Source organism: Staurois parvus, unplaced genomic scaffold, assembly GCF_062004578.1.
Source record: "Staurois parvus isolate SC_StPar_1 unplaced genomic scaffold, SC_StPar_1.0 ptg002232l, whole genome shotgun sequence".
Lineage (NCBI taxonomy): Eukaryota > Metazoa > Chordata > Amphibia > Anura > Ranidae > Staurois > Staurois parvus.
In genome coordinates this window covers 71,425-143,513 of record NW_028320028.1, presented here as the reverse complement: position 1 = coordinate 143,513, position 72,089 = coordinate 71,425, and the positions used below count along the sequence as shown (strand labels likewise).

General features: G+C 43.6%; 4 protein-coding genes and 1 pseudogene across 4 annotated transcripts in view; all 5 read left to right on the top strand.

The window, feature by feature from the left end:
- The first annotated feature begins 12,927 nt into the window (after window positions 1-12,927).
- On the top strand, window positions 12,928-24,515 carry LOC149431502 (E3 ubiquitin/ISG15 ligase TRIM25-like). The gene is made up of 2 exons (XM_089665537.1): window positions 12,928-13,124; window positions 20,208-24,515. Exon 2 carries the CDS (start codon window positions 20,209-20,211, stop codon window positions 21,895-21,897), a length of 1,689 nt encoding a protein of 562 aa, XP_089521663.1. The 5' UTR covers window positions 12,928-13,124; window position 20,208; the 3' UTR covers window positions 21,898-24,515.
- A 537-nt stretch (window positions 24,516-25,052) lies between these two features.
- LOC149431501 (E3 ubiquitin-protein ligase TRIM7-like) lies at window positions 25,053-28,180 on the top strand (annotated as a pseudogene).
- Window positions 28,181-33,795: 5,615 nt separating this feature from the next.
- On the top strand, window positions 33,796-35,438 carry LOC149431500 (E3 ubiquitin/ISG15 ligase TRIM25-like). Its single transcript, XM_089665539.1, has one exon. The coding sequence runs from the start codon at window positions 33,860-33,862 to the stop codon at window positions 35,417-35,419; it is 1,560 nt and encodes a 519-aa protein (XP_089521665.1). The 5' UTR covers window positions 33,796-33,859; the 3' UTR covers window positions 35,420-35,438.
- Window positions 35,439-55,057: 19,619 nt separating this feature from the next.
- On the top strand, window positions 55,058-58,661 carry LOC149431499 (E3 ubiquitin/ISG15 ligase TRIM25-like). The gene has a single exon (XM_089665538.1). The coding sequence runs from the start codon at window positions 55,120-55,122 to the stop codon at window positions 56,674-56,676; it is 1,557 nt and encodes a 518-aa protein (XP_089521664.1). The 5' UTR covers window positions 55,058-55,119; the 3' UTR covers window positions 56,677-58,661.
- Window positions 58,662-66,477: 7,816 nt separating this feature from the next.
- The window catches only part of LOC149431498 (E3 ubiquitin/ISG15 ligase TRIM25-like), a 7,705-nt gene continuing 2,093 nt past the window's right edge, over window positions 66,478-72,089 (top strand). The window contains exon 1 of the mRNA XM_089665534.1: window positions 66,478-72,089. This exon is cut by the window's right edge and continues 2,093 nt beyond it. Coding sequence (XP_089521660.1) covers window positions 66,541-68,067 — 1,527 coding nt within the window. The 5' untranslated portion in view covers window positions 66,478-66,540 and the 3' untranslated portion in view covers window positions 68,068-72,089.

Genomic DNA, 72,089 nt, shown 5'->3' with positions numbered 1-72,089 from the left:
CCTGATTAACGTTTCTGTGGCCCTCAGTAACAATTCTGTGTCCCTCAGTAACAATTCTGTGTCTGTCCCTGAGTAACAATTCTGTGGCCCTAAGTAACGGTTCTGTGGCCCTCAGTAACAATTCTGTGTCCCTGAGTAACAATTCTGTGGCCCTAAGTAACGGTTCTGTGGCCCTCAGTAACAATTCTGTGTCCCTGAGTAACAATTCTGTGGCCCTAAGTAACGGTTGTGGCCCTCAGTAACAATTCTGTGTCCCTCAGTAACAATTCTGTGTCTGTCCCTGAGTAACAATTATGTGGCCCTAAGTAACGGTTATGTGGCCCTCAGTAACAATTCTGTGTCCCTGAGTAACGTTTCTGTGGCCCTAAGTAACGGTTCTGTGGCCCTCAGTAACAATTCTGTGTCCCTGAGTAACAATTCTGTGTCTGTCCCTGAGTAACAATTCTGTGGCCCTAAGTAACGGTTCTGTGGCCCTCAGTAACAATTCTGTGTCCCTGAGTAACGTTTCTGTGGCCCTAAGTAACAATTCTGTGGCCCTCAGTAACAATTCTGTGTCTGTCCCTGAGTAACAATTCTATGGCCCTAACTAACGTTTCTGTGGCCCTAAGTAACAGTTCTGTGGCCCTCAGTAACAATTCTGTGTCCCTGAGTAACGTTTCTGTGGCCCTAAGTAACAATTCTCTGGCACTCAGTAACAATTCTGTCTGTCCCTGAGTAACAATTCTGTGGCCCTAAGTAACAATTCTGTGGCCCTCAGTAACAATTCTGTGTCTGTCCCTGAGTAACAATTCTGTGGCCCTAACTAACGTTTCTGTGGCCCTAAGTAACAGTTCTGTGGCCCTCAGTAACAATTCTGTGTCTGTCCCTGAGTAACAATTCTGTGGCCCTAACTAACGTTTCTGTGTCCCTCAGTAACAGTTCTGTGGCCCTCAGTAACAATTCTGTGTCTGTCCCTGAGTAACAATTCTGTGGCCCTAACTAACGTTTCTGTGGCCCTAAGTAGCAATTCTCTGGCACTCAGTAACAATTCTGTCTGTCCCTGAGTAACAATTCTGTGGCCCTAATAACGTTTCTGTGGCCCTAAGTAACAGTTCTGTGGCCCTCAGTAACAATTCTGTGTCTGTCCCTGAGTAACAATTCTGTGGCCCTAACTAACGTTTCTGTGGCCCTAAGTAACAATTCTCTGGCACTCAGTAACAATTCTGTCTGTCCCTGAGTAACAATTCTGTGGCCCTAACTAGCGTTTCTTTGGCCCTAAGTAACGATTCTGTGGCCCTCACTAACAATTCTGTGTCCCTGAGTAATGCTTCTCTGTCCCTAAGTAACGTTTCTCTGTCCCCAAGTAACGTTTCTGTGGCCCTCTGTCCCTAATACAGAGCGGTCTGCCTCTCTTGAATGACTGGAGGCAAATGAAGAATTCTAAAATGGCCGCTATTTATAGCTCGACCATTACACAGTGCTGGCTGCCTGGCTGCTGATTGGCTAATGCGATCACATGTCATTAAGGAATGCATTATGGGTCAGCGCGCCTTGTCTGCGCGCCTTCCCAGACATCCCCGCTCCGTCGCCGCACATGTCCGCCGCCATTTTAGGAAAAATTTCGATTCGCGCGTCCGAAGTAGGCTATTTTTCGGATTCGGATACGGATTGGAAAATTTTCCAATATTCGACTCGAATTCCACTTCGCCTACTTCGATTCGCTCATCTCTAATCTCCATGTATAATACATAAGGGGGGATATGATCTCCATGTATAATACATAAGGGGGGATATGATCTCCATGTATAATACATAAGGGGGGATATGATCTCCATGTATAATACATAAGGGGGATATGATCTCCATGTATAATACATAAGGGGGGATATGATCTCCATGTATAATACATAAGGGGGGATATGATCTCCATGTATAATACATAAGGGGGGATATGATCTCCATGTATAATACATAAGGGGGGATATGATCTCCATGTATAAATACATCAGTGGTTCATATAGTGAACTCGGTGGAAAGTTATTCCCCCTGAGGTCATCACAGAGGACAAGGGGGCGCTCTTTACGTTTGGAGGAAAAGAAATTTAATCTCCAAACACAGAAAGGTTTCTTCATAGTGAGAGCTGTGAGAATGTGGAATAGACTCCCTCAAGAGTTGGTTGTGGCCAGCTCAGTGGATTGCTGTAGGAAAGTCCTGGATTCTTTCTTGGATACACAGAATATAACTGGAAATAACATTTATAGGTAAAGTAGATCCAGGGAATATCCGATTGCCTCTCGGGGGATCAGGAAGGAATTCTTTCCCTGCAGGAGCACATTGGATCATGCTTTGCTGGGTTTTTTGCCTTCCTCTGGATCAACTGTGGGTGTAGGATTATAACTTTTTTTTCCTACTGGATGGACTTATTTTTGAACTGGATGGACTTTTGTCTTTTTCCAGCCAGACTAACTATGTAACTATGTAGAACTAAAACAAACAAAAAAAATAAAAATAAAAAATGGACAGACTTGATGGGACACTTGGTCTTTCACTGCCGTCACTCTTCTGTTTCTGAAATGAGAGACAAAGCAAATCTCTTTTGTACAGAATGGAGGAGGAAACAAAACTAAATTCTCCATCCTCATAGGCATAGGAGGAGGAAATCGAAACTAACCGCTCTCTTCATTTACAGGAATAGGTGACTGAAGGAACTTTCTCCTTCTTTAGGTGTAGGGGTAAGAGGTGTTTTCATATGTAAATGACACCTAACAAATATGCGGGGAATGCTGCACAGGTGGGGAATGTACATAATCAGCAGCAGGTGTGGAACCCTACCCATTCTTATAAGCATGACCTCAGAAACAGGACTGGAAGATGGTGCCGCACTGCCGGGGAGATGAACAGAGTGCATAGGTGAGCAAGGGCAGGGAGTCGAGGAATATGGGATGGGGGGGGGGGGTACCTACCATTTAGGATTAAAATGTGAGCAAAAAGAGGGGGAGGTGCTACGGTTGCCATCTCATCCCTTTCAACCCGAACACATATTAATTACATGGGTTCTGTGAGGATCTGACCTCAAACTAGGAGGAAGTCCAAAACTAACCGTGAAATGTATTTTTGCTGAAAGAGTAGTTGATGAGATGTTTGGACTTCCAGCAGAGGTGGGGTGGCAGTAGGGTTACCACATCATCCCTTGAAACCCAAACACATATTAATGACACTGGTTCTGGGGCTGATTAAGGTGGTCATTAAACTCATTTAGTGCCGTATCTGCATTAGATCATCCCCAGAACCTGTGTAATTAATATATGTTCAGGTTTAAAGGGATAAGGTGGGAACCTCAGGAGGTGCAGGGGTATACAGAGAGGGGGCTTACCATTTGGGGTTCAAATGTGAGCAAGAAAAAGGGTGAGCAGAGGTTTAGGGGTTACCATTTGGGGTAGGTGAGTGGAGGTTGGGTGAAAATGTGGGCAAGCTGAGGTATACAGAGAGGGGGCTTACCATTTGGGGTTCAAATGTGAGCAAGAAAAGGGGTGAGCAGAGGTATACAGAAATAAACATTACAATTTGGGGTGGGGGAGTGGGGTGAAAAGTTGAGCAAGCAGAGGTGTGCAGAGGTACATTAAGTGTGTGTGTGTTGGTGGGTGGGGGGGGGGGGAGTGTATATCATCCCATTACATTGGGGTCAGTGTATATCATCCCATTACATTGGGGGTCAGTGTATTTCATCCCATTACATTGGGGTCAGTGTATATCATCCCATTACATTGGTGGTCAGTGTATTTCATCCCATTACATTGGGGTCAGTGTATATCATCCCATTACATTGGGGTCAGTGTATATCATCCCATTACATTGGGGTTAGTGTATATCATCCCATTACATTGGGGTCAGTGTATATCATCCCATTACATTGGGGGTCGGTGTATATCATCCCATTACATTGGGGTCGGTGTATATCATCCCATTACATTGGGGGTCGGTGTATATCATCCCATTACATTGGGGGGTCAGGGTATATCATCCCATTACATTGGGGGTCAGTGTATACCATCCCATTACATTGGGGGTCAGTGTATATCATCCCATTACATCGGGGCCAGTCTATATCGTCCCAATACATTTGGGATCAGTATAGAATCCCTATTTACATACATGCAAAAGATTTCCAGCTTTTCTCTATGTGGATTCAGAATTAGCCACAGTGTACTGTCTCCTAACTATATAACGGACACGTGGTGTACCCTCGGTGATGGGTCACACCCAATATAAACAACAGTGCCAAGTCCTAATAGTTGTGATTTAATTGATGTGGGAATTAATGTGAATTAATGTGATTGGACTTTATGGGCACAGAGACTACATACACAAAATAGTAAAATCAATATTTCTTTATTTTACATTGTTGTCATACATAGACTTTTTTAAAATAAGAGTAGTACAGTATACCCGTAATGAGTGTTCCAAAACCCGCCATATATTCAAAGATAACAGCCAGTAATGTGCGTAGACATAAGCCACCAAGATGATCCTATGGGGGGGTGAGGGACATTGAAAAACTGGAAAATTGGCCCAAATCACAGCACCGCTATAAGTTGCTGATCGCCGCTGTCACAATCGCCGGATCGCTGCCAACAACATGCGACAAGCCCACGACCGTGACCACCAATACGTCACAATCGTGGCGTCAGACCCCAGACCTTCTCACCAAACTCGTGACCGAAGGACCGGCCGATCTAAACCCGCGGTGTGACGCGCGTAACAAGGCCACACCCAGCTGCTCCCTACACAACGATTGTCCAGCTAATGGACTACAATCGGTGCCTGCAGCCTGAATGCGCTTGTTACTGGGTCGGGTAATTACGCAACTAACCCTCTACCTACCACCACCTTTATCAAATATACACTATAATGATTGAAATAATGATCTGTACAACGCGGTCCGCAGGCCCGTTATACAGAGATTATAACAAACAGTAGCGTCTCTTCAAAGGCATTAATTCGTGAATTGCAAGTAAGCGCTTAGAAACAGTTTAACACTTTCAGAAAGAGAGAATTATTACTAAAAGAGTCAAACAGGTGCAATAAAATATTTACAAAGAGATGTCACTAAGATATACACACACAGAAAATGCACAGCACAGGATAACAGGGAGAAATTAGAAGGTTAAGTTACTTGCCATTTTCAGCCTTAAGGTAAGCAGATCCAAGTTGCAGAGCGGGAAGGATCTTTGATCTCCTTTTGTTACGATGTTAAAATTGGGAGATGTCTTTAGCTTACTTTTTAGGCTTGCCAGCCTGTCTTTTAAAGCCCCCCTGCAAGGGGGGGTGGCTCTGACTACTGGCCAATACCCTGTTTTGGGAGGGATGTCGGGCAGACTCTGAATTAAAACCAACAGCTTCATAATCTATGATATGAAACATAGGTGACAACTGGATCTTTTAAAAATGTTATCCGCTTTGTGCTTCTGGGGAATGCCTTGAACTCTTGAGAAGGCCCTGTTATCTTTCCCCGAGGTGCGAAGTTACACAGGTTTTGGGACAGAGTGTCTGCTATCTCTATGGGGGGGCTTTGTAGTTCTGGGCCCCCTGCTGTTCCAACCTGCCAGCAACTTTTAACACTTGCACCTCTGTCCCTGTGCCTCTCAGGAAGGGAGGGGGTAGCGAATGAAGGATTGAGGAATACTTCTAATAAAAAAGGGGAACTCCGCATCCATCTCTGATGAGCAAGTTTGCTACACCCGCCATTACTAGTATATATATATATATATATATATATATATATATATATAAAAAAAATGTCCAGTATATATCCTATAATTTTGTAGACGCTATAGCTTTAACACAAACCAATTAATATACACTTATTGGGATTTTTTTTACCAAAAATATGTAGCAGAATGCATTTTGAGGAAATTTTATTTTTTGCTTTTTTTACAGCAAAAAGTAGTAAATGTTTTTTAATCAAAATTGATCGTCTTTACCCATATAATAAAAAAAAATAAAAACCCCAGTGGTGATTAAATAGCATCAAAAGAAAGCTCTGTTTTTGGTGGGAAAATTATATCAATTTATTGTTGGGTGCAGTGTTGCATGACCATGCAATTGTCAGTTAAAGCAGTGCAGTAATGAAAACAATGGCCTGGTCATGAAAGAGGTCAAATCATCCGGCGCTTAAGTAGATATACAATAATTTAAAATTAAATTATTCAACAGGTTAATGATATGTCTCTTGTAGGACCACTCCCATTTTAAATGAATATCCCACCCCTAGTTAAAATAATTCTTCACCTAATGAGTGCACAGCAAAAAGGTGTCCCTGGAATATTATTTTAACATTAGCAAATGTAGTTACAGGTGTAAGATACAAAACAAATTGTTCTTTTCTTGTATTTAGCTGTTAATACACAAGACTAGTAACATATTTATTAAAAGAAATGGAATGAAATGTTCCCTTCTTTATTACATATATCCATCTAACAGTAAGCGCTCCAGGTTCCTTTTCATGAGCTTACCTGCCTACGCTTAGCTGCTCTGTTGAAAAAGTATTTTCTTTTCAATAGTCCAAGCTCAAGGTAAAATAATTGTAAACTCAATCACTAAAATCTCTGATAAGCTTTAACATGTTTATATCATTTCAGTCATTTTAAATCTATAGCTGTCATTAACCCCTTCCTACTGACAGTACGTAGATATGCGGCCTCACTGTAGTGGTCCTTTATCTGTGAGGCCACAAATATGCATACTTCTCTTTGTGCTAGGAGCGCACTGTGCAGCTCATTGCCAGCACAGAGACTGGGATCCCACCAAGAGCCCTGGGTCTTGTACTAACGATTCTCCCATAATAACAGGACTCCTAGTTCAGTCACTGCATAGCCTGTCCATGTGTTTTCTTTCTCTTCTGAATGGACAGAAAGATACATGGTATGCATACAGAATACATTATATAATACATTGTATACACACAGGATACATTGTATAATACATCATATACACAGGCTACATTGTATACACACAGGATACATTATATAATACATTGTATACACACAGGATAAATTATATAATACATTGTATACACACAGAATACATTATATAACACATCGTATACACACGGGATACATTGTATAATACATCGTATACACACAGGATACATTATATAATACATTGTATACACACAGGATACATTACATAATCCATCCATGACCTCTTCATCTCCCACTCCCTCAACCTCCTAGCGGTCACCAAAACCTGGATTCAAGCCCCTGACTCCGCCTCCCCTGCGGCACTCTCCTATGGAGGTCTCGTCTGGTCCCATTCACCCAGACTGAGCGGTCGTAGAGGTGGTGGGGTCGGTGTGCTCTTGTCACCGCTGACCACCTTCCAGGTCCTCCCAAACCCCCCCTCTCTATCCTTCTCCTCCTTCGAGGCCCACTTCATTCGACTCTTCTCCCCCAGCCCTCTGAGGATTGCAGTAATCTATCGGCCTCCTGGACCCGTATCCCGCTTCCTTGACAACTTTTCTGCCTGGCTACCCTTCTTCCTCTCCTCTGAGCTACCCACCATCATCCTTGGAGACTTCAATAGCCCTATCAATGTCAACAACCCGTCTACATCCCAACTCCTCCACTTAACTTCTTCTTTTGCACTCACACAGTGCACACAGTCCTCCACCCACACCGACGGGAACACCCTGGACCTCGTTTTCTCCCATCTCTGCACCCCCCACAACCTCACTAACACCCCTTTCCCTCTCTCTGACCACAACCTCATTATGTTCTCTGTCTCCTTGTCCTCTAACGCCTCCTCCCCCAAACATCAAACCATCACCAGCTGTAACCTCCGCAACCTGAACCCGGCCCCTCTCTACTCTGCAGCTGACCGTCTGTACGACAGTATCCTTCCACTGTCATGCCCTGACCTGGCCACTACTGCGTACAACGACTCGCTGTCAGCTGCCTTAGACTCCTTAGCACCCCTAACCACACATAGCATTAGACCCCGACCGCTTCAACCCTGGCAGAACGACCACACTAAAAATCTTAAACGATGCAGTCGTGCGCTGGAGCAATTATGGCACAAAACCAGATCGCCTAGATCGTTCTCCCTCTACAAATCCGCCTTCCTCACCTACACCTCCTCCCTCCATGCCGCCAAACAAGCCTACTTCGTAACCCTCATCAACACCCTCTCCACCTGTCCTCGCCGGCCCTTCTCCACTACTCCCTACTCCCCCCCCCACCCCCACCCCCACCCAGTACCTCACTCACTGCCCACGAGATTGCCAATCACTTCCAAAATAAGATCGACGCAATCTGCAAGGACATCGCCAATGCTCAACCTACCTTCCCACCTAGCCTCCCTCCCTCCCACCCACCATAACCCCACCAACTCTCCCCTCTTCTGACCTCGCAACCGCCCTACCTCCCACCACACCTAACATCCTGCACACTATAACCTCCCCAACACTCCGCTCCTTCAGCCTTGCTACCACTGAGGAAGTCACTAAGGTCTTCTCAGAAGCCCGCCTCACCACTTGCCCCCTTGACCCTGTTCCCACACAACTCCTCCGGTCACCCTCCTCCTCCATCCTACGCTCCCTCACCCACATCTTTAATCTCTCCCTCTCTACTGGTGCATTCCCCTCCCCCCTAAAGCACGCGCACATCACCCCGATACTCAAAAAACCCTCCCTGGACCCCACCAACCTGAACAACCTTAGACCCATCTTCCTGCTGCCATTTACTTCTAAGCTCCTTGAGCGCTTAGTCTACAATCGCCTATGCGCCCACCTCACTGACAACAACCTTCTTGATCCACTACAGTCTGGCTTCCGTCCCCTACACTCCACCGAAACCGCCCTAAGTAAAATCACTAATGACCTGCTAACCACCAAAGCTAATGGCCACTACTCAGTCCTCTTACTCCTTGACCTTTCCGCGGCCTTTGACACAGTCGATCACCCCCTCCTCCTTAACAAACTACACTCCCTCGGCATCAGAGACTCCGCTCTCTCCTGGCTCTCCTCCTATCTATCCCAATGCTCCTTCAGCATTACCTATAATGCTACTACCTCCCCCTCTCTCCCCCTCTCTGTTGGGGTCCCACAAGGCTTGGTCCTCGGGCCCCTTCTCTTCTCCATCTACACCTCCTCCCTCGGCAAACTGATACACTCCCACGGCTTCAACTATCACCTCTACGCCGATGACACGCAAATTTACCTCTCCACCCCTCACCTCACCCCTTCAGTCTCAGCCCGTTTCACCCACCTACTGAACAACATATCAGACTGGATGTCGCTCCATTTCCTCAAATTGAACCTTTCCAAAACTCCTGATTTTCCCCCCAGCCCATGCCCCCCTCCCCCCCACCTTCTCCATCATGACCAACAACGCCACCATCAGTCCCACCCCACAAGCCAAAGTCCTAGGTGTCACTCTAGACTCAAACCTGTCCTTCCAACCCCATGTCCAATCGTTGGCAAACTCATGCAGGCTCTACCTCCGCAACATCTCCAAAATACGTTCGTTCCTAATCCCAGACACAACTAAACAACTCGTTCACTCCCTCATTATCTCACGTCTGGACTACTGCAACTCCCTTCTCACCGGCCTACCTCGTCGCAGACTATCCCCGCTTCAGTCTATCCTGAACTTAGCGGCCAGACTCATCCACCTTACCAACCGCTCTGCATCTGCCACCCCCCTCTGTCATTCCCTCCACTGGCTCCCGATTGCCCAACGCATTAAATTCAAACTACTAACACAGACATACAAAGCCATTCATAATGCAGCCCCAAACTACCTCACCAACCTGATACCCAAATACCACCCTACCCGTAATCTTCACTCCTCACAAGACCTCCTACTTTCTAGCTCCCTGGTCTCCACCTCCCACGCCCGACTGCAGGACTTCTCCAGGACTTCCCCCATCCTCTGGAACTCACTAACCCAATCCATCAGACTGTCACCTACCCTCCTCACCTTTAGGCGCACCCTGAACACCCATCTCTTCAGGGAAGCCTACCCCGCCCTCACCTTACAGCCGATCTCCTCCACTCCTCCTACCACTCCATCCCCCACAGCCACTTCCTCCTGTACCACTCTTCCCTCCCTCCTAGATTGATCGAAAGAGCAGGGCCCTTGACCCCCTTATGTATTGTTTTGTTACTGTATTGTCTCATGTTCTGTCCCCCACTATAATGTACAGTGCTGAGCAAACCTTTTAGTGCTATATAAATACTGTATTATAATAATAATAATAATAATACATCATATACACACAGGATACTTTGTATAATACATCATATACACGCAGGATACATTAGGTAATACATCGTACACAGGGGCGGACTGACAACTCATGGGGCCCCCAAGCAATAGGGGATCATGGGGCTCCTATGTCCTTGCCCAAACTCAAAAAAGCATATGAAAAAGGTACCAGGGGCATCTCATGGGGCCCCCTACTGACCCCGGGCCCTTGGGCAGTGCCTGAGTTTCCAAATGGTCAGTCTGCCCCTGATCGTATACACACTGTCGCAATCGTGCACACCAGAGGCCGACGCAGTCCTCCATTTTGTTAAGAATCTCCATTTTGTACCATCATTCTCCCCCTCCCTCTCTGAGAGCCACAGGGACTCTGGTTGGTGTGGGTGTTGGAAGTGTTGCAGGCAGGCCAGAGCACAGCAGGGAGCCCTGAAGTGCCTGGTTATCTGAGAGAGCTGTGCAATATAACACCTCCTAAAGGATAATGCAAGCCTTCCCAGGAGTTCAAGGCATTCCTGAGAAGCAGGAAACCAGATAATACTTTTAAAATCCATTTTTCCCCTATGTCTCATATCTTGGAATATGAGAGACTTACATAAAAACCAGGCATATCTTCAGATTGGCCACGAGGAGACAAACAGTTTTGTAGGTCACAATCCCTGACTGGAATACATAGGAAAGCAGAAATTTACATCTCTGGAACCCTATAAATATGTATTTCATATTTCATATCTACCCGCTCCTCAGAGGCATCTGCATAATAATCTACCCGTGGGTGGAATGTCACTTGTGCATAGGGAAAGTTATGAGCCAAAATATGAACTATAAGAGATTTTGGCTCTAGTTTAGGTCTACGCCCAGACAATCCCTCCCTAAACGGGGTATTGGTCCTTGACTTCAGAGACACCCCCTGTTGGGGAACTACAAAATGGGTTGTCAGGCCTAAGAGAGCTAAGTTGAAGAATTCTCCCTTTTACCATCAGGACCACCTGGGGAGACCCATACCCTTTTGCTCTGAAACTTGATCTGCTAACCCAGGACTTTGGCAAGTACTTTAACCCTCTATCTTCTCTCTGTTATCTCTTTGCTGTGCTGTTGTTCTCTGTATATTTATATATATATTGGTCACATCTTTTTTTCTGTAAATATATTTATTGCACCCGTTTGACCTTTTAGTAAAAAATCTTTCCTTCTGAAAGTGTTGAACTGTTTCTATAGCTCTTTATTGCAAATTACAAATTCCTTCCTCTAAAAGAGCGCTACTGTGTTTGTTTAACCCTCTGTATAACCAGCCTGCGGTGACCGTGTTATACAGATGATTATCTCAACCATTATAGAGTTATAGCTGATATCGCCGAGTTTCCTCTTTCTCTGTACAAAAAGGAGATGGTGGCAGTGTGAAGGGAGTAAATTAACCTGACCCAGTAAAAATCGCTCTCAGGCTGCCGATACATAGATTGTGATCCAATTAGCTGGAAAATCATTGTGCAGGGTGCAGCTGGGCATGGCATTGTTACGCACGTGACATCGCGGTTTTAGATTGGCTAGTCCTTCGGTCACAAGTTTGGTGAGAAGGTCAGGGGTCTGACGCCGCGATCGTCACACACACAGGATACATTATATAATACATCATATACACACAGGATACATTATATAATACATCTTATACACACAGGATACATTACATAATACATCGTATACACACAGGATACATTACATAATACATCGTATACACACAGGATACATTACATAATACATCTTATACACACAGGATACATTACATAATACATCGTATACACACAGGGTACATTTTATAATACATCATATACACACAGGATACATTATATAATACATCGTATACACACAGGATACATGGTATACACACAGGATACATTATATAATACATCATATACACACAGGATACATTATATAATAGATCATATACACACAGGATACATTACATAACACATCGTATACACACAGGATACATGGTATACACACAGGATACATTACATAATACATCGTATGCAGACAGGATACATTATATACTGTAATACATTGTATCTTTCTCTCCTTGCAGGGGAGAAAAGTGTAAACCAAAGTATGAAAAAAATAAATAAAATAAAAATAAAGGAAAAAATAGCCAGATCAAAGGTTGATCTATGATCACTGCCAGGGTCAAAGGTCAGAGTCATTATATTTTGGGTAGGATTTTTTTTAAAAAGCATTTTTTAAATTAGTATCAGTTTAATTTAGTGTCAGTGTGCTTTAGGTAGGATAAAAAAAAGCAACAAGCACACTATTGTTTCTGGGCCTTCCTGCGGATACAACCAACAACTCACATTCACAAATGTGGTATCGCTCTGATCGTTAGGTGCATTTATTTTGAGTTGTTCTTTGGTGGTAAGTTATGGTAATAGTAATAAACATACAGCTAAATTAAAAATAAAAAAATACTCTATTTTGAGCCAATTTGGTTTCAATAATAAAAAAGAAAAAAAATCAGGAGATAGGCATTACCATTTACCACCAAATGAAAGCCCCCGATTTGTCCTTTAAAAAAAGGTATAATACCCCTGGATGCACAAAGTAGTTGCAATGATGTGTAGAGCTGTACTTACACATGTCAAAATTGCAAAATTGTTTTCAGGCATTAACATTTGTGTTACTCTCTGTCTCTAAGATAATCATCCCTGTTGCCATCAGACACGTTCCTGGAACAGGCTCAGTAATAATGGGTGTTTCATGCAGAGTACAGTGTAAATATTTGCCAGCGCACCATGGAAATTCAGGTTGAGTCCAAATGTTTTTTCATTGAAGAACAATAACATCACAAACAGAAGAGTTCAACATTTTGGCGTCACGGAGGACCCCTTCATCAGGCATGTGAGCAGATTAATCTGACCCACATGGGTTACTTTATTCTTTCAGATGAAAGAGGTGTGAAATGATAAATGTTAATTTGTACTGACAAAATGTGTCAATGCAAAGGGCAGTGTGGAGTATAGAGCACACAGCACAGTGTATAGATTAGAGCAGTGTGGAGTATAGAGCACACAGCACAGTGTATAGATTAGAGCAGTGTGGAGTATAGAGCACACAGCACAGTATAGAGGGTGGAACAGTGTGGAGTATAGAGCGCACAGCACAGTGTACAGAGTGGAGTATAGAGCTCACAGCACAGTATACAGAGTGGAGCAGTGTGGAGTATAGAGCACACAGCACAGTATACAGAGTGGAGCAGTGTGGAGTATAGAGCACACAGCACAGTATACAGAGTGGAGCAGTGTGGAGTATAGATCGCACAGCACAGTATACGGTGTGGAGCAGTATGGAGTATAGAGCGCACAGCACAGTGTATAGAGTGGAGCAGTGTGGAGTATAGATCGCACAGCACAGTATACGGTGTGGAGCAGTATGGAGTATAAAGCGCACAGCACAATGTATACAGTGGAGCAGTGTGGAGTATAGAGCACACAGCACAGTGTATAGAGTGGAGCAGTGTGGAGTATAGAGCACACAGCACAGTGTATAGAGTGGAGCAGTGTGGAGTATAGAGCATACAGCACAGTATACAGAGTGGAGCAGTGTGGAGTATAGAGCACACAGCACAATATAGAGGGTGGAGCAGTGTGGAGTATAGAGTACACAGCACAGTATAGAGGGTGGAGCAGTGTGGAGTATAGAGCACACAGCACAGTACAGAGGGTGGAGCAGTGTGGAGTATAAAGCATACAGCACAGTATAGAGGGTGGAGCAGTGTGAAGTATACAGCGCACTGCACAGTATAGAGGGTGGAGCAGTGTGAAGTATAGAGCGCACAGCATAGTATAGAGGGTGTAGCAGTGTGGAGTATAGAGCACACAGCATAGTATAGAGGGTGGAGCAGTGTGGAGTATAGAGCGCACAGCACAGTGTACAGAGTGGAGCAGAGTGGAGTATAGAGCGCACAGCACAGTATAGAGGGTGAAGCGGTGTGGAGTATAGAGCGCACAGCACAGTATAGAAGGTGAAGCGGTGTGGAGTATAGAGCGCACAGCACAGTATAGAAGGTGGAGCAGTGTGGAGTATAGAGCGCATAGCACAGTATAGAGGGTGGAGCAGTGTGGAGTATAGAGCGCACAGCACAGTATAGAATGTGGAGCAGTGTGGAGTATAGAGCGCACAGCACAGTATAGAATGTGGAGCAGTGTGGAGTATAGAGCGCACAGCACAGTGTACAGAGTGGAGTGTAGAGCTCATTTAAGAGAATATGCTGTATTCTGTACTCCATGCCTCTCTATGCTCTATACCAGGGATGCAGTGATACCAGTTTTCTACCAGTGAGTACGAGTACCGATGCAAAATGAATGGGCTCAAATCGCACTGCAAAGAATTGCATGCAAATTGAACAGGAATGTGGTACAATTGCTGTCAGAATCAAATGTGGTTTCCCGCACAGCTCCTGTGTGAACCAGTCAGGTACTGTTCACTGTGCTGCCTCTTCTGTACTGCTCACTGCTCCACTCTGCACCCTGTGCTGTATACTGCTCACTGCTCCACTCTGCACCCTGTGCTGTATACTGCTCACTCCTCCACTCTATACTCTGTGCTGTATACTGCTCACTGCTCCACTCTGCACCCTGTGCTGTATACTGCTCACTGCTCCACTCAGCACCCTGTGCTGTATACTGCTCACTGCTCCACTCTGCACCCTGTGCTGTATACTGCTCACTGCTCCACTCTGCACCCTGTGCTGTATACTGCTCACTAAAACAGATACAGTTGTGGCCAAAATTATTCAACCCCCAATGCTGTAAAGGGGTTTAGGGACTATAGTGTACATTTGGAATTGTATTCAGAATCAAATCCTACAAGGACGTTGTAACTACCCAAATGCAACTAAAATGACATCAATTGTTTATGTAATACAGTAGTAAATGGTTCTTATGTGGTTTCTTCATTGCCACAATTATTCAACCCCTTAAAGACTACCACTCTGAAGAACAGAGGTTCATACAGGTGCTTTCCATCAGGTATTGAAAACACCTGTGGATGTCACCGAGCAGCAATCAAGCATAATAAGCACCAATTAGGCAGCTTTAAAATGACTGTGATACTCAGCTCCTTCTAGACATTTACTGGTGTGGTTACAAACATGGTGAAGGCAAGAGAATGGTCCAGGAAGACAAGAGAAGAGGTGATTTCTCTTCACAGGAAGGGCAATGGCTATAAGAAGATTGCAAAGATGTTAAACATACCAAGAGACACCTTAGGAAGCATCATTCGCAAATTCAAGGCAAAGGGCACTGTTGAAACGCTACCTGGTCGTGGCAGAAAGAAGATGCTGACTTCGACTGCTGTGCGCTACCTGAAGCGTAGAGTGGAGAGAAGTCCCCGTGTGACTGCTGAGGAACTGAGAAAAGATTTGTCAGATGTGGGTACAGAAGTTTCAGCCCAGACAATAAGACGCACACTGCGTAATGAAGGCCTCCGTGCCAGAACTCCCAGGCGTACCCCCTTGCTGTCTCCAAAGAATAAGAAGAGTCGACTGCAGTATGCCAAAAGCCATGTGGACAAACCACAAAAGTTGTGGGATAGTGTTCTGTGGACTGATGAAACAAAATTAGAACTGTTTGGGCCCATGGATCAACGCTATGTTTGGAGGAGGAAGAACAAGGCCTATGATGAAAAGAACACCTTGCCTACTGTGAAGCATGGTGGAGGGTCAATCATGCTTTGGGGCTGTTTTGCTTCTGCAGGTACAGGGAAGCTTCAGCGTGTGCAAGGTACCATGAATTCTCTTCAGTACCAGGAGATATTGGATGGAAACGTGATGCAGTCCGTCACACACCTGAGGCTTGGGAGACGTTGGACCTTTCAACAGGACAATGATCCCAAGCATACCTCCAAGTCCACTAGAGCATGGTTGCAGAGGAAAGGCTGGAACATTTTGGAGTGGCCATCGCAGTCACCAGACTTAAATCCGATTGAGAACCTCTGGTGGGACTTAAAGAAAGCAGTTGCAGTGCGCAAGCCTAAGAATGTGACTGAACTGGAGGCCTTTGCCCATGAAGAATGGGCGAAGATACCCGTAGATCGCTGCAAGACACTTGTGTCAAGCTATGCTTCACGTTTAAAAGCTGTTATAACTGTAAAAGGATGCTGTACTAAGTACTAAGATTGAATGTCACTTGGGGGTTGAATAAAACTGATAATGCTGTGAGCACAGAAAAGACATTTGTGGTTATTTCATTATAACTGTTATGTTATATTTGTCTGACCTACAAGTGCCTCTTTAATGTAAATGTAAGCAAGATGACTGAATGATCAAAAGCAATGTCAAACTGGCCAAAACACTCAATTTCAGTGGGGGTTGAATAATTTTGGCCACAACTGTATATGTGAGCGCACACACAAAAAATATATATATAGCAGCTGTGCACCAGGTAACCATAAAAACCTCAAAGAACAATGTAAATCAGAAGTGCAGCGCTAAAAGGGAAATACAATATGAGTAGTACGCGTATCTACATCGTTAGATAAACAGTTCATTAGGTGACTTGAAGTGACCTCAGGTGCTCTCATGTGACTGTATCCTCCTATTAGTAAGGTGCTGTGATATAAAGTGCGGAAAGAATGCGCACTCACCAGAATGTGCAATTTAATGAGCGTTTGTATATATTTGTCCTGATGTCATCTGCTAGTCTGGGTAGTGTCTGGAATCCAGTATATTCCCTTCAATGGTCCTAGATGCTGTTAGTAGGACATCAAGGTGGTCCAGGGTTCCCCTCAGTAGAATAAAAACAATGTGGACTAACCGTCCAGTGCATAAGATGGCTCCGGAGGAGCCAGCAACGCCTTGACGTCATGCCGCTGGAGCATCGTGGAGCTCCGGCGGCCATCTTATGCACTGGACGGTTAGTCCACCTTGTTTTTATTCTACTCGTTGCAAGAATCTTCGTTCGTTTATACCTCAATAAACCCCATACTATACTACACTATGGAGATGTCTCTGCTTTGACTCCCCTGGGGAGTATTAATTTACAGCTACCCACCTGACCACCGGAGAGGGAGCCCTTACAACCCCCATAGGGCAGTACCTGAGCTATCACCTGAGGGGAACCCTGGACCACCTTGATGTCCTACTAACAGCATCTAGGACCATTGAAGGGAATATACTGGATTCCAGACACTACCCAGACTAGCAGATGACATCAGGACAAATATATACAAACGCTCATTAAATTGCACATTCTGGTGAGTGCGCATTCTTTCCGCACTTTATATCACAGCACCTTACTAATAGGAGGATACAGTCACATGAGAGCACCTGAGGTCACTTCAAGTCACCTAATGAACTGTTTATCTAACGATGTAGATACGCATACTACTCATATTGTATTTCCCTTTTAGCGCTGCACTTCTGATTTACAGTATACTACTCACTGCTCCACTCTGCACCCTGTGCTGTATACTGCTCCACTCTGCACCCTGTGCTGTATACTGCTCCACTCTGCACCCTGTGCTGTATACTGCTCCACTCTGCACCCTGTGCTGTATACTGCTCCACTCTGCACCCTGTGCTGTATACTGCTCCACTCTGCACCCTGTGCTGTATACTGCTCACTAAAACAGATATATGTGAGCGCACACACAAAAAATATATATATAGCAGCTGTGCACCAGGTAACCATAAAAACCTCAAAGAACAATGTAAATCAGAAGTGCAGCGCTAAAAGGGAAATACAATATGAGTAGTACGCGTATCTACATCGTTAGATAAACAGTTCATTAGGTGACTTGAAGTGACCTCAGGTGCTCTCATGTGACTGTATCCTCCTATTAGTAAGGTGTTGTGATATAAAGTGCGGAAAGAATGCGCACTCACCAGAATGTGCAATTTAATGAGCGTTTGTATATATTTGTCCTGATGTCATCTGCTAGTCTGGGTAGTGTCTGGAATCCAGTATATTCCCTTCAATGGTCCTAGATGCTGTTAGTAGGACATCAAGGTGGTCCAGGGTTCCCCTCAGTAGAATAAAAACAATGTGGACTAACCGTCCAGTGCATAAGATGGCTCCGGAGGAGCCAGCAACGCCTTGACGTCACGCCGCTGGAGCATCGTGGAGCTCCGGCGGCCATCTTATGCACTGGACGGTTTGTCCACCTTGTTTTTATTCTACTCGTTGCAAGAATCTTCGTTCGTTTATACCTCAATAAACCCCATACTATACTACACTATGGAGATGTCTCTGCTTTGACTCCCCTGGGGAGTATTAATTTACAGCTACCCACCTGACCACCGGAGAGGGAGCCCTTGCAACCCCCATAGGGCAGTACCTGAGCTATCACCTGAGGGGAACCCTGGACCACCTTGATGTCCTACTAACAGCATCTAGGACCATTGAAGGGAATATACTGGATTCCAGACACTACCCAGACTAGCAGATGACATCAGGACAAATATATACAAACGCTCATTAAATTGCACATTCTGGTGAGTGCGCATTCTTTCCGCACTTTATATCACAGCACCTTACTAATAGGAGGATACAGTCACATGAGAGCACCTGAGGTCACTTCAAGTCACCTAATGAACTGTTTATCTAACGATGTAGATACGCATACTACTCATATTGTATTTCCCTTTTAGCGCTGCACTTCTGATTTACAGTATACTACTCACTGCTCCACTCTGCTCCCTGTGCTGTATACTGCTCCACTCTGCACCCTGTGCTGTATACTGCTCCACTCTGCACCCTGTGCTGTATACTGCTCCACTCTGCACCCTGTGCTGTATACTGCTCCACTCTGAACCCTGTGCTGTATACTGCTCCACTCTGCACCCTGTGCTGTATACTGCTCCACTCTGCACCTTGTGCTGTATACTGCTCCACTCTGCACCCTATGCTGTATACTGCTCCACTCTGCACCCTGTGCTGTATACTGCTCCACTCTGCACCCTGTGCTGTATACTGCTCCACTCTGAACCCTGTGCTGTATACTGCTCCACTCTGCACCCTGTGCTGTATACTGCTCCACTCTGAACCCTGTGCTGTATACTGCTCCACTCTGTGCTGTATACTGCTCCACTCTGAACCCTGTGCTGTATACTGCTCCACTCTGCACCCTGTGCTGTATACTGCTCCACTCTGCACCCTGTGCTGTATACTGCTCCACTCTGCACCCTGTGCTGTATACTGCTCCACTCTGCACCCTGTGCTGTATACTGCTCCACTCTGCACCCTGTGCTGTATACTGCTCCACTCTGAACCCTGTGCTGTATACTGCTCTACTCTGCACCCTGTGCTGTATACTGCTCCACTCTGCACCCTGTGCTGTATACTGCTCCACTCTGCACCCTGTGCTGTATACTGCTCCACTCTGAACCCTGTGCTGTATACTGCTCACTGCTCCACTCTGCACCCTGTGCTGTATACTGCTCACTGCTCCACTCTGCACCCTGTGCTGTATACTGCTCACTGCTCCACTCTGCACCCTGTGCTGTATACTGCTCACTGCTCCACTCTGAACCCTGTGCTGTATACTGCTCCACTCTGCACCCTGTGCTGTATACTGCTCACTGCTCCACTCTGCACCCTGTGCTGTATACTGCTCCACTCTGCACCCTGTGCTGTGTGCTGCTCTCTGCTCAGCTGTATACACACTACAATGCATTACATGCCCTGTCACTTTCTTACCTACCATATGTCTTTTGGAACCTCTTTTTCATTTTACAAAAATAACATTTGTGTTTTGTTTGAAAATGGTGATATTTCTGAAAGGAAGGACTATCCCCCGGATGCACCTATGTACAAGCAGCTCTCTCTTTTCTCTCCTCTGTTGATGAATATGTTGCTACACGTTGTGTATTTAACATTTGCCTGACTTGTGTACTTTCTCAATCTGGCTTGTGGTGAAGGTGATTCATTCCCCACCCCGGTACATTGTATACTCAGTGCATTTCCTTTAATTATGTATTTTCAGAATGGCAGCTGTGAAAGACGATCTGAGCTGCTCCATCTGCCCGGACCCCTGTACAGACCCGGTGTCACTGCCGTGTGGACACAGATTCTGCAGACTCTGTATTTTGCTTGAGCTGGACACCCAGGAAAATTCAAAAGTTTATTTCTGTCCACAATGTAGGATGGAATTTGAGGAACGCCCTCCGATGCTCCATAAGAAAATGCGTCTATACGTGAAAGAGATAGTTCCTTGTACATATTGTAATGGTCCTTCCACTGCAGAGAAGACGTGTCTCCTTTGTGATGCTTCATTTTGTCCTGAACACCTAAAAAAACACAGTTCTGCGCCTCAACATGTTCTCATAGAGCCTACTGCATCCCCTTCGGACCGAAAATGTACTTTCCACCAGAAGGTCCTGGATCATTACTGCACAGAGGATGACGCCTTCATCTGTTCGCTCTGCTACGTAGCTGGAGACCACAAGAAGCACAATGTGATGTCTCTGAATTTAGACAATGCTGTGAAGGCGAAAGAACACCTATTTCCACTTATAAAAAATCTGAGAAAGGAAAGTCAGAAAATTGAGACTCAGATCCATAGCTTGCAGGACCAAAAGGCAGCACTGGCAAGAAAAACAGATGCTGTCAGCAAAAAGGTTACTGACCAAATCCAGAACATCAAAAAAGACCTTGAGGAGCTTCAGCAGAAGGTCCTGAATGAGGTCCACACAAAGAAAAGAAGAGTTTCAAAATCAATCCTTGATTGCAAAATGAAGCTGGAGGAGCAGAGACGAGAGCTGTGCAGAAATATTTGTGACATACGGGAGCTACACAATATAAGTGATCCATTGACTTTTCTCAGTAAAGTAATGGGAACTGATCTAATCGGGATTTTCAATGCAGAACAAATCAAAGTAAGTGGGAATGAGCTCTACGAAACAGAAATTTCAGAGCTGCTGCACAAGGAACTCTTACAATTCACTGATGGTCTTAATGAACAGTTCTTGATGGATGGCTTCCCAAAGATGCAGGAGCTGCGTAATATAAGAGATCCATTGACGTTTCTGAAGAAAGTAATGGGAACTGATCAGTTTGACAAAAAAAAAATATCAGTGATGCTGCACAAGGAACTCTTACAATTTGCAGACGGTCTGATTAAACTGATGCTGAAGGATGCCTTTCCAAAAGTGAAGAAATCAAACATCAATCTGGACATAAATACAGCTCACTGTAAAATTATCGTGACAAGTCACCCCAGTACTGCCTATTATAGTGCGAAACGTCAAGTTAGATGTGATGGTCCAGAGAGGTTCCGATCCCAACATGTTTTGAGTAACCGCAAATTCTCATCAGGGAATCACTACTGGGAGGTGGAGGTGATGGGAAGACAATGTAGCATTGGAGTCGCCTATAATAATATAAAGAGAAAGACAACAAAAAATGGCTCACGCATTGGATACAACAAGAGATCCTGGAGTCTCGGCATAGATGACAACCTTCACGTGTGGCACAACTATACTGGAACACAAATCTCCACGGATTCCCCTGTGCAATCGTTTGCGATATTCCTGGAATATGAGGCTGGGCGTCTGTCCTTCTACCAGCTGTGCAACCCCATCAGACACCTCCACACCTTCACCACCACCTTCACCGAACCTCTACATGCTGCCTTCTATCTTGGTGAGGGTTCCATAATTACAATCCTAAATTAATACCACAAAAAAAAACCCCTCCTGACCCTCACGCCTTAGAGTTATATTAAAGCGGAGTTCCACTCACGCTGTCAAAAAATAAAAGTCAACAGCTACAAAAACTGTAGCTGCTTAATTTTAAAAAACAGCCACTTACCTGTCCCTCGGTCCCATGGTGTGTCCCCTGCAGCCCAGCCTGTATTCCAGGAGGCCGGCATCTCCAGTGTGGGCATCCGGCTGTGATAGCTTGTGGCTTCACAGCCAGGTAACCACTGCGCATGCGCGAGTAGCGCTGCACTTCATGAATGGTCCTGTAGTCTTCTGGGACCTGTCACGTGTCCCAGAAGACTACAGGGAGGGAGGGAGGACACCTTCCGCTTCCAATCACCTAGGCAATCGGACTGGAAGTGGGAGCGGGTACCTGTCAAATTTGGGTACCTGCTACCCACCCAAAGGTGCCAATCCTTAATGGGGAGCAGTCCTTAAAGCGGAACTTCCCCTTTTGGGTGGAGCTCCACTTTAACCACTTTCTTACCCGCATTGTACTGCGGATGGGCGGCAGCTACAGGCACAGCGACGTACTGGTACCTTGCTGTGGCTGTACCTACACATGTTGTGAAGATCTGTCTCACCATCAGCATTCCAATTCATCACAAAGGTGTTCAGTAGGGTTGAGGTCAGGGTTCCGTGAAGTTCCAGTCCTATCCGGCTTCTACTGTGTACGTGCTTTGTTTGGTCTATTCAATCCTATGGCTGGAGCTGTATTCCTCTGGATGGCTGGGGGTCTCCATGAGTATTGATCAGCCGATGGAATGAATGGGGAAAGCAGCACACGTGCAGTTAGATTTGGATATAGCCGGGACTTTTGTGCTTTGTGGTGCCAGCAGAAGACATTTGGGGCAGGGCAAAGGAACGTATTTAGGCAGGTGGCTGTCATTCAGGTTGGTGGGTGGAACATTTTAAATAATATTGATACTATTCATCAAATAATACAAAAAGGGAAAAGGTAAAGAATGAGTATACATTGTCCTCCACACTTCTCCACTCTGTATACTGTGCTGTGAGCTCTCTACTCCCCACTGCTCCACTCCATATACTGTGCTATGAGCTCTATACTCCCCACTGCTCCACTCCATATACTGTGCTATGAGCTCTATACTCCCCACTGCTCTACTCTGTATACTGTGCTATGAACTCTATACTCCCCCATGCTCCACTCTGTATACTGTGCTGTGAGCTCTATACTCCCCACTGCTCCACTCTGTATACTGTGCTGTGAGCTCTATACTCCCCACTGCTCCATTCTGTATACTGTGCTGTGAGCTCTATACTCCCCACTGCTCCACTCCATATACTGTGCTGTGAGCTCTATACTCCCCACTGCTCCACTTTGTATACTGTGCTGTGAGCTCTATACTCCCCACTGCTCCACTCTGTATACTGTGCTGTGAGCTCTATACTCCCCACTGCTCCACTCTGTATACTGTACTGTGAGTTCTTTACACTACACTGTTCCACTCTGTATACTGTGCTATGAGCTCTATGCTGTACACTGCTCCACACTGTATACTGTGCTATGAGCTCTATGCTGTACACTGCTCCACTCTGTATACTGTATTGTGAGTTCTTTACACTACACTGCTCCATTCTTTATACTGTGCTGTGAGATCTATACTCCACACTGCTCCACTCTGTATACTGTGCTGTAAGCTCTATCCTGCACCCTGATCTACTCTGTATACTGTGCTGTGTGCTCTATTCTGCACCCTGATCTACTCTGCATACTGTGCTGTGTGCTCTATTCTGCACCCTGATCTACTCTGTATACTGTGCTGCGTGCTCTATTCTGCACCCTGATCTACTCTGCATACTGTGCTGTGTGCTCTATCCTGCACCCTGATCTACTCTGCATACTGTGCTGTGTGCTCTATCCTGCACCCTGCTCCACTATGTATGCTATGCTGTATGCTCTACACAGCTTATTCTCCGCTCTGTGTACTTTGCAGTGTGCTCTGTACTGCACCTTGCTCAGCTCTGCACACTGTGCTGTGTGTTTTGTGCTGCACACTGCTGTACTCTGCATACTGTGCTCTGCATTCAGCACTGCTCACTGCTCCACTCCGTACCCTTTTCTGTGTGCTGCATACTGCTCGACCCTCTACACTACAATGCAATACATACCCTGTCACTTTCCTACCTAGCCTACTTTTATGTAACCATTTTTTAATTTTTCAAAAAAGTCTTATTTTTTTAAATTTGTGATATTTTTGAAAGGAACCTATTTACAAGTATCCAGGAGCGGACTGACCATTCGGGCACTCGGGCACTGTCTGAGGGCCCGGGGTCAGTAAGGAGCCCCATGATGTGCCCCTGGTACCTTTTATAGGCTTTTTTGGGTGTGTTTTGAGTGTGGGCAAGCACACAGGGGCCCCATGGTCTCCTACTGCCCGGGGGCCCCATGAGTTGTCAGTCCGACCCTGCAAGTATCTATCTATTCTCCTTCTCTTTTGCTATTGTGTATTTAACATTTGCTTGACTTGTGTCCTTTCTTAAACTTTCTTGCGGTGAAAGTGATTGATTTCCCACCCCGGTACACTGTGTAATTTCCCACCCCAGGAAACCGAGCATTTCCTTCGATTGTACATTTTCAGAATGGCAGCTGTGAAAGAAGACCTGAGCTGCTCCATCTGCCTGGCCCCCTGTACAGACCCAGTGTCACTGCCGTGTGGACACAGATTCTGTACAGGCTGCATTATGTATGAGCTGGACACACAGAAAAGTTCTGAAGTTTTTTTCTGTCCACAATGTAAGACACAATTTGAGGAACGCCCTCTGATACTCTGTAAGAAATTGCGGCTGTGTGAGGAAGAGATAGTCCTTGTACATACTGTGATGATCCTTCCCCTGCAGAGAAGACATGTCTGCACTGTGATGCTTCACTTTGTGCTAAAAACCTAACTAAGCACAGTTCTGCAGGGGTGTCCCAAGGGTTGGTGTCACCCGGTGCGGTAAGACTTGGTGACACCCCCTCCGACGCTCCTGGCAGAATGGATCGGATCTGCGGATTGAGCATAATGGATCGGAGTCTGATCCATTATCCTCCCCAATCCGCAGCTCCGATCCATCCTGCGGGGATTGTCAGCATGCAACCTATACGGGGTTAACCGATCTCTCCATGCAAAGCTAAGTTGTAAAGCAAGCCAACGATCCATCCTGCAGGAATCATCAGCTTGCTTTACAACTTACCTTTTCGTGGAGCGAGTCCAGTGTCACCCCGTGCGGTCAGTGTCACCCGGTGCGGCGTGCACCCCCTGCACCTGCCTAGGGACGCCCCTGCAGTTCTGCACCTGAACATGTTCTCATGGAGCCTACTGCTTACTGCTTCCCCGGAGGACGGAAAATGTACCAAGCACCAACAGCTCCTGGATCATTACTGCACAGAGGATGACAACTTCATCTGTTTGTCTTGCTACGTATCTGCAGACCACAAAAGGCACGAGGTGATGTCTCTGACACTGCTGAGAAGGGGAAGGAATACATAATTTCACCTATAGGGAATCTTAAAAAGGAAAGTAAAAATATTGAGGCTCAGATCCATAGCTTGCTGGGCCATGAGCCAGCACAGACACGAAAAACAGAGGCTGTTGGCAAAAGAGTCACTGCCCAAATCCAAAACATCAAGAAGGACCTTGAGGATCTTCAAAAGAAGGTCCTGAACAAGGTCAACACAAAGAAAAGAAAAGTTTCAAAATCAATCTTTGATTGCAAAAGCAAGTTGGAGAAGCAGAAGCAAGAGCTGACCGGAAAGGTTAGTGATATGCAGGAGCTACATAATGTAAGCGATCCATGGACCCAAGTAATGGGAACTGATTTCATTGGGATCTTCAATGTTGAACATAGCAAAGTAAGCGGTAATCAATTCGATGAAAAACCAACTGCACAACAAACTCTTACAATTCGCTGACGGTCTGATCAACCTTATGCTGAAGGATGCCTTTCCAAAAATGAAGAGATCAAAGATCACCCTGGATATAAAGACAGCTCACTGTATAACTAAATGAAGGGGATATTTCAGAATGGCATATTATAGCGTAAATTGTCAAGTTAGACGTGGTGGTCCAGAGAGGTTGCGATCCCAACATGTTTTAAGTAGGTGCAACTTCTCATCAGGGAATCACTACTGGGAGTTGGAGGTGAAGGGGACACAGTGTAGCATTAGGGTCGCCTATAATAATATAGAGAGAAAGACAACAGGACGTGACTCACAAATTGGTTACAACAGGAGATCCTGGGGTCTCAGAGTAGATAATAACCTTAGTGTTTGGCGCAACTATGCTAAAATAAAAATCCCCACCGATTCTCCTGTGAGGTCATTTAGGATATTCCTGGAATATGAGGCTGGGCGTCTGTCCTTCTACCAGCTGTACGACCCCATCAGACACCTCCACACCTTCACCACCACCTTCACCAGACTCCTGCACGCTGCCTTCTATCTTGGTGACGGTTCCAAAATTACAATCCTAAACTAATACTGCTACAAATACACTCTATGGACCAAACGTTTGTAGAACCTGACCATCACACCTGAAATATTAACATCCATTATTAATAGTATATATTTAATTGATCTTTAACAAGACTTTACTATGGGCATTAATACTGAATTGTTCCTGTACCCATTTGTGGTTCTAATAGCCTCCACTATCCTGGGATGGATTTCTATGAGATTTTTGGAGCTTTGGGAATCTGTGCCAATTCAACCAAAGTAAAATTTGAGAGGTCAGGTACTGATGTTGGACATGAAGATCTATCTCGCCTACACAAAGGTCTTCAGTAGGCTTAGGGTCAAGGCTCTGTGCAGGCCACTCAAGTTCTTCCACATCAAACTTCTCAATGTCTTTATGGAATTGGCTGAGGGCACAGGGGCACAGTCATGCTGAAAAAGGAAAAGTATTTCTCCAAATTGTTGTCACAATAGTAGAATTGTCTAAAATGTCTTTTCATGCTGTAGCATTAACATAATTCTTTACTGGAAAAAATGAACTTAATCATTTGGGGGTTAGCCACACACTTTTGGCCATATACTGTAGATAGGTGTGATGGTCAGAGCTAGAGCTCTCCAATCAGTAAAGCTTGTGCTCCTTGCTGACTGGACAGCCCTAGCTCTAAGTCCACAGGGGACAGGACTGACTTCTTTTGAGAAGGTGTGGATTTCCACAGGTTATCAAAATGCAAAGTCATGACTTGAGTCCAATCAGCTTGTATTCAGCAACTCACCACAAATATGAGGACCCCTCCAGGAGGGAATATTAACCCAAGGTGAGAAAAGGTGTGATAGGTCAAAGAAGGTCCAAATGAAAAATCTTTAGGAGTCTCAGGAGATGTATCATTTGCTGCTCTCTTTGACCTTTCACACTTCTGTTGGAAGACAACTGATTCCACACAGGGAGCAAAGGTTCTTCTCTACAGAATGCCGGCAGGGGAAAGGCTTTTCCACCCAGGATGTGGTTGGTTTCCTTAAGATATTGAACATCTTTTATCTTGACTAACCTGAAATATATTTAGTCAATGTAAACTGAAAGTTTATGAGTAGTGGCCTTTAAATATCCCCAGGTTACAGTCACCTACCTAAATACTTACCTTCAGCCCCCTCATAAATCTCAATCCCATCTAGCTTTTACCATGCATGCTTGGTGTTTGGCCAATTCATTTTTTTGGATGGAGCTGTATTCCTTTGGATGGCTGAGAGCCTCCATGAGTACAGACCAGCCAATGGAAAGAATGGGAAAGCAGCACACAATCGCATTAAGAGCTGGACATGGCTGGGACTTTTGGGTTGTATGGTGCCAGCAGAAGAGCTCTGTGGCAGGGCAAAGGAAAGTATTTGGGCAGATGGCTGTCATTAAGGTCGGTGGGTGGAACATTTAAAGGACAAATGTAATAAAATGGCACTCATCCTTTAAATTTCCTTTATTGTATTACAGTATATGATGAATATTAGGTTTAAATAAAAATGCTTTCATTTGATTCATTACAGTTAATAGATTTAGATCCTTGTACATGATGTAATTTTGTGAACCATGAGCTGAAGACGTCATTGTTATATGTCATCATAAAAATGTATAAATAGTATATAAACAGTAAATCGATTTTTGCTGTAGAAGCTATATCATTACCTAAACATGTGATATTATAGATTGTAGATTTATTATGAAAAACAGGTTTACAGTAGTATTGAATCTTTTCTTTATCATGTATGGATTGTTTTTGTTTTGTGTATGAATAAAGTTTTAAATGATTACAACCCGTAGTCAATATTTAACCATACTGTACTACAAGTCATTGGGCCGGCCCATGAAGGGGGGTAATACGGTTCAGAAGGAGAAGGAAATTCTTGAAATATATCACTCTGTTTGTAATGAATTTATATAATATATGAGTTTCACTTTTTGAATTGAATTACTACAATAATTTAACTATATATTATTCACTATATCTGGTCTCCCCGGAGACTGCATTCACTATATCCAGTTTCCATGGACCCTGCATTCACTATATCCGGTCTCCCCAGACCCTGCATTCACTATATCTGGTCTCCCCGGACCCTGCATTCACTATATCCAGTTTCCATGGACCCTGCATTCGCTATATCCGGTCTCCCCAGACCCTGCATTCACTATATCTGGTCTCCCCGGACCCTGCATTCACTATATCTGGTCTCCCCGGACCCTGCATGCACTATATCCGCTCTCCCCAGACCCTGCATTCACTATATCCGGTCTCCCCAGACCCTGCATTCACTATATCCGGTCTCCCCGGACCCTGCATTCACTATATCCAGTTTCCATGGACCCTGCATCACTATATCCGGTCTCCCCGGACCCTGCATTCACTATATCTGGTCTCCCCAGACCCTGCATTCACTATATCTGGTCTCCCCGGACCCTGCATTCACTATATCTGGTCTCCCCGGACCCTGCATTTACTATATCTGGTCTCCCCGGACCCTGCATTCACTATATCCGCTCTCCCCGGACCCTGCATTCACTATATCCGGTCTCCCCAGACCCCGCATTCACTATATCTGTTCTCCCCGGACCCTGCATTCACTATATCCGCTCTCCCCGGACCCCGCATTCACTATATCCGCACTCCCTGGACCCTGCATTCACTATATCTGGTCTCCTCAGACCTTGCATTCACTATATCTGGTCTTCCCGGACCCTGCATTCACTATATCCGCTCTCCCCGGACCCTGCATTCACTATATCTTGTCTCCAAGGACCCTGCATTCGTTATATCTGCTCTCCCCGGATCCTGCATTCACATATCTAGTCTCCCCGGACCCTGCATTCACTATATCCGCTCTCCCTGGACCCTGCATTCACTATATCTGGTCTCCCCGGACCCTGCATTCACTATATCTGGTCTCCCCAAACCTTCATTCACTATATCCGCTCTCCCCGGACCCTGCATTCACTATATCTGGTCTCCCCGGACCCTGCATTCACTATATCTGGTCTCCCCGGACCCTGCATTCACTATATCTGGTCTCCCCGGACCCTGCATTCACTATATCTGGTCTCCCTGGACCCTGCATTCACTATATCCGTTCTCCCTGGACCCTGCATTCACTATATCTGGTCTCCCTGGACCCTGCATTCACTATATCTGGTCTCCCCGGACCCTGCATTCACTATATCTCGTCTCCCACAGCACACACAACATGGAAAACAATTATTTTAGTAAATATAAATTGCTAAATACCTTTTCTCATCAACAGTATATAGCAGTCTTCTGACTTCAGCAGAGCACTGGTTAAAGCTTGTAGGAGATTTCTTTCTGTTCTAGGAGGATGCAGAACCCCTGACCTCTGGCTGACCAGTGCTGATTGTCCCTGTGCTGATCACATGCACTGTCCCAGGAAAAAAAAATATTTCTAGCAATACACATTAAACTGAGCATGTGTAGAGCGGCTACGGGTTCAGTCTGCCTTATCAGCATAGACATTTGAACAAGAGGAGGAACAGGGAAGTCAGGATCAAACAGCCTTTTTACACAATGCAGAGGATTAACCCGTTATGTTCCACAGTGAGTATAACAAGCATGCTTTACTGCATCTACAGACTGATTGTACTGTTGTGGGTTTAGTAACACCTCAATGTTAATGGAAGGAATGGTGCCTTATCATTGTCTTTGGAAGGAATATTGCCTGTATCAGTGGGAGGAATAATTCCCCAAGGGCCAGATAAAAGCAAGCAAAGGGCAACATCTGGCCTGCGGGCCACAGTTTGGAGACCACTGTTCTAGAGCAATCATCTTGAATAAACTCATGAAGTTGACCGAAAGTTCAAATAAACGCGTAGACTCCTGGCTCGCGTGTACTCCTCTATCTGATAACTATGACAATGTAACAAACTACATTTCCTATTGCAGTAAGGTTAACCCATGACACACACTGGGGGACGAACCACGAGATTGGATCATTTTTAATACGCGTTTGTGCTTTCTATTTTAACATGAATCTGTGAGCACTAAAAACTGATATCTTGTGAAAATTGTTGTGTTGATTGGCTCCCTAAACATCCCGCAGAAACACAAATTTGCCTTGGCATTCTTGGGATGTTGGTACAACAATGTCTGTATGTAACAATCGGCTGCTATGCTTGCTATTTAAATCTTTACAAAAAGAGTAGTTGATGCATGGCAAGGACTTCCAGCAGAGGTAGTGGGTCAGTCAGCAGTAAATGAATTCAAACTGGCCTGAGAAAACATAGATCTGTACGTAGACTCAGCAGAGCACTCGGTCTTTTTCTGCTGTCATTCTTACATGTTTCTAAATATAAAAGATTTTCTAGAAAGGACACCTCAAGGAATGTCGTTTTACATGACGAACCCAAAATAAGAAAGAAAAATGTTTCCCTTCTCACATTAATGGAGTCAGAAAACGAAACTAAATTCTTTGTTACAGGAGGAGGAAACGAAACAGATTTTTCTCTTCATTGATTTCCAGGAATAAGAAACAAAAGTAACTTTCTCATACTTTGGGTATAGGAGTAACAAGGAGACATTTTCCATTTTCCCTTCTCTTCTTTACAGGTGTAAGAAACCAAAAAATATTTCCTTCCTCTTCTGGCTGCTTCACATTGGGATCTCTTGTTCCCGTGCGATTCCCGTGCATTCACACGCGGTCCCGTGCGGTGCGTTTTGGCAGCCCATTCATTTGGCTGGGCTGCAAAACGAACCGACTGCTCAAAAAAGTACTGCTTGCACTACTTCTCCAAACTAAATGCAGCAAATCGCATGATACTGCAGTACCGTGTATTTTGGTGGTCACACCGGCATGAAGCAAGCAGGGGCGGACTGACCACTTGGAAACTCGGGCACTGCCCGAGGGCCCGGGGTCAGTAGGGGGCCCCATGAGATGGCCCTGGTACCTTTTTTATAGGCTTTTTTGAGTTTGGGCAAGGACACAGGGGCCCCATGATGCCCTATTGCCCGGGGGCCCCATGAGTTGTCAGTCCGTCCCTGGAAGCAAGTGAACAGTACAAATGCACACGTTCCTGCATTCAAAGTGGCTGTGTGTATAAGTTTGTGTTGCAGGGACCGTCGGCTGGAATCGAACAGAATCAGCAAGGGAGAATGTCACCAGCACACTGAGGATCACCAGAATGGGGCCAGAGGTTTTAACCATTAGCCGCCCGGCCTATAGCCGTTTGACGGCTGCAAAAATGCTTCGGATTTCCGGATGCACTCCATTTGGCGTCCTCCCGCACATGCGCAGTTTTCGCGCTTGCAGAGCAGCGCAGCGGCGCGATCTGTCACCGGCCGTGTACCTCGGACACGGCCGATGACTGATCTGAGTATCGGCCCTGTTGCCGGTACCATGTGACCTGCTGTGACCAATCACAGCAGGTCACATGACAGTTGTATACAATGGATGGCTTCATTCATGCCATCCATTGTATACTAGTGCCTAGCTGTGAATGGTCACAGCAGGTCACATGCACATGTCATGTGATTAGCTGTGGCCAAATCACAGCTAAGCACAAAAAAAAAAAAAAAAAAAAAAAACTGAATGAATCGATGTCATTCAGGTAAATGCTTGATTATAGCAAAGTAATTCTTTGCTATAAGAAATTGTGTAAAAAAAAAAAAAATACTGATCACTTTCCCAAAGTAGTACAATGTTACTATGGTAACATTGTACTACTTTGGTCATAGTAAAATATGAAAAAAAAATCTTAAAAAAAAAAAAAAAAAAAAAATTTAATAAAAAATTAAAAATAATAAAAAAAAAAATATATATATATTTTTTTCCTACTGTCACCAGTCAGTGTCCCTGTTCACCGCCATGCCAGTTATATGATGACGCTGTACTGCACTGGTGACAGTATGTAAAAAAATTGTGAAAATAATTTTTTTAATTTTTTCATTTTCCGAAAAATTATGACAAAAAAAATACAACTTCAAAAAACTCGCCATTCCTCTTATGAAATACGTCGGACTGTCTACTCTGCAAAAAGGGGTCATTTGGGGATATCTGTACTATTCTGACTTTCTTGGACCTCAAGAAATTAGATTGGCCGTCAGTACTTCAGGATTGATCAATATTCAGATCTATACCATAGTTTGTGAACTCTATAACTTTCCTACAAACTAAATATTACATCCTAATTTGGGTTATTTTCACCAAAGACATGTAGCAGAATACATCTCGGCCTAAATTTATGAAGAACAATTATTTATTTGTAAACTTTTATAACACAAACAAAGAAAAACGTGGTTTTTTAAAAAAAGTTTGGACTTTTTTTGTTAATTTAGCAAAAAATAAAAACCCCAGCGGTGATTAAATACCACCAAAAGAAAGCTCTAGTTGTGTGGAGAAAATTATAAAATTTTAGTTTGGGTACAATGTTGTATGACCGCGCAATTGTCATTCAAAGTGTGAGAGCGCTGAAACCTGAAAAATGGCCTGGGCAGGAAGGTGTAAAATTGCCCGGTATTGAAATGGTTAATGAATGATCACATAGTTACGGCAAGGCAATGTTTTGGAGTCTCAGGCATGTGAATGATGAAGGGGTCCTGTGAGACTCCGAAACGTTGCCTTGCTGGAACTATGTGATTGTTCATTAAAACTTTTGGCCCCATATTGGTGATCCTCTGTGTGCTGGTGACATTTTCCCTCACACCGGCATGAAGATCGCAAAGGCAGTGCGGGAAACGTGCACCTTTTCTGAATTGTGTTCTGATGTGACCTGGTCCTTATTTGGTTGTTAGGAAACAAGATCAGTATGTCTCCCATAAAATAATCAAAAAAAATACCTGAAATTAAATTCCACTTTCTTTATTTCATATAAAAAGATTCCTTTTAACCTCTTGACTCCAAGCACACGCAAATATGTGGCCTCTCGGCGTCAGGGCCTTGACTCCGAGCGGCTGCCATTAGAAAATACTTATGCGCTGAGAGCGCGTGCCCTGTGTGCTCCCAGTACATATGTACGTGACTCACGGAAAGGTCCCGATCTCCCATTGCGATTGGGACCTTTTCCGATCATGTGACCGCCATGACGGCGAATCACAGCGGTCACATGACCCTAAAACCTCCCGGCGGCTAAAATTCTTAAAGGGCCAGGAGTCACCGGCACTAAGAGGTTAATGAGCTTACCTATCTATTCTTAGCTGCTCTGTTGAAAAAAAGTCTTGTGGATAAGGCAAGTGAGAGAAAAGCACATCGGGATGGCTGGGCCAGAAAAGTGAACTTATCCTTTAATATAGGAAACTTCCTAGAGTTGTTGTATCAAACTACAGCAAATAATGGGTTAAGTGAACAGGGAGGATCTCATTTTATATAACACCGATGAACTTATGACAAGCATTCACAGAAATACTTTCACATTCACCTCCGTGTACGGGACAGATCAGTCGCTCCCAGCTTCTCTTCTCTACAGAGTTGTAGCAAAAGTTAATTTTTATCCCCAGAATGGCGACTTCTGGCCTGAGAGAGGAACTGAACTGCTCCATCTGCCTGAACCTTTATAAGGAGCCCGTATCACTGAAATGTGGCCACAACTTCTGCCGGGACTGTATAGTGACTGTTCTGGATACACAGAAGAAGAAGTCTACCAATTATTCCTGTCCGGAGTGCAGAGAGCAATATACAGAGCGCCCTCCGCTGGAGAAGAACAGGAAGCTGTGTAACATTGTGGATAATTTCAGATCTGCTCACCCGGAGGACACAGAAGTCTTCTGTACGTACTGTGATCCTCCTACACCAGCTACTAAAACATGTCTGCACTGTGAGGCCTCATTTTGTGATAAACACTTAAGAAGCCACAGCAAGTCAGCAGATCACATTTTAACTGATCCCACCACATCATTTGAAGACAGAAAATGCTCCACACACAAAGAGATCCTGAAATATTACTGCACAGAGGACAGTGCCTGTATCTGTATGTCCTGCTGGGTGGCTGGAGACCACAATGGACATAAAGTGGAGCTTCTGAATGTGGCCTCTGAGAAGAAGAAACAGAAACTGAAAGATGTAACTGAGAAACTGGACAATGTCAGACAAGAGACTGAGAAGAGAATCCAGAATATGGAAAATCATAAAACAGGAGAGAAAGGAAAAGCAGACGATGTCACCGGGAGAGTCACTGAGCTGTTTAGAGACATCAGGAGACATCTGGATGATGTGGAGAAGAGAGTCCTGACTGAGGTCTCCAGACAGGAGAAGAAGATCTCCCAGTCAGTCAATGATGTGATCCAGAAGCTGGAGAAACAGAAGAATGAGCTGTCCAGGAAGATTGATGAAATGGGGGCCATATGTACCATCACAGATCCATTAACTGTGCTAAAGAAAGAAATGATCAGTGATGACATCACTCCTAGGAGTGGTGATGTAAGAGATGCTGAATGTCTGGATGAAGGAATGATCTCACAGATGCTCCACAGAGGACTTCTCCACTTTACAGACAGTCTGATAGATCTGAAGACAAAGAGACAATTCTCAGTGATGGAGAAATCAGGCATCTTATTGGATATAAAAACAGCTCATAATGAAATCATTATATCACAGGATCTGAAATCAGCTGCTTACACCAGTAAACCAGAGAATAGACCGGATGTTCCAGAGAGGTTTAAATCTAGACAGGTATTAAGTACACAGAGCTTCTCATCTGGGAGATATTACTGGGAGGTGGATGTGAGTGGAGCCAAGGAATGGCTGATAGGGGTGGCCGGTCACAGCATAGAGAGGAAGATTGCAGGAAATGAATCTTATATAGGTTATAATGACAAGTCATGGGGTCTGACCCAGAGAGAATCAATTCTTCAAGCCTTACACAAAAACTCAGGTAAAAATATAGACTTCAACTCCTTTCTACAGACTGTGGGGATCTATCTGGATTACAATGCAGGACGTCTGTCCTTCTACCAGCTGTGTGACCCCATCAGACACCTCCACACCTTCACCGCCACCTTCACTGAACCCCTCCATGCTGCTATTTGTGTGTTCACAGATTCTGTCATAAGAATACTATAGTAAAAATGTATCACCTTTGTGCTGGACTCTCCAGTGTCAGATCACGTATTTAACCTACAAGAGGGGCATAGCCTAAGGCCCTTTTCATGTGGGCAGACTCCAGCAGCAGATCCTTCTACTCATCGGGGTATCTGTCCACTGATCTCTGCTGAGCAGACGGATGACATGTCTGTGTTTGCTCTGCTTATGCAGATCAGACATGGACACAGCCCACTTTCCTCTTTGGGCTGTCAGATGTAAACGGACCGCCTGTCTGTTTACACCCGACTGTCATCTGATCCGCCCAGAAGAATGGGAACATATCCCCCTTCCGTCTGTTTTAAGCAGATGCATGTCCATTTACATTTGCTTCTCCATAGAGGACAATGGATGGTCCAATCAGGTCTGCCTGAAAAACAGACAGGTGGACCCAATCGGTCCGCCAGTGTGAAAGGGGCCTAATCCTGCAACACGTCTGATATATATATTGGATATAAAAATGCATCTAATAGCTCAGTATCAAGAAACAAATACAATTATAATAATGTTTATAAAATATGATGAGATAAAATGATCAGTTCTAATCATATACTGTACAGGCAGTCCCCGGGTTACAAACAAGATAGGTTCTGTAGGTTTGTTCTTAAGATGAATTTGTATGTAAGTTGGAACAGGTACATTTTTTTTAAGTGTAACGCCAGTCAAAAAATTATTTCTATGTTTTGGATGGCATAGGGAAGGGTTAACTGGCCATGCAGTGATGTGGGATTGCTGACAGGTCCAATAGATAAAGAGTAGGTGGCAGCATACGGTGAGCAACAAGATGGCCGCCCAGCAGTTTCCGGGACCAGCGTGATGTCACACTGCCTCCCTTCCTAAGTACAAGTCATATGTAAGTCGAATGTTTGCAACTCTGGGACTGGCTGTATATACTTGAAACTCTTGATTTATTGTTGAGCCCAACACATGCAGATGCCAAGGTAAGGCCAAGGTGCCATGTATATGTGGTGTCATGGAGGAAGGCTTTTTCCAAGGTACCTCATATATGTGTAAATGTGTGTTGGTGGCAATTAGAGATGAGCGAATCGAACTTGGCGAAGTGGAATTCGTTTCGAATATTAGGAAAAATTTGATTCGCGCCGAATCCGAAAATTAGCAGACTTCGGATGCACGAATCGAATTTTCCCCGATCGGCCGATTTTTATCCCTTCTACAGCCGGCAAAAAGTGTCCCTGCAGAGAGCTCCGCTATTTCTGACAGTTCTCTGACAGTTCCTTCACATTTACAGCGGTTGAAACATTGTATCTATTTGTTTCCATTTAGGATACAGATGTTTTTATTCGGAAACAAATAGATACAATGTTTCAACCGCTGTAAATGTGAAGGAACTGTCAGAGAACTGTCAGAAATAGGGGCTCTCTGCAGAGACACTTTTTGCTGGAATGGAATTCTTCTTATTTTCATCCTACTTCTTCTTCTTCTTCTTCTTCTTCTTCTTCTTCTTCTTCTTCTTCTTCTTCTTCATCCTCATCCTCTTCTTCTTCTTCTTCATCCTCATCCTCTTCTTCTTCTTCTTCTTCATCCTCATCCTCTTCCTCTTCTTCTTCTTCTTCTTCTTCATCCTCATCCTCTTCTTCATCCTCATTCTCTTCTTCTTCATCCTCATCCTCTTCTTCTTCATCCTCATCCTCTTCTTCTTCTTCTTCTTCATCCTCATCCTCTTCCTCTTCTTCTTCTTCTTATTCTTCATCCTCATCCTCTTCTTCATCCTCATTCTCTTCTTCTTCATCCTCATCCTCTTCTTCTTCATCCTCATCCTCTTCTTCTTCATCATCCTCATCCTCTTCTTCTTCTTCTTCTTCTTCATCCTCATCCTCTTCTTCTTCTTCTTCTTCTTCTTCTTCTTCATCATCCTCATCCTCTTCTTATTCTTCTTCTTCTTCCTCACCATCATCCTCTTCTTCTTCTTCATCCTCATCCTCTTCTTCATCCTCATCCTCATCTTCTTCTTCTTCTTCTTCATCATCCTCATCCTCTTCTTCTTCTTCTTCTTCTTCTTCTTCTTCTTCTTCTTCCTCATCCTCATCCTCTTCTTCTTCTTCATCCTCATCCTCTTCTTCTTCTTCATCATCCTCATCTTCTTCTTCTTCTTCTTCATCCTCATCCTCTTCTTCTTCTTCTTCTTCTTCTTCTTCTTCTTTATCCTCATCCTCTTCTTCTTCTTCTTCTTCTTCTTCCTCCTCATCCTCATCCTCTTCTTCTTTTTCATCCTCATCCTCATCCTCTTCTTCTTCTTCTTCATCCTCATCCTCTTCTTCTTCTTCTTCTTCTTCATCCTCATCTTCTTCTTCTTCTTCTTCTTCTTCTTCTTCTTCTTCTTCTTCCTCATCCTCTTATTCTTCTTCTTCTTCTTCTTCATCCTCATCCTCTTCTTCTTCTTCTTCCTCATCCTCTTCTTCTTCATCCTCATCCTCTTCTTCTTCTTCTTCTTCTTCATCATCCTCATCCTCTTCTTCTTCTTCTTCCTCACCATCATCCTCTTCTTCTTCTTCATCCTCATCCTCTTCTTCATCCTCATCCTCTTCTTCTTCTTCTTCTTCTTCATCCTCATCCTCATCCTCTTCTTCTTCTTCTTCTTCTTCTTCTTCCTCATCCTGTTCTTCTTCTTCTTCTTCTTCATCCTCATTCTCATCCTCTTCTTCTTCTTCTTCTTCTTCTTCTTCTTCTTCTTCTTCTTCTTCTTCTTCCTCATCCTCATCCTCTTCTTCTTCTTCTTCTTCATCCTCATCCTCATCCTCTTTTTCTTCTTCTTCTTCATCCTCATTTTCTTTTTCTTCTTCATCCTCATCCTCTTCTTCTTCTACTTCTTCTTCTTCTTCATCCTCATCCTCTTCTTCTTCTTCCTCATCCTCATCCTCTTCTTCTTCTCCTTCTTCTTCATCCTCATCCTCATCCTCTTCTTCTTCTTCATCCTCATCCTCATCTTCTTCTTTTTCATCCTCATCTTCTACTTCTTCTTCTTCATCCTCATCCTCTTCTTCTTCTTCTTCATCCTCATCCTCTTTTTCTTCTTCTTCCTCATCCTCATCCTCTTCTTCTGCTTCTTCTTCTTTTTCTTCTTCATCCTCATCCTCATCCTCTTCTTCTTCATCCTCTTCTTCATCCTCATCCTCTTCTTCTTCTTCCTCATCCTCATCCTCTTCTTCTTCTTCTTCTTCTTCTTCCTCATCCTCTTCTTCTTCTTCTTCTTCTTCTTCTTCTTCATCCTCATCTTCTTCTTCTTCTTCTTCTTCTTCTTCTTCTTCTTCTTCTTCTTCTTCTTCTTCTTCTTCATCCTCATCTTCTTCTTCTTCTTCTTCTTCTTCATCCTCATCCTCTTCTTCTTCATCCTCATCCTCTTCTTCTTCTTCCTCATCCTCATCCTCTTCTTCTTCTTCTTCTTCATCCTCATCCTCTTCTTCTTCTTCATCCTCATCTTCTTCTTCTTCATCCTCATCCTCTTCTTCTTCATCATCCGCATCCTCTTCTTCTTCATCCTCATCCTCTTCTTCCTCATCCTCTTCTTCTTCTTCATCCTCATCCTCTTCTTCTTCTTCTTCCTCATCCTCATCCTCTTCTTCTTCTTACTCATCCTCATCCTCTTCTTCTTCTTCTTCATCCTCTTCTTCTTCTTCATCCTCATCCTCTTCTTCTTCTTCTTCATCCTCATCCTCTTCTTCTTCTTCTTCCTCATCCTCATCCTCTTCTTCTTCTTCTTCTTCTTCATCCTCATCCTCATCCTCTTCTTCTTCTTCTTCTTCATTCTCATCTTCTTCTTCTTCTTCATCCTCATCCTCTTCTTCTTCTACTTCTTCTTCTTCTTCTTCATCCTCATCCTCTTCTTCTTCAATTGAAGCTGCTTCTGCTCCGCCACTCTGTCATTGGACTCTTGATAGTCGTCTCCCAACGCTGCTGCTGGGGGGACTTTTTAACATAGGCCTCTGTATGGCCTTCAATTTTAGCTGCTTACGCTCCGCCACTCTGCCATGGGCCCCTGTACCGCCTCCTCTTGCTGCTGCCAGGTCCAGACTGTGTCATGGGTCCCTGTACCGCCTCCTCATGCTGCTGCCAGGTCCAGAGTGTGTCATGGGTCCCTGTACCGCCTCCTCATGCTGCTGCCAGGTCCGTAATCTGTCATGGGTCCCTGTACGGCCTCCCATTGCTGCTGACTTCATCGCCACACTCTGCCATGTGCCACTTTCAGGTCTCCTCACACTGCTGGTGGGTTCCATTTTGTCATAGGGTGCTGTATGGCCTCCCTTTGCTGCTGCCTCCACCGCCACACTGTGGCTCCACACTCTGGTTTTGGCCCCGTGACTGCCCAAATGAGTGAAGTGTGCGGTGATTCTAAGATCGACGGCACTCATCTGCATGTCATACTGACTGACAGTATTATTTCTCTTCCCCAGCAGACTCCAAGGGCATTTAAATTAAAGGTACAGTGTTCTGCACTAATATAAAGGCTCTCTGAAGCCTAGAAACACCCTTTTATAAGTTAAATTCGCAGCGAATAAATTCGCATCGAATCAAATTTATTCCGCAAATTCGGAGAATCAGTCGAATCGAATTTTTGAATAATTCGCTCATCTCTAGTGGCAATCTCAAATATCTGCCCCCAGCATGGAATCTGAACTGTCACAGGCAACTCCTGAACATAGAATAAGGCTAGGTTCACATATGTGCGGATGGTGCCGCTGCGGATCCGCACAAAAATCCGTTAGTTCTAATGGCACACCGCTCGCACTGCAAATCGCAACCATACTGGGAATCGAGGTTCCCGTGCGGGCTGCGGTTTCCAAAGAAGTGCAGAGACTTCTTCCCTGTGTGTTCTGGGGCACAGGAGTCCATTCAAATGATTGGGCTCTCGCATCCGCGCAAAACACGGCCCGCAGGAACGCGGATATGTGAACTGTGGGTAAGGCTAGATTTACATCTGCGCAGGGGATTGCCACATTGGGAACACAGTCATAACCACCCACACAGAAAAACACGCTGGATGCATGCGGGAGCCATTAATCCTAATGACATGCCCCATGCAGTGGTAATTCCCGCACTGGGAACAGCACTGCACTTCCTGTGTGGGCTGCAATTTCAGCAATGAAATGGACCTTTCCTCTTCCTTTTTTTAGGAGGCATTGCAGCCCATTCAAATGAATGGGCTGCCATGCCTGCGCAAATCAAAGCTTGCGTTAATGTGAACCTAGCCTACTTATTGGAGGACTGGCTCCCTAGCATGTGATGACCTGTTTTAGATGTGTACCCTGTGTCTCTTTCTCCTCTGTGAGGATAAAAATATATACTGTATTTTATCATTTTTTTCTCCCTCTCTTTAAGAGAAAAAAAAGTTGTTTAAAAAAAGATAAAATAGTTAGATCAGAGCTTGATTCAAGTTAGTGTTGGTGTCAGTGTAGGATTAAAAAAAAAAGGTTTTATATTTTGTGTCAGTGTGTTTAAGTAGGGTTAAAAAAGCAAAATCTGCACTAAACAGAGAAAATCCATTAACAGTATCACCAAATGAAGGCCCAATGTATTCTGAAAAAAAAACCCAAGGTATAATTCACCTGGTTACTCTAAGGGGTGTATTTAGGAAGATTTGGATAGCAATTTGCTGAAATTGGATGTACATTCAATCTGTGCCAATGGGGCAAGAAAGCAAATGTTATTAGCACAGCCGGTGCTTCCACTAGGCAAACTAGGCTGCTGCCTATGGCACACTGTCACCCAGGTACTATCTTTGTGTAGCCTATGGACCTCTTGTATGAATTTTTCATTTCTATGCGGAGTCCCCCTTTCCCCATACACAGGGAATCTTTACTCTGCACAATTGTCTCACACACATGACCATTTAGTACATATATATATATATATATATATGTGTATGTATTGGCACACATGATCCTCCAGCTTTAACAGGGAGCTGGCTAGTGACTGAATGGAGCGTGATAAGTGCTGGCTCCGCCTTCTTCTACACAGCTGGAGCCAATCAATAGGCGGAATGTGCTCTGGTTGCAAGGTTAACCCTATGTAAGTAGTATGATCGGGGCCCGATGAATATGAGAGGCCCACTGTCCTCACTGAGAGCTGTAGCCTGGACTCCACACCCTGGCAGGAGCTATCAGAGGTGAGCCAGGCCTAGCAGGATGGCGGGTCATGGAGGTGACAGGAGGAGGAGGGAGGCGGACAATGGTCAGGGTGAGGAGAGTGGAAACTGATTGATCATGCTGGATGCCTCCACATCATGAATGATCCTTCAGCTGAGAGAAGGAGTGTCAGAGGGGGAGGAAGAAAGGACAGAGGAAGATGTTGGGTGTCTGGGGCCAGTGTAGCAGCTGAGCTGCCACTCCTTCCAGTGTTCCTCTCAGACTCAGTCCCTTAATGCAAGCCAGCTGCTGGTCACTGTGGAGTTTTGTAATTCTCTCTTTTTTTTTGCTTTGCTTCTCTGTCTGATTGGTTAATACAGTTAATTTATATTTGGTTAATATATATTTTGTCTTTAACATTGGTGCTGGTGGCATCTTATGGCAGTTATATTGGCAAATTAAAAGAAATGTAGCAGTATCATGAATTTAATATGTTCTACTGTTTTTAAATTAATTTTTTTTTTTGGGGGGGGGAGCTCAAGTAGCTGGTCTTGCTAGGGCACAAAATGGTCTGGCACCGGCCCTGGTTATTAGGCTGTTTCTTTGCTGGTCAAATGTTTTCACTTGATTTAATATGGAAAATGCCACATTTGACCACTAGATGCTGGAAGTATCATACAAAATTCCTGTGATAAGCAGTGCCATCTAGTGGCAGAGATATGAAAAAACAGTCAGCACTGGAAAATAGCCTAAGAACATTTGTTTTGCCCTATAGGCACAGAACAAATGTACACACACTATCACAGGGTGAATTGCTATGCATTTTTTTTATTACTACACCACATAGTAGACTGGATTAAGTTATTAAGGTTGTTTTACCTTCTGTTATTAAGGGGTTAATAGTACAGTGTATGTCAGAACGATGATATATACCGTTTAGTAAACCACAATATCCAATCAGAATTTACTCGTTTGGATGCTATCAGTTGCTGCATTAATACACGAATTGCACCTTGCTTAAATATATATGTAACAAGCCCAACAGTGTCACAAGAAATGGGACTTTTTTTTTTTTAATCTAAAGTGCATAAATCAATAATTTGGCGTGGAAAATTTGTATTGATTGGATTTAGCAAAGTGTTTTAAATAGTGAATTTTATATTTTTGATTATTTAAAGTGTACATAATTCCTAACAATACATTTCTCTCACTTGCTACCTTTAGAATTGTTAAATATACTGTTAGGAAATTTTGTTATATCTGTTTGAGGTCAACTACTTGTCCTCCAGAGGCAATTTTAAATTTTCCTCAATTTTTCTGTCCAATTTCCTTTAGATTTACCTTCAGCTATGTAGTGCAACAGCCTGCCTAATTGGATACAATTAAAAGTGTTGTTTAGGTTTGACCTCCTGTTATATGGTTTTTGGTAAATCTAAAGCAAAATTCTTTAGAAAATTGTATAATGTGTGGCCAGCCTTAGCTTCTGGACAAATTATGGATTTCTTATCGGTAACCTCATTTTTTGTAGGTTGTTTACCGAGTGAATGTACTTGTGTTAAATCCTCATGCACTCACAAGCTCAGAACAATGTCAATTTTGATTGAATTAAAATGAGCTAAATAAAGCTTTGATATCTGATAACAATAAATCTCTATTCCTGGTGATGGGAAGGTCCGGATGTTCAGCTAGTACAATACCTGTGTTTAAATGGAAAAAATACATTTGATGACAGGTTCACTTTAAATAGTTGAGGGCACAGAACATGCTATACTGGCTAAAAGTAATTTCGGAATGTATGTGTGTATTGCACATCCAGCCTTACTGTACTGCCGCCACATCCCCATTCCCACATGTAGACCATTCCAAGCCGGGAGTTGCTGCGTACAGTGAGGAACAGAAGTATTTGAACACCCTGCGATTTTGCAAGTTCTCCCACTTAGAAATCATGGAGGGGTCTGACATTCACATTGTAGGTGCATTCCCACTCTGAGAGACAGAATTAAAAAAAAAATTCAGGAAATCACATTGTATGATTTTTAAAGAATGTATTTTTCTTGCACTGCTGAACATAAGTATTTGAACACCTAAGAAAATCCGTGTTAATATTTGGTACAGAAGCCTTTGTTTGCAATTACAGAGGTCAGACGTTTCCTGTAGTTCCTGACCAGGTTTGCACTGCAACAGGGATTTTGGCCCACTCCTCCACACAGATCTCCTCTAGATCTGTCAGGTTTCGGGGCTGTCGCTGAGCAACACAGAGTTTCAGCTCCCTCCAAATATGTTCTATTGCATTTAGGTGTGGAGTCTGGCTAGGCCACTCCAGAACCTTGATATGCTTCTTATGGAGCCACTCCTTGGTTATCCTGGCTGTGTGCTTCGGGTCGTTGTCATGTTGGAAGACCCAGCCACGACCCATCTTCAATGCTCTGACTGAGGGAAGGAGGTTGTTGTTCAAAATCTCACAATAAATGGCCCCATTCATCTTCTCCTTAATACAGTGCAGTCATCTTGTCCCCTTTGCAGAAAAGCACCCCCAAAGCATGATGTTACCACCCCCATGCTTCACGGTAGGGATGATGTTCTTGGGATGCAACTCATCCTTCTTTTTCCTCCAAACACGACGAGTGAAGTTTAGACCAAAAAGTTCTACTTTGGTCTCATCTGACCACATGACTTTCTCCCATGCCTCCTCTGGATCATCCAGATGGTCATTGGCAAACCTCAGACGGGCCTGGACATATGATGACTTGAGCAGGGGAACCTTCCGTGCAATCTATGATTTGAAACCATGACGGCGTAGTGTTCTACCGGCAGTGACCTTTGAAACTGTGGTCCCAGCTCTCTTCATGTCATTGACCAGCTCCTCCCTTGTAGTTCTGGGCTGATTCCTCACCTTTCTTATCATCAGTGATACCCCACGAGGTGAGATCTTGCATGGAGCCCCAGTCCGAGGGAGACTGACAGTTGTCTTTAGCCTCTTCCATTTTCTAACAATTGCTCCAACAGTTGATCTATTTTCACCAAGCTGCTTGGCAATTGCCCCGTAGCCCTTTCCAGCCTTGTGGAGGTTTACAATTTTGTCTCTGGTGTCTTGACAGCTCTTTGGTCTTGCCCATGGTAGTAGTTGGCATCTGACTGACTGTGGGGTGGACAGGTGTCTTTAAAGAGCTCAGACAGGTGCTACTAAGTTAGATTATTGAGTGGAGTAGAGGTGGACTTTTTAAAGGCACAGTAACAGGTCTTTGAGAGCCAGAATTCTTGCTGTTTCTTAGGTGTTCAAATACTTCTGTTCAGCAGTGCAAGACAAATAAATTATTTAAAAATCATACAATGTGATTTCCTGAATTTTGTTTTTAAATTCTGTCTCTCAGAGTGGGAATGCACCTACAATGTGAATTTCAGACCCTTCCATGATTTCTAAGTGGGTGCAAAATCACAGGGTGTTCAAATACTTCTGTTCCTCACTGTAAATACAACAGCTTTAAATGTCAAAAAAACCATCTGACACAATGTTTATAAACACTGATCACAAAGAAAATAGATGGAAAGTAACATTGTTAATTTGTACTTACTCTGTTTCATTAAATTGCTGATCAAAGGGATGAGCTTCCATTTGCAGACAATGCCAGTTAAGACCCCGGTCACACTGGGTACGACTTGGCATGTGATTTGCATTCCCTGCGACTTGCAAATCAAATGCCAAGTCACACCCTATTGTCCACAATTACAGCAGTCATATCAGTGCGGTTCCCTCTTGGACGGAGCCGCACTGATTTCTAAAGTAGTCCATGCACTACATTTGGTGCAATTTGCATAGACATCTGTGTCAGATGTCTTGCAAATCACATCTGAAATCAGAGGGTCCTCCGACTTTGAAATCATGCGACTTCACTGTAAGTCGCACAATTTCAAAGTTGGGCTTGATGTGACCGGGGTGTAAATCATCCTGGCAAGTAAAAAACAAAAATACCCTATTTAATCCCCTATTAACCCATAGTTTTCCCTAATCAGCCCTTCTTTCTCTTCTCTGTTCAAGTGTTATTTTCCTACTTTCTTGTTTATTTCTATTTTCTTAACCATTAACATTACCTTTTTGTTCATTCTTGTTTTGTCACAGTAGAAAAAAGCTAAAAATTGACAAATTACTTTATTTCATTTACAATTACTGTTTCAATGCTTTGTATCAGAATCAGAATCAGAATCTTAGTGTAATTTTAAATAGGAAGAATCTACATTTTTTTTTAAATAACACTAGCCAAAAAAAGTGTATTTTTTTGTCCAGGGAAAAAATTGTTTTTGCAGGACAATATCACAAAAAGTAAGTCTTGTTTGTTCTTAGAAAAAACACAAAACACACACACACATATTCCTAAAAGCTTTGCACAGTACATGTACGTATATATATTACTTTATTGAATTAAGCGATGACAACGTTATTGTTAAATAAACAGACCCATAGTGAAAATGTAAAACCGGCCCTGGTCAACAGGTGGTGTACAGGGGTGAGAGCTGAAGGGGTTAAAGAGACTTCAGGACAAAAATAAAAACCTGCTAAAACGCAACAACCTTCCAAGCGTTCCTTTCATATTGGAAAAATATTGAAGAAAATTTTCACAACAATGTTCATGGGGTCCAGAGTAAATCCCATGGCGGTACCAAGATAATAATGGGCTCAGAGTAAATCCCATGGTGGTATCCGGATAATGATAATGTGTGCAGAGTGGACCCTATTGCAATACCTGAATAATGATATTGTGCTCAGAGTGAATCCCATGCTAATACCCGGATAATGATATATGATGGTACCTGGATAATGAAAATGGATTCTGAGTAATTCCATGGCGGTACCTGGTTGATGATAATGGGTTCAGAGTAATCTCATGGTGGTACCTCGATAATGATGTGTTCAGAGTGAATCCCATGGTGGTACCTGGATAATGATAATGGGTTCAGAGTAAATCCCATGGTGGTACCTGGATAATGATAATGGGTTCAGAGTGGACCCTATTGCAATACCTGAATAATGATATTGTTCACAGAGTGAATTCCATGGTGGTACCTGGATAATGATAATGGGTTCACAGTAATCCCATGGTGGTACCTGGATAATGATAATGGGTTCACAGTAATCCCATGGTGGTAACTGGATAATGAAAATGGGTTCAGAGTAATTCCATGGTGATACCTGGTTAATGATAATGTATTCAGAGTAAATCCCATGGTGATACTTGGATAATAATGGGTTCAGAGTAAGTCCCATGGTGATACCTGGATAATGATAATGGGTTCAGAGTAATTCCATGGTGGTACCTGGATAATGATAATGTGTTCAGAGTAAGTCCCATGGTGATACTTGGATAATAATGGGTTCAGAGTAAGTCCCATGGTGATACCTGGATAATGATAATGGGTTCAGAGTAAATCCTATGGTGGTACCTGACTAATAACGGGTTCAGAGTGAATCCAATGGTAGTACCTGGATATTGCTGACCATTTTGAGAATGAAAAGAACCCAAAGTCATTAATGAGATCATCCAGTCTGTGTGCATTTATTGCAGACCACCTGTATTACGGATAATCTAACAAAATAAGGTAGAATGTTCTCTCATAACACGGGCTAAGGGATTGAAGGTTCCCGGAATCTGCCTTGTGGCATGAATACATTTTTAAAATATGCAGCAAACCAGTAAATTGACATTCCTGGCAATGAACAGATACTTGAAGTTAAAAAAAAGATTGTGAAGTAAATGACATGAATTCAAATGCATTTTTAAAAAATAAAATACTGTTTTTACTTTAGTTATTTATCCTTTGTTTATTATCTTAAGTAATGACAAAGTAATTTTCGAAAAAAAAGGCCCATAGCAAAAATATAAAAACTGCTCTTGTCAACAGGTGGTGCACAGGGATGAGAGTTGAAGGGGTTAAAGAGACTGTCAGAAGGACAAAAATAAAAACCTACTAAAGTGCAACAACCTTCCAAGCCTTCTGCTCATATCCAAAATCTGGGCAAAGAAAAATCCCACAACAAGGTTAATGAGGTTCAGAGCAAATCCCATGGTGGTACCTGGATAATGATAATGGGTTCAAAATAAATCTTATGGTGGTACGTGTATAATGATAATGGGCTCAGAGTAAATCCCATGGTGGTACATAGTTAATTAGAATGTGTTCAGAGTGAATCCCATGGTAATACCTTGATAATAATGGGATCAGAGTAAATCTCATGTTGGTACCTGGATAATGATAATGGGTTCAGAGTAAATCCCATGGAGGCACCTGGATAATGATAATGGGTTCAGAGTAAGGCTTATGGTGGTACCTGTTTAATGATAATGGGCTCAGAGTAAGTCCATGGTGATACCTGGATAATAATAATGGGCTCTGAGTAAATCCCATGGTAATACCTGGATAATAATGTGTTCAGAGTAAATCCCATGGAGGCACCTGGTTAATGACAATGGGCTCAGAGTAAATCCCACGGTGGTACCTGGTTAATGAGAATGTGTTCAGAGTGAATCCCATGGTAATACCTGGATAATGATAATGGGTTCAGTATAAATCTCATGGTGGTACCCGGTTAATGATAAAGGGTTCAGAGCAAATCCCATGGTGGTACCTGGTTAATGCTAATGGTATCAGAGTGAATCCCATGGTGATACCTGGATAATGATAATGGGTTCAGAGTAAATCCCATGGTGGTACCTGGTTAATGATAATGGGCTCAGAGTAGGTCCATGGTGATACCTGGATAATAATAATGGGCTCTGAGTAAATCCCATGGTAATACCTGGATAATAATGTGTTCAGAGTAAATCACATGGAGGCACCTGGTTAATGATAATGGGCTCAGAGTAAGTCCCATGGTGGTACCTGGATAACTATAATGTGTTCAGAGTAAATTCCATGGTGAGATCTGGATAATGATAATGGGGTTAGATTAAGTCCCATGGAGGTACCTGGATAATGATAATGGGCTCAGAGTAAGTCCCATGGTGGTACCTGGATAATAATACTGTGTTCAGAGTAAATTCCATGGTGATACCTGGATAATGATAATGGGTTCAGTATAAATCTCATGGTGGTACCTGGATAATGATAATGGGTTCATCGTAAATCCTGTGGTGGTACCTGGATAATGATAATGGGCTCAGAGTATATCCCACGGTGGTACCTGGATAATGATAATGGGCTCAGAGTATATCCCATGGTGGTACCTGGATAATGATAATGGGTTCAGAGTAAGTCCCATGTAGGCACCTGGATAATGATAATGGGTTTAGAGCAAATCCCATGGTGGTACCTGGATAATGATAATGTGTTTAGAGTGAATCCCATGGTGTTACCCGGATAATGATAATGGGTTCAGAGTAAATCCCATGGTGGCACCTGGCTAATGATAATGGGCTAATAGTATATCCCATGGTGGTACCTAGTTAATGAGAATATGTTCAGAGTGAATCCCATGGTAATACCTGGATAATAATGGGTTCAAAGTAAATTTCATGGTGGTACCTGGATAATGAAAATTGGCTCAGAGTAAATCCTATGGTGCTACCTAGTTAAAGAGAATGTGTTCAGAGTGAATCCCATGGTAATACCTGGATAATAATGGGTTCAAAGTAAATTTCATGGTGGTACCTGAATAATGATAATGGGCTCAGAGTAAGTCCCATGGAGGCACCTGGATAATAATAACGGGTTCAGAGTGAATCCAATGGTAGTACCTGGATATTGCTGACCATTTTGAGAATGAAAAGATCCCAAAGTCATTAATCAGATCAGCCAGTCTGTGTGCATTTATTGCAGAAAATCTGTATTACGGATAATCTAACAAAATAAGGTAGAATGTTCTCTCATAACACGGGCTAAGGGATTGAAGGTTCTCGGAATCTGCCTTGTGGTGTGAATACATTTTTAAAATATGCAACAAACCAGTATATTGACATTCCTGGAACAGATACTTGAAGTTCAAAACAAGATTGTGAAGTAACTGGCATAAAGAACTAAATTTTTTAAAATAAAATACTGTTTTTGCTTTAGTTTTTCACCCTTTGTTACAGTTCAGTACTGCTGATCTCCTGCAGCCTCTTTGCAGTTACTTCCCATCTATGTTATAAATAAATAAAACTTTTGTGCTCACTGTACAAATTAAGATTTAATCTCTACTACAAAGACAGCCAGAACTCTAATGTTATAACACACAAACAGCAATAATCAATCTTAACCTCCTTCATGTAACCAGGGTAAATGGAGGGGGGGGGCAGAAGGGACACATGCACTGGGCACAGTGGTGCTATGTAGAGGGGGGTGAAAGTTTCAGCGGCTCCCTTCTCGCTGTGTGTGCAGCGCCACTCCTGTCAGCAGGGCCATCTTCGTTCAGAAGTCGACAGTACTCTCAGTACCGCCCCTAGGCTCTGGTCCTGTGCTCTCTGCTGTGCCATATTATTAACACAGCTTCTTCTGCTGGCTTCTGTGTTTGCAAGTGGCAATGCTCCTCTTCTGGGCTCACACAGAGTTCTCCCTGCCCATGCAGCAGGACAGCCCAGGCTCCCGGTACACACTCCTGCACCCTGCGCTATACGCAGACAAGAGCTCCATGCTCTGCAATATATTCACTGCTAAGCTTTTTCCTTTCAGTGGCACCACTTATGCTGGGACATTTTTTCCTTCCAGTGACACCACTGATACAGGGACATTTTTTCCCTTCAGTGAGACCACCAACTCAGGAACATTTCTCCTTCTAGTGACACCACTGACACATGCAGGGCCAGATCTAGAGGGGTTCTAGGGTGGGCTGTGCCCCCCCACATTTTAGCTGTGCCCCCTCAGGTCTCTGAGAGTGTATCCACTGATCCATGAGCCAGTCTGATGCAGACAGTTGATGTATGGTGGCACTCTGATGGGGACAGTCCATGTAAGGGGGCACTCTGACAAGGACACTCGATGTAAGCGGGGAACTCTGAAAGGGATAACTGATCATATGTAAGGGGACACTCTGAAGAAGAAAGTTGATGTAAGGGGGACTTTATTAGGAACACTGATGTAAGGGGACACTCTGATGAGGACCCTGATATAAGGGGACACTCTGATGGGGACCGTGATGTAAGGGGACACTCTGATGGGGACTCTGATGTAAGGGGGTACTCTGATGGGAACCCTGATGTGAGGGGGCACTCTAAAGGGGACCCTGATGTGAGGGGGCACTCTGATGGGGACCCTGATGTAAGGGGGCACTCTGATGGGGACCCTGATGTAAGGGTGCACTCTGATGGGGACTGATAGAGGCCTCTAATATAAGGGGGAACAGGTTTTGTTTACTCATCCTAATCTAATGGAAACCTAATACATAATATATAATAAATAATACATCCTGACTATTGTACTTTGCAGGAAATGTGGATTAGTTTTATGTTATGTAAGGTTCATACTAGCGCAGTGTTTTTTTTTCAATGCGATTTTTGTAGTGCAGCTGCAGTGTGACTTAGTTCGTTTTTGACACAATCTGTTCTAGGCTGGCCTGGGAATCTTCTGTTAGAACTATCACTGCTTGGCAGGCATCATCCTCTAAGGAGTTAATGGCAAGCTCCACGATCAGCTTGGAACCTGATACAGGCACCCTCCAGTCTCTCCTCCCACTCTGATAGGGAGATGTTTGACCCATTAAATTTAGGCACTAAAGTCAAGGCTGCTCCTAATGGCACCATTGCGGTCCTCGGTCCTCCTTCCAGCACCAACTGCAAAGAGGGATATATCCTCCCAACAATTCCAAGGTGGTGGTGTGGTGGGCAGTAAAGTCCAAGGGTTCAAGTAATATATGGTAGAAAGGTCCAACACAATATAACTAGGCCTGGCAGGTAGGCACAACCGTCCGGAGCACTTATGTACCACCCTGCTATAATGTCAGATGCAGGATGTTAAAACAAACACAAGATGGCAGTGTTCTGCATGCCAGTGGTGCCCACACTCTGTAGAACAGCCCCATGGAACTTGTATGCTGAATTGCAGTACTTTGCTGGGGAGCAGCGTACCTAAGGACTACATTTCCCATAGGAGCTGGCGTGTGGGCAGGAGCAGAGGAAGGAGGAAGTGAGAGGAGAGAGAGCTGAAGAGCAGAAGTTGTGCTGACCAGGTGGCAGACCTAGAGAGAGAAGAGAGGCAAGGAGAATCTGCTGATCACTAGCCTGTTCAGCAAATCAAATCTGCCAGCAGGTGACCGGATGATCTCTGCAAGTGAGACTGGAGAATCTGTGTGGGTCCCCATCTGCAGAGAGAGAAAGACTGCCAGGATCTGCCGGATGCCACCAAGCGGGCGAGAGAGTTCCATACACCAACCAAACAAGTGAACACAGTTGCAGACGTTACCACGGGTTGTGGCCTAGTTCTCTCAGCCACCACTGTATGAGCACATTTGCAGTGCAGTCTTATTATCAGAGCTGATTGCAACACACACATCCTGCAGGCCAGACCACAACAACTGAATCATCAACCTACCCTTTCAAAAGGTACCTCCTCTACTGCTACTATTAGTCCTTGCAGCTCGGCGGGAAGCTGTCCTTTGCGAACAAGCGCTTCTGCCAGCTTTGACACCTTACTTGCCTCAAATCTGCCATTGACTAGTGTCTTAAAGTGACATCAGCCAAGTTAACTGCCACTTTAAGGGGAAGTACAGTATATTTCCTTCTTTTTTCTTTCCCTTGCATTATTCCCTTGAAGAACTGTCACCTATACTTCTGCCCACTGTGCACCAGCTGGGCCCCAACGAGTGCGCAGAGGATTCTGCACTTAATGGGGACATTGGTTACTTTAGGAAAAGAGCTCTTTCTATTTCAGATTTAATCTTTGCCATCGGATCCTGAAGGCCCCGAAAGTGAGCTCATCTAACCATTGATAGTTCTTGCTCACTAAAAACCCCCCTCAGGTTGGAGGTATTGGGATAACTACAGAAAAGCAGGCCTGCTAATATTGATTGAGATTCTGCTGTGGATGTTGTTTTTTTATACTTAAACTTGATAAGAGTGACAACTGCCTTTGCACATGAAAATACTACTTTATGTTGTTTAACCAAGCTATACTGAAGTTTAATATAAACCTCCTATCAGTTGATTCTAATCTGTGTGTGAGTCTACTTTCTGGTGGTAATTTACTCTGGTCAAAAGAATACTGTGGTGTCAGCAGGGGTTGGGCTTTCAGAAAGAGGTCCAGAACATCAGCGAGCCCCAAAACATCTCAGCAACTCCTAAGGGGGTAGTACTACACTTACAATTAAAATCCAGCTCCCCTTTATACCAATATACCATTCATGTACCTCACTTGCAAAAAAATACAAGCTCACTCAGATCTGGAGGACAAGGCCTTGCCTTAGCACTGGCTTTATTTGTTAGAACGCCTTTTCACTTCCTGGAATGTAGACAGAGGACAGAGGAACCAGTAATACCAGGAAGCAGATTACCAGCACACAAATCCTGTACTGACCTCATTAGTGCACACCCTTCACCCATCAACTTTTTTTTTTACAGCGTCCCTGGGATCTCCCCCCACATGAATTTTCCTGGCTACCTCAGCATCTCTACAGATGGGCTCAGGCCGCATGCTAAACTTCCACGGGGACACCCCTGATGTAGTGCAAGGACCTACCTGATTGCATACAGAGTGATTGGATAGATGATGTGTTCTCTTATTATATAGTTTTGGTAAATCTAAAGGAGATCATACAGAAGATTGGACAGTCAGATTGTATAGTGTGTGGCCACTTTTATAAACCTAAAATTAACTAGTTGCACTAAGATGTCATTAAGTGTAACAGCACACCAAACACAGAAACAAGCACAATTTTGCCACATGAAAAAACGAGAGACAAATGAAGCAAAACGCGCCGTAAAAAACGTACAACACGCACCACTCCAAAATGTCCCATGAGCTACTTTGCCATGTATAGCACAGCCTATTGAGATCAACGGGCTACCCTATGTGTGTCACTGGAAAAATGAGCCAAAAAGCTGCGCTCCCGCTACTCTCGGTGTGAATGGGGTTTGAAAGTGAAATTTGTTTGTTTACACAATCAGGCTCCATTCACATCTGTGTGCTTCCGAACACATGGCAGACTGCACCGAAAATGCGTGCTTTGCCATGTGTTTCAGAAATATGCTGCAAATGTGCATCGTATTTGTGTTGTCATTGCATGTTAAAGACCACCCAAAACACACCAAAAACTGGAGCTCTGCTGCAAAAAAAGTTCTGGCACTTTTCTGGGGCAATTGTTGTGTGTATGGCAGCCTTTCCAAGTGAATGGGCTGCCCTATGCATGACAAATGAAAACGCTCCAAAACACCCAAAACAAACACATGCGGGAACGTGATTTTTCACTACGTGGTGGTGTGAACGGGGCCGCTCCCTCCTGTGTACTTGTATTAGGATGGACATACATTATGCAATCTGATTGTACAATTTCCTTTAGATTTACCAGAACTATGGAATAGGAGGACACAACTGACCAATCTATTCAATTTGTATCAAATCAGACTGGCCCTTGTACTACATAGCTGATGGAAGATCTAAAGGAAATTGTATAATCAGATTGTATAGAAAGTGGGTGAAAGGTAGTGTTGTAATGAGGGAGGTGTGGTCCAGAGTGGTGAGCACACCCTATCACACCCTTTTCTGTGATGCAACAAGGAAGTGAAGGCTTCTGGGAGGTGGCGTACAGATAGTGAATGCTCAGATTTCATCTACAGGAAATGATGGAATCTGAAAATTTGTTCAAAATCTCACAGAAATTGACAAAAAAATGAAAGCAATTCTAAAGGTTCATTTTTTTTTTGTAAAATAACAAACATGTCTATACTTCCCTGTTGTGTGAAGTGGTTTTGCAGAGAGCAGCCTGGATCCTCCTCTTCTCGGGTCTACTGCAGGCTCTCCTGGCTCTTCCTGTCTGTTGGGTGCCCCGAGAGCAAGCAGCTTGCTATGGGGGCACCTGCTGCTTTGTGTGTCCATTCATACACAGAGTCGCAGCTTGGCCTGCCCCCTCTCTCTCTTCATTGGCTGACCAGCTGTGATTACAAGCAATGGGAGCCAATGGCTCCCGCTTTCTGTCTCAGCCAATGAGGAGGCAGAGACCCGGGACAGCCGAGGCTGTTATGCACATTGCTGGATTGTGATGGGGCTCAGGTAAGTATTGGGGGGGCTGCTGCACACAGAAGGTTTTTTACTTTCATGCATAGAATGTACAAAGGTAAAATACCTTCAGCCTTTACAACCACTTTAAATGTCTTGTGGATAAGGCAAGTGAGAGAAAAGCACATCGGGATGGCTGGGCCCGAAATGGCATTGGAAAATGCTTCTATTTGTCATGAAAAGTGAAATTCTGCCCGAAAAAGTGAACTTATCCTTTAATATAGGAAACTTCCTAGAGTTGTTGTATCCAACTACAGCAAATAATGGGTTAAGTGAACAGGGAGGATCTCATTTTATATGACATCACTGAACTTATGACAAGCATTCCCAGAAATACTTTCACATTCACCTCCGTGTACGGGACAGATCAGCCGCTCCCAGCTTCTCTTCTCTACAGAGTTGTAGCAAAAGTCCATTTTTATCCCCAGAATGGCGACTTCTGACCTGAGAGAGGAACTGAACTGCTCCATCTGCCTGACCCTTTATAAGGAGCCCGTATCACTGAAATGTGGCCACAACTTCTGCCGGGATTGTATTGTGACTGTTCTGGATACACAGAAGAAGAAGTCTTCCAATTATTCCTGTCCGGAGTGCAGAGAGCAGTATACAGAGCGCCCTCCGCTGGAGAAGAACAGGAAGCTGTGTAACATTGTGGATAATTTCAGATCTGCTCACCCGGAGGACACAGAAGTCTTCTGTACGTACTGCGATCCTCCTGCACCAGCTTCTAAAACATGTCTACTATGTGAAGCCTCATTCTGTGATAAACACTTAAGAAGCCACAGCAAGTCACCAGATCACATTTTAACTGTGCCCACCACATCATTTGAAGACAGAAAATGCCCCACACACAAAGAGATCCTGAAATATTACTGCACAGAGGACAGTGCCTGTATCTGTATGTCCTGCTGGGTGGCTGGAGACCACAATGGACATAAAGTGGAGCTTCTGAATGAGGCCTCTGAGAAGAAGAAACAGAAACTGAAAGATGTAACTGAGAAACTGAACAATGTCAGAAGAGAGACTGAGAAGAGAATCCAGAATCTGGAAAATCATAGAACAGGAGAGAAAAGAAAAGCAGACGATGTCACCGGGAGAGTCACTGAGCTGTTTAGAGACATCAGAAAACATCTGGATGATGTAGAGAAGAGAATCCTGACTGAGGTCTCCAGGCAGGAGGAGAAGATCTCCCAGTCAGTCAGTGATGTGATCCAGAAGCTGGAGAAACAGAAGAACGAGCTGTCCAGGAAGATTGATGAAATGGGGGCCATATGTACCATCACAGATCCATTAACTGTGCTAAAGAAAGAAATGATCAGTGATGACATCACTCCTAGGAGTGATGATGTAAGAGATGCTGAATGTCTGGATCAAGGAATGATCTCACAGATGCTCCACAGAGGACTTCTCCACTTTACAGACAGTCTGATAGATCTGAAGACAAAGAGACAATTCTCAGTGATGGAGAAATCAGGCATCTTATTGGATATAAAAACAGCCAATAATTACATTATTATATCACAGGATCTGAAATCAGCTACTTATACTGATAAACCAGAGAATAGACCGGATGTTCCAGAAAGATTTAAATCCAGACAGGTAATAAGTACACAGAGCTTCTCATCCGGGAGACATTACTGGGAGGTGGATGTGAGTGGAGCAAAGGAATGGCTGATAGGGGTGGCCAGTCACAGCATAGAGAGGAAGATAGTTGGAAATGAATCTTATATAGGTTATAATGACAAGTCATGGGGTCTAGCCCAAAGAGATCATGCTGAAATTATACACAATAACATATTTAAAACAATACTGCCCAAGTCCTCCCTAAAGGCCATTGGGATCTATCTGGATTATGAAGCTGGTTGTCTGTCCTTCTACCAGCTGTGTGATCCCATCAGACATCTCCACACGTTCACCACCACCTTCACTGAACCCCTCCATGCTGCTTTCTATGTATTTAAAGATTCCACCCTTAGAATAATATAGTGTTCACGTCTGTGCTGGGCTTTTCAATGTCATTTCTTCATTCTTCCTGTGAGATGGGCATATCTGAACATTATGACATGTCTGATGTAAATTATGTATGAAACTCTTCTAGCAGCTCAGTATCAGGAAACAAATATATTCAAGAACATGCCATAGGTATTCATGAGGAAAAGCCACCAGTTGTAATAGTAATCATTCAGATAACTATGACTATTCTCCATAACTTGATATTTCCTTTATATAAAAATGTAGATGTCATTGTTGGTCTGTTGATCATTCATGTTACCATGTACTGCATCTCCAATAAACAATAGTCACTCCCCATTAATATTCGTTAGACCAGTAGAACTTTGTTGGAAAATGGTTAGTGGGGATGAAATTAATGTTCATTTAATGATGAGAAAATTTGAAGGAGAAGGATGGAAAATGTTTTCTCAGACAAACAAAATTCTAACTGTGAATGTGGTTTTTGCTCTTGAAAATTGTACATATTGTTATGTACACGTTCTAGGCAAAAAAGAAACCTGGTTAATGCATCTGGGATTCCATTCAAATAGTAGGTCTGGATGAAATTCTAAGAGCTTTCAAATGAAATTAGTTAACTCGATAGCAAAATTAAAATTTTTTAAAGATTTTCTCTACAAACATTCAAAAGAAGTTCCACTGGAGTATGGCCAGACTAGCTTTACAAGAGTTAGGTTCATAAGGACCTTCTCCCTCTCTTCTAAGACAATAAGTGTTTTTGTTTTTCTGATTTTGCTGTCTGTGTTCCCAATGGAGAAAAATACCAGTCCTGTACCTTTAACCACTTTACAACCGCACTATATCCGATAGGGATGGGCTTCATGTTCGAGCATGGGCTATTCGTGTTTTTGGCGATCACATGAACGGTAAGGGCGTTCGGCAGGCTGTTCGCCCACTGCGCCCCATAATGCACAGCATCCTGACCGTGCATTGTGATTGGTCAAAGCAATACACCTAACCACAGGTCAATGTCAATCCAGCATCGCGAGCGGAGTGCTTTTTTTTCGGGTAGCAGTGTATCAGGGTAACAGGTATCGTGATTGACGTTGGATCTATTGTGGGAGACATTTTTTTAATTTTTATTTTTAATAAAGGACTTGTCAAAGACTGTCTCCTGTTTTTTTTTACACTACACTTTACGGTGTAAAGCAGGGCTTGAAAAAGCCACTCGCCCACTTGCCAAATGCGAGGGGAAATCCTTGTGTGGCGAGCACAGATGGAGCGGCTCCACCTGCGCTCCAAGCCTCATTGTGAAGCCACGTTCCGGTTTCCAACTTCCAGTTTCCAACTTCCGGCTTCTTGTTCGGCACCACCATTACACTGGCAGCGCCGCTGAGGGGACAGGAGAGGTCCGCTCTCCTCTGCTGAGAGGAGACAAATAATGATCCATTATGAAAATAGGAGAATAACTGGAGCAATAGTAATATTAATCTTATATAAAAGATACAAATGTCCCTTGAAAAAAAATAAAAAGAAGCAAATTAGAGTCAGTCCCTTCAAAGGGGCATTCAGTAAATGAATAAAAGCTGAATTCGAAAGATAAAAACAAATACAAATTAATGCAGCTCTGTAATGATTAATTCATCATTCAATGTATTTTTCTTTTTACATGCAAGCACAGTATGTACTTATATTTAACCTGATATCAGCCCCTGTACAGCAGAGTCCAGACTGGGAGAGGGAGAAGCAGCACAAGAAGCCAATCACGTGTGCGGCAGTGCTAATATATCCTGTACATCAGGAGGATTCGGCTCTCCCTGTGTAATCATTGGGCTCTGTGCTCTGTATATCAGGAGAACACAGCTCTCCCTGTGTAATCATTAAATCATCATCAATGAAAAATACTAAATATTTACTACAGGTTTAAAGCTGTAAAACTTGATACTTTGATTGCACCCTATTGCTATTAAGCTATTTCTGTTATGTTTAAATTGACTTAATAAAGCTATGTTCTAATTGCAGTTTTTTCTATTTTGGACTCTTTATTCTAAAGAAAAATTTAATTTCATAACCTTTAAGGGGGCGTGGTTGGGGCAGACCTGGGGGCATGGTTGGGGGATGGGCCAGGGGTGGAGTTGGAGGCAGACCTGGGCAAGGTTGGGTGGGGAAACTGGTGGGGCAGCTGGTTTAAGCCCTGGTGTAAAGGCTGTATTAAAATCCCAAGGGAGACCTTTTTCTTTGAATACTCCATGACAATGACTTCGGACTCTGGTCATTTATTAGGAAGTTAACAACTTGATTTGGCACAGTCATGGCCTCTGGCCTTTTGGGACCTTGTGTTACCATTCCCAGGGGTTGTCCCTCTGCCAAGGGAACCTCTAGTTTAATGGTGGCCTCTGGGTAATCTTTTTTTCACACAGGCCACAGTTTCTGGCTAGATGCCCAAAGTGCCCACACCACTAGCATTACCAATTTTCATCCGTGTCCCTCTGCAGCGGATTTTCACCCTTGGAGAGGTGGGCCAGCTCTTGCTTGAATGTGGATGGCTCTTGCCTCATGAACCCGTCTTCTGGGTTAGTTCCCTAATGGCTGTCTGCATGGCTGACAAGGGAGACGTTGCCAAAGCCTCTTCCCGTGCCTGTAGTGGTTCATGTCTCTTTGTCACTGCCATGGTCGCTTTAGCAACCTTCAATTACTCCACAACCACTTCCACTACAGTTTCATTGACAGTGAAGGAGGGTTGTGCCTTTATTCATTCTTGAAGAGCTGGCCTTCATCCCCACCACAAACTGATCTTGCAGTAACTTATCTGAGGTGTTTATGTCACCACAGCCATGGACATCCTTCTTCTCCAAGCATTTACACAGATTTTGGAGTGCTACTGCAAAGTGGGTAAGGCTATTGTCCTCCTACCTCTCAGTTCTAGGACTGTTCCATTTTCCCCAAACAGGCCCTCCAGGTGTGCCATAATCTGTTCTAGGCTGGCTTGGGAATCTTCTGTTAGAACCATCACGTTTGACCCATTAAACTTAGGCACTAAAGTCAAGGCCGCTCCTAATGGTGCCATTGTGGTCCACGCTCCTCCTTCCTGCACCAACTGCAAAGAAGGATATATCCTGCCGACAACACCAAATGTGAACAAGGTGCAGCGTGGTGTGGCGGGCAGTAAAGTCCAAGGGTCCAAGTTAGGCAATAGTAATATATTGTAGAAAGGTCAAACACAATACAACTAGGCCTGGCAGGTAGACACAACCATCCGGAGCATGTATGTACCACCCTGCTATAATGTCAGATGCAGGATGTTAAAACAAACACAAGATGGCAGTGTCCTGCATGCCAGTGGTGCCCACACTCTGAAGAACAGCCCCATGGAACTTGTATGCTGAATCGCAGCACTTTGCTGGGGAGCAGCGTACCTAAGGACTACATTTCCCATAGGAGCTGGCGTGTGGGCAGGAGCAGAGGAAGGAGGAAGTGAGAGGAGAGAGAGCTGGAGAGCAGGAGTTGTGCTGACAGCCGGACCAGGTGGAAGAGCTAGAGAGAGAAGAGAGGCAAGGAGAATCTGCTGATCACTAGCCTGTTCAGCAAATCAAATCTACCAGCAGGTGACCGGACGATCGCTGCATGTGAGACTGGAGAATCTGTGTGGGTCCCCATCTGCAGAGAGAGAAAGACCACCAGGATCCGCCAGATGCCACCAATCAGGTAAGAGAATTCCATACACCAACCAAACAAGTGAACACAGTTGCGGACGTTGCTTATAGTTACACGGGTTGTGGCCTAGTTCTCTCAGCCACCACTGTATGAACACATTTGCAGTGCAGTCTTATTACCAGAGCTGATCACAACGCATACATCCTGCAGGCCAGACCACAACAGTGTTACCTGAATCATCAACCTACCCTTTCAAAGGAACCTCCTTTACTGCTACTATTAGTCCTTGCAGCTTGGCGGGAAGCTGTCCTTTGCCAACAAGCGCTTCTGCCAGCTTTGACACCTTGCTTGCCTCAAATCTGCCATTGACTAGTGTCTTAAAGCAACATCAGCCAAGTTAACTGCCACTTTAAGGGGAAGTACAGTATATTTCCTCCCTTTTTCTTTCCCTTGCTTTATTCCTTTGAGGAACTGTCACCTACAGGTGAAACTTGAAAAATTAGAATATCGGGCAAAAGTTCATTTATTTCAGTGCAGCAACTTAAAAGGTGAAACTAATATATGAGATAGACTCATTACATGCAAAGCAAGATAGTTCAAGCCGTGATTTGTCATCATTGTGATGATTATGGCTTACAGCTCATGAAAACCCCAAATCCACAATCTCAGAAAATTAGAATATTACATGCAATCAATAAAACAAGGATTGTACATAGAACAATATCAGACCTCTGAAAAGTAGAAGCATGCATATGTACTCAGTACTTGGTTTGGGCCCCTTTGTGCAGCAATTACTGCCTCAATGCGGCGTGGCATGGAAGCTATCAGCCTGTGGCACTGCTGAGGTGTTATGGAAGACCAGGATGCTTCAATAGCGGCCTTCAGATCTTCTGCATTGTTTGGTCTCATGTCTCTCATCTTTCTCTTGGCAATGCCCCATAGATTCTCTATGGGGTTCAGGTCAGGCGAGTTTGCTGGCCAATCAAGCACAGTAATCCCACGGTCATTGAACCAGGTTTTGGTGCTTTTGGCAGTGTGGGCAGGTGCCAAGTCTTGCTGGAAAATGAAGTCAGCATCCCCATAAATAAAATAAACAGTGCAGCGCTAATCAAAAAAAAATATATAAATAAATAATAGATGAAGTCACGTGCTGAGCGTGACGCAACGCGTTGGTACGTTGGGAGGAGCTAACACGGTGACGTCATTTCCGGCGTGGGGGCCATATTGGAACACCCTATGGTATTACCCATGCAGTACACCCATAGCATGTGGTAAGAAAGCTGGATTGAATCATCACGAATGTGAGTGGAACTTTATTATCTATCTGTTTATTGTTTAATAAAACTGGTTGCACTATGGAGGGTCTCTGTTTGTATTTCATTATGACCCTGGGAGGAGCTGGCTGCTAGTCTGGTGGATGCTGGAGGTGGAAGGCGAGATCCAGAGAGGAATCCATTTTGATAGGATCGCTTGATCCTAAAGCGGGCTGGCCCTGTGGGGTCTAAGTAAGGAGGTGAGGGGGCATTTTGGCCGTTAAGGATTGGCACGTGTGAATCACGCATACTGCACATTATTCTTTGCATGAAGAGTGGAGTGTGAAGATTACCACAAAGCATTGCATTATTTTTATCAATTGTTTGGACATTTTTGTGAAACTGAATATTGGTTCACTTATTTTGAGCACAGTACGTTTTTTTGCCACTATATTGTTTTATGATTATATTTATCACGTTTTGCACCAGATATTCCCTATAAGGGATTACACGCATGACATTAATATTATTATTGATTATTTTGGATATATACTCCCAGGGGTGTATATCAAGTTTATTTATTGTATCACTTATTTATTTATATATATATCTTTGATTAGCGCTGCACTGTTTATTTTATTGATCATTCACTTACTTTGGGTATAAGTTTAGTGCCAGCAGCTTTTTTTAAGGCTAGGATTCCATGTAAGAGCAGGAGGTCTTTTAAAATATTTCGAGCATCCCCATAAAGCTCGTCTGCGGAAGGAAGCATGAAGTGCTCCAAAATCTCCTGGTAGACGACTGCGTTGACCCTGGACTTAATGAAGCACAGTGGACCAACACCAGCAGATGACATGGTTCCCCAAATCGACACAGACTGTGGAAACTTCACACTGGACTTCAAGCATCTTGCAGTGTGTGCCTCTCCATTCTTCCTCCATACTCGGGGTCCTTGTGCCTCTCCATTCTTCCTCCATACTCGGGGTCCTTGTGCCTCTCCATTCTTCCTCCATACTCGGGGTCCTTCTGCCTCTCCATTCTTCCTCCATACTCGGGGTCCTTGTGCCTCTCCATTCTTCCTCCATACTTGGGGTCCTTCTGCCTCTCCATTCTTCCTCCATACTCGGGGTCCTTGTGCCTCTCCATTCTTCCTCCATACTCGGGGTCCTGGGGCCTCTCCATTCTTCCTCCATACTCGGGGTCCTTGTGCCTCTCCATTCTTCCTCCATACTTGGGGTCCTTCTGCCTCTCCATTCTTCCTCCATACTCGGGGTCCTTGTGCCTCTCCATTCTTCCTCCATACTCGGGGTCCTTGGTTTCCAAATGAGATGCAAAAGTTGCTCTCATCAGAAAAGAGGACTTTGGACCACTGAGCAACAGACCAGGTCTGTTTATCTTTAGCCCAGGTAAGACGCTTCTGACATTGTTTGTTGTTCAGGAGAGGCTTGACAAGAGGAATACGACATTTGAAGCCCATATCCAGGATCCATCTGTGTGTGGTGGCTCTTGATGCACTGACTCCAGCCTCAGTCCACTCCTTGTGAAAGTCCCCAACACTTTTGAATGTCCTTTTCCTGACAATCCTCTCCAGGCTGCGGTCATCCTTGCTGCTTGTGTACCTTTTTCTTCCACACTTTTCCCTTCCACATAACTTTCTATTAATGTGCATTGATACAGCACTTTGGGAACATCCAACTTCCTTTACAATTACCTTTTCGAGGCTTTCCCTCCTTATGGAGGGTGTCAATGATGGTTTTCTGCACAACTGTCAGGTCAGCAGTCTTTCCCATGATTGGGATTCCTACTGAACCAGACTGAGAGACCATTTAAAGGCTCAGGAACCCTTTGCAGGTGTTATGGCCTAATTATCTGATTAGAGTGGGACACTTTGAGCCGAGAATATTCCACCTTTTCACAATATTCTCATTTTCTGAGATTGTGGATTTGGGGTTTTCATGAGCTGTAAGCCATAATCATCACAATGATGACAAATCACGGCTTGAACTATCTTGCTTTGCATGTAATGAGTCTATCTCATATATTAGTTTCACCTTTTAGGTTGCTGCACTGAAATAAATGAACTTTTGCACGATATTCTAATTTTTCGAGTTTCACCTGTATACTTCTGCCCACTGTGCACCAGCTGGGCCCCGACGAGTGCGCAGAGGATTCTGCATTTAAAGGGGACATTGGTTACTTTAGGAAAAGAGCTCTTTCTATTTCAGATTTAATCTTTGCGATCAGATCCTGAAGGAACCGAAAGTGAGCTCATCTAACCATTGATAGTTCTCCTTGCTCACTAAAAACCCCCCTCAGGTTGGAGGTATTGGGTTAACCACTGAAAAGCAGGCCTGCTAATATTGATTGAGATTCTTCTCTGGATGTTGTTTTTTATACCTAAACTTGATAAGAGTGACAACTGCCTTTGCACATGAAAATACTACTTTATGTTGTTTAACCAAGCTATACTGAAGTTTAATATAAACCTCCTATCAGTTGATTCTAATCTGTGTGTGAGTCTACTTTCTGGTGGTAATTTACTCTGGTCAAAAGAATACTGTGGTGTCAGCAGGGGTTGGGCTTTCAGAAAGAGGTCCAGAACATCAGCGAGCCCCAAAACATCTCAGCAACTCCTAAGGGGGTAGTACTACACTTACAATTAAAATCCAGCTCTCCTTTATACTAATATACCATTCATGTACCTCACTTGCAAAAAAAATACAAGCTCTCTCATATCTGGAGGACAAGGCCTTACCTTAGCCCTGGCTATATTTGTTAGCATGCCTTTTCACTTCCTGGAATGTAGACAGAGGACAGAGGAATCAGTAAGACCAGGAAGCAGATTACCAGCACACAAATCCTGTACTGACCTCATTAGTGCACACCCTTCACCTAACAACTTTTTTTTCACAGCGTCCCTGGGATCTCCCCCCATGTGAATTTGCCTGGCTACCCCAGCATCTCTACAGATGGGCTCAGGCCGCATGCTAAACTTCCACGGGGACACCCCTGATGTAGTGCAAGGACCTACCTGATTGCATACACAGTGATTGGATAGATGATGTGTTCTATTATATAGTTTTGGTAAATTGTACAGAGATTGTATAATCAGATTGTATAGTGTGTGGCCACTTTTATACACCTAAAATTAACTAGTTGCATTAAGATGTCATTAAGTGTAATGGCAAACCAAACACAGAAACAAGCACACGTTTTGCCACATGAAAAAACAAGTGACAAATGCAGCAAAACACACTGTAAAAAACGTACAACACGCACCATGCCAAAATGTCCCATGAGCTACTTTGCCACGTGTATCACAGCCTATTGAGATCAAGGGGCTGCCCTATGTGTGTCACTGGATGAGCCAAAAAGCTGCGCTCCCGCTACTCTCGGTGTGAATGGGGCTTGAAAGTGAAATTGGTTTGTTTACACAATCAGGCTCCATTCACATCTGTGTGCTTCCGAACACATGGCAGACTGCACCAAAAATGTGTGCTTTGCCATGTGTTTCAGAAACATGCTGTAAATGTGCATCGTATTTGTGTTGCCATTGCATGTTAAAGGCCACCCAACTGCGGAAAACACACCAAAAACTGGAGCTCTGCTCCAAAAAAAGTCCTGGAACTTTTCTGGAGCGACTGTTGTGTGTATGGCAGCCTTTCCAAGTGAATGGGCTGCCCTATGCATGACGAATGAAAACGCTACAAAACACCCAAAACAAACACATGCGGGAACGTGATTTTTCACTACGTGGTGGTGTGAACGGGGCCGCTCCCTCCTGTGTACTTGTATTAGGATGGACATACATTATGCAATCTGATTGTACAATTTCCCTTAGATTTACCAGAACTATGGAATAGGAGGACACATCTGACCAATCTATTGAATTTGTATCAAATCAGACTGGCCCTTGTACTACATAGCTGATGGAAGATCTAAAGGAAATTGTATAATCAGATTGTATAGAAAGTGGGTGAAAGTTAGTATTGTAATGAGGGAGGTGTGGTCCAGAGTGGTGAACACGCCCTATCACACCCTTTTCTGTGATGCAACAAGGAAGTGAAGGCTTCTGGGAGGTGGTATACAGATAGTGAATGCTGAGATATCATCTACAGGAAATGATGGAATCTGAAAATTTGTTCAAAATCTCACAGAAAGTGACAAAAAAATGAAAGGGATTCTAAAGGTTCATTTTTTTTCTGTAAAATAACAAACATGTCTATACTTCCCTGCTGTGTAAAGTGCTTTTGCACAGAGCAGCCTGGATCCTCCTCTTCTCGGGTCCCCCCTCAGGCTCTCCTGGCTCTTCCTGTCTGTCGGGTGCCCCCAGAGCAAGCAGCTTGCTATGGGGGCACCCTCTGCTCTGTGTGTCCATTCATACACGTAGTCGCAGCTTGGCCTGCCCCCTCTCTCTCTTCATTGGCTGACCAGCTGTGATTAACAGCATTGGGAGCCAATGGCTCCCGTTTTCTGTCTCAGCCAATGAGGAGGCAGAGACCCGGGACAGCCGAGGCTGTCATTCACATCGCTGGATCGCAGTGGGGCTCAGTTAAGTATTGAGGGGGCTAGGGGGGCTGCTGCACACAGAAGGTTTTTTACTTTCATGCATAGAATGTACAAAGGTAAAATACCTTCAGCCTTTACAACCACTTTAAATGTCTTGTGGATAAGGCAAGTGAGAGAAAAGCACATCAGGATGGCTGGGCCGGAAATGGCATTGGAAAATACTTCTGTTTATTATGAAAAGTATAATTCTGACAAAAAAAGTGAACTTATCCTTTAATATAGGAAACTTCCTAGAGTTGTATCAAACTACAGCAAATAAAGGGTTAAGTGAACAGGGAGGATCTCATTTTATACGACATCGCTGAACTTATGACAAGCATTCACAGAAATACTTTCACATTCACCTCGGTGTACGGGACAGATCAGCCGCTCCCAGCTTCTCTTCTGTACCTAATTGTAGCAAAAGTCCATTTTTATCCCCAGAATGGCGACTTCTGACCTGAGAGAGGAGCTGAGCTGCTCCATCTGCCTGAAATGTGGCCACAACTTCTGCCGGGACTGTATAGTGACTGTTCTGGATACACAAAAGAAGTCTACCAATTATTCCTGTCCGGAGTGCAAAAAGCAGTATACAGAGCGCCCTCCGCTGGAGAAGAACAGGAAGCTGTGTAACATTGTGGATAATTTCAGATCTACTCACCCGGAGGACACAGAAGTCTTCTGTACGTACTGTGATCCTCCTGCACCAGCTTCTAAAACATGTCTACTATGTGAGGCCTCATTCTGTGATAAACACTTAAGAAGTCACAGCAAGTCACCAGATCACATTTTAACTGATCCCACCACATCATTTGAAGACAGAAAATGCTCCACACACAAAGAGATCCTGAAATATTACTGCACAGAGGACAGTGCCTGTATCTGTATGACCTGTTTGGTGGCTGGAGACCACAAAGGACACCAGGTGGAGCTTCTGAATGTGGCCTCCGAGAAGAAGAAACAGAAACTGAAAGATGTAACTGAGAAACTGAACAATGTCAGAAGAGAGACTGAGAAGAGAATCCAGAATCTGGAAAATCATAGAACAGGAGAGAAAAAAAAAGCAGACGATGTCACCGGGAGAGTCACTGAGCTGTTTAGAGACATCAGGAAACATCTGGATGATGTAGAGAAGAGAGTCCTGACTGAGGTCTCCAGACAGGAGGAGAAGATCTCCCAGTCAGTCACAGATATGGTTCAGCAATTGGAGACACAGAAGAATGAGCTGTCCAGGAAGATTGATGAAATGGGGGCCATATGTACCATCACAGATCCAGTAACTGTGCTAAAGAAAGAAATGATCAGTGATGACATCACTCCTAGGAGTGGTGATGCAAGAGATGCTGAATGTCTGGTTGAAGGAATGATCTCACAGATGCTCCACAGAGGACTTCTCCACTTTACAGACAGTCTGATAGATCTGAAGACAAAGAGACAATTCTCAGTGACGGAGAAATCAGGCATCTTATTGGATATAAACACTGCTGATAATTACATTATTATATCACAGGATCTGAAATCAGCTACTTACACCAGTAAACCAGAGAATAGACCGGATGTTCTAGAGAGGTTTAAATCCAAACAGGTATTAAGTACACAGAGCTTCTCATCCGGGAGACATTACTGGGAGGTGGATGTGAGTGGAGCAAAGGAATGGCTGATAGGGGTGGCCAGTCACAGCATAGAGAGGAAGATTGCAGGAAATGAATCTTATATAGGTTATAATGACAAGTCATGGGGTCTGACCCAGAGAGAAACTCTTTATACAAAGCACAACAACTCAGGTATAACAATAGACTCTAAATCTTCTCTGAAGACTGTGGGGATCTATCTGAATTATGATGTTGGCCTTCTGTCCTTCTTCCAGCTGTGTGACCCCATCAGACACCTCCACACCTTCACCACCACCTTCACTGAACCCCTCCATGCTGCTTTCTATGTGTTCGCAGATTCCACCATAAGAATAACATAGTAAAAATACATCACCTTTGTGCTGGACTCTCCAGTGTCAGATCACGTATTCAATTCACAGGAGGAACGTACATAACGTGACACTAAACAATATCTTTATTTTTTAAAAAAATAATCCAGACAAATCCACTCCTTAAAGGTCCTGTAATCTGCAGCATTCTTCATGAAATTGTTTCTTACTGTGTTTTCCTGCCTCCTTGTAACATCCTGCGTGAGCTCCCAAACCTCTCCTTCTCCCTCCTTGTGTGGAACCAGCAGTGCATGTTAGTTGCAGTCTTGTACACAGCTCTATGGACACTACAAATCTCATAGTCCACAGTCCACCTCAGGACTGACAAAGAGAGGGTGACTGATTACAGGGGGACTATGGAGAATGACCCTAGCCACGCTCTAACATTAAGATGGATCACAGCAGCAAAACGTAAAGAATTTAGAGGAGGATGAAAGCAATAGAATGGACTTTATGAGTTAGGAATACATACTTGGGTGGAATATCATTTTTTTAAACCATTTTAATGTCACTTTAATCATGAAAAAATTAGATAGAAAAATGCAAAATATCAGTATCAGGAACCAAATGTATTTTGATTATATTTTTAAAGTATTGATGAGATAAAATGATCAGTTTCAATTACAGGCGTACTTCGGTTTATGAACGCCTCGGTTAATGTAATGTTCGGTTTACGAATGAGAATCCATTGAAAATAATGCCTCGGTTTACAAATTTTTTTCGCAATACGAACGGATTAATTGGTTTTCAATGCATTTATGAATTTTTTTTGTCATGTCCCTGTACAGTATTTATGCCTTTAAAGTGCACTTTATAAAGAGTTTTGAAAAGATAGACTTTTTTTAACTTTTTTCTGACCTCCGGAACGGATTAATTGGTTGTCAGTGCATTTACAATTTTTTTTTAATCATATCCCTGTACAGTATTTATATCTTTAAAGTGCACTTTATAAAGCGTTTTGAACAGATAGACTTTTTTTTTTCCTTTCTTCTGACCTCCGGAACAGATTAATTGGTTTTCAATGCATTTACAAATTTTTTTTTGTCATGTCCCTGTACAGTATTTATGCCTTTAAAGTGCACATTATAAAGAGTTTTGAACAGATAGACTTTTTTTGACTTTTTTCTGACCTCCGGAACGGATTAATTGGTTTTCAGTGCATTCCTATGGGAAACCACATTTCGGTTTACGAATTTTTCGCAAGACGAAAAGTCCCGCAGAAAGCATTGAATTCATAAACCGAGGTACGCCTGTATATACAATCTTAAAAATATGACCTGATTTAATGTTTGGCCCAACACCTGTCATCATATTTAATAGTGCAGACCACAGCGATGATGTGTACAGTGCAGTAAATCACAGGAGCCAATCAGAACTCACTTATCTGGTTGTTATCAGTTGCTGCACTTTGCCACTAATTGCACCTTGTTGGGTTTTATGAAACAACCCCAACATGTGTCACAAGAAACGGGAATTTGTTGTAAAATGGCCATAAAATGAATGATTTTGGCACGGGAATTTCTATACTCTGGTGATTAGATTTAGCAAAGTGCTTTAAATAGTGGATTTGATATTTTTGATTCTTTGAAGTCGGTGTCACACCTAACAATACGTTTCTCTTACTTGCTACCTTTGGGACTGTTAAATGTACTGTTAGGAGATTTTGTTATATTTGTATGATAATTGCAAAAAACACCTGTTGCTGATAATTGACATTCAGAGTTGTGCACGTTCCTTGTGTCATTTCAGGGAGTCTAATTAGTCCTCCTAGCAGGGGCGGACTGACAATTCATGGGGCCCCCAGGCAATAGGGGATCATGGGGCCCCTGGGCAATAGGGGATCATGGGGCCCCTGTGTCCTTGGCCAAACTCAGAAAAGCCTATGAAAAGGTACCAGGGGCATCTCATGGGGCCCCCTACTGACCCCGGGCCCTCGGGCAGTACCCGAGTTTCCAAGTGGTCAGTTCGGCCCTGCCTCCTAGTTCTATGCTCAGACTACAGAGTAATCAGTGTCTATGCTGTAGAGGTGGGAGCGATTGAGAGGTTTAGCAAATTGGCTGGGCTGACACTACCACATCTCTATAAATGGCACGTGTTGTCAGCTCAAAACAGAAACTTAGGAGCTGAGTGCCCTTCTGGCAGATCAAGAGGTAGTTTTCTCCACTTGCAGGGACTGTAGCACCTTCCCGCCCAGCCTATTGTCATATGACATCCTCCCAGGATCACACTTCGCTTGCACCACAGGGACTGTGCACCCCACGGGCTGTGCTCCGGCGTGATCTGTCACCAGCTGTGTCCACCAGACACGGCCAATGACAGATCACTGTCCCGGCCTGCTGCCGGTACCATGTGATTGCTGTGACCAATCACAGCAGATCACATGACAGTTGTAAATAATGAATGGCTTCCTTTCATGCCAATCATTGCTTACCATTGTGCTGCTAGCTGTGATTGGTCAATCACAGCTAATCACAATAACTATTGAATGAATCAGTTTCATTCGGTAACAATAGTTTTTTATACCAGGGAAATTCACTGGCATAAGCAATCATAATGTGTAAAAAAAGAAAAATCCTGATCCATTGCCCAGAGTCGTACAATGTTACTAGGGTAATATTATATTGCTCTGGTCACAGGAGTAAAAAAATCATTAAAAAAAAGTAATACAATTTTTTTTTAAATTTTAAAATTTTTTTCTTTTTTTTTTAAATACTGTCACCTGTCAGCATCGCTGATCACCGACACATCAATTATATGATGATTCTGTACTGCATTTGTGACAGCATTGTGAATTTTTTTTTACTTTCTTCCACATTTTCCCTAAAATTATAACAATAAATTACAACTTCAAAAAACTCGCCATGCCTCTTATTAAATACCTCAGACTGTCTACTTTCCACAAAGGGTCATTTGGGGGATATTTGTACTGTCCCGGTATTTTTGGGTCTTAAGAAATTAGATTGGCCGTCAGTACATCAGAATTGATCGATTTTCAGATATATACCATAGTTTGTGAACTCTATAACTTTCCTACCAACTCAATAATATACACTAATTTGGCCATTTTTGTCTAAATTTTTGATAAAAGATTATTTATTTGCAAAATGAAGAGAAACAAGTTTTTTTTTCAACATTTTAAGTCTGTTTTAATTTATAGCGCAAAGAATAAAAAACCCAGTGGTAATAAAATACCACCAAAAGAAATCTCTATGTGTGCAAAAGTGATAAAAATTTCATATGGGTACAGTGTTGCATGATCGCACAATTATCATTCAAAATGTGACAGCGCTGAAATGTGAAAATTGGCCTGGGCAGGAAGGGGGTGAAAGTGCCCGGCATTGAAGTGGTTAAAGGGATAAAACATGGGGAAATGTGCATGTACTGCAGAGATGTACTGCATTTTTTTATGTTGCCCCAACATACAATTTAGATGCATGTCTGGGAAAAAAAACATGCATGCAGAGACATAATAACAAAAAAGTAAAAAAAAAACAAGCAAAAAAATAGATATATATAGTATATTTTTTATTATTGCTTAGTGATATAATCTTGTAAATGTAACTTTTAGTGCCATTGTTAGCCATAGATTATAGTAAGATTTTCTGCTAAACTTGCTAAATGACTTTAGTTGTTTACTTTTAACCCAAAACTGAATTGTTTAATCAATGTTAAAAATAATGATCTTTGCAAGTTATTATTATTATTATACAGGATTTATATAGCGCCAACAGTTTGCTCAGCACTTTACAATATAAAGGAAGACAATACAGGAATAATACAGTTCAACACAAGAGGGTTAGGAGGGCCCTGATCCTGGGAGCTTACAATCTAAGAGGGAGGGGCTAGTGGTACAAAAGGTAATAACTGTGGGGGTTGGACTGGTAGGAGGAAAAGAAGATTCTATTATTAGCTGAGGGCAGGATAGGCTTCCCTGAAGAGATAGGTTTTCAGGGATCGCCTAAAAGTGAGCAGAGTAGGCGATAGTCTGATAAATTGGGGTAGAGAGTTCCAGA

What these genes read in the sequence shown, in the direction of transcription:
- LOC149431502 (XM_089665537.1), top strand. Translation starts at nt 20,209, where the DNA reads ATGGCAGCTGTGAAAGACGATCTGAGCTGCTCCATCTGCCCGGACCCC.
- LOC149431500 (XM_089665539.1), top strand. Translation starts at nt 33,860, where the DNA reads ATGGCGACTTCTGGCCTGAGAGAGGAACTGAACTGCTCCATCTGCCTG.
- LOC149431499 (XM_089665538.1), top strand. Translation starts at nt 55,120, where the DNA reads ATGGCGACTTCTGACCTGAGAGAGGAACTGAACTGCTCCATCTGCCTG.